The 58,747-nt window shown below is 39.1% G+C and overlaps 3 protein-coding genes across 6 annotated transcripts; 1 reads left to right on the top strand and 2 right to left on the bottom strand.

The window, feature by feature from the left end:
• The first annotated feature begins 1,179 nt into the window (after nt 1-1,179).
• Nucleotides 1,180-11,785, top strand: METTL5 (methyltransferase 5, N6-adenosine). Its single transcript, XM_090280618.1, has 8 exons — nt 1,180-1,395; nt 1,509-1,661; nt 4,167-4,281; nt 4,628-4,809; nt 5,542-5,624; nt 9,868-9,919; nt 11,253-11,302; nt 11,682-11,785. Exons 2-8 carry the CDS (start codon nt 1,553-1,555, stop codon nt 11,718-11,720), a joined length of 630 nt encoding a protein of 209 aa, XP_090136744.1. The 5' UTR covers nt 1,180-1,395; nt 1,509-1,552; the 3' UTR covers nt 11,721-11,785.
• Nucleotides 11,598-20,784, bottom strand: SSB (small RNA binding exonuclease protection factor La). 3 transcript variants are annotated; one of them, XM_090280597.1, is made up of 13 exons: nt 20,668-20,784; nt 19,289-19,388; nt 18,602-18,673; nt 16,257-16,360; nt 15,995-16,169; nt 15,235-15,342; nt 15,049-15,149; nt 13,984-14,055; nt 13,454-13,496; nt 12,946-13,086; nt 12,402-12,588; nt 12,145-12,276; nt 11,598-11,874 (listed from the first exon to the last, which is right to left on the bottom strand). In XM_090280597.1, exons 3-13 carry the CDS (start codon nt 18,662-18,664, stop codon nt 11,786-11,788), a joined length of 1,215 nt encoding a protein of 404 aa, XP_090136723.1. In that variant the 5' UTR covers nt 18,665-18,673; nt 19,289-19,388; nt 20,668-20,784; the 3' UTR covers nt 11,598-11,785. The 3 variants fall into 3 exon arrangements, with proteins under 3 accessions (XP_090136723.1, XP_090136720.1, XP_090136731.1); XM_090280594.1 differs by lacking the exon at nt 19,289-19,388; XM_090280605.1 differs by lacking the exons at nt 18,602-18,673; nt 19,289-19,388.
• A 17,942-nt stretch (nt 20,785-38,726) lies between these two features.
• KLHL23 (kelch like family member 23) lies at nt 38,727-56,216 on the bottom strand. 2 transcript variants are annotated; one of them, XM_090267866.1, is made up of 5 exons: nt 55,972-56,216; nt 53,854-55,068; nt 50,365-50,517; nt 40,691-40,910; nt 38,727-40,034 (listed from the first exon to the last, which is right to left on the bottom strand). In XM_090267866.1, exons 2-5 carry the CDS (start codon nt 55,064-55,066, stop codon nt 39,992-39,994), a joined length of 1,629 nt encoding a protein of 542 aa, XP_090123992.1. In that variant the 5' UTR covers nt 55,067-55,068; nt 55,972-56,216; the 3' UTR covers nt 38,727-39,991. The 2 variants fall into 2 exon arrangements, with proteins under 2 accessions (XP_090123992.1, XP_090123989.1); XM_090267863.1 differs by lacking the exon at nt 38,727-40,034 and having other exon boundaries at nt 40,546-40,910.
• Between the last annotated feature and the right edge of the window lie 2,531 nt (nt 56,217-58,747).

Below are 58,747 nucleotides of genomic sequence, written 5' to 3'. Positions count from 1 at the left end.
AAAGTCCTTATTCCAGCCACCTCCTTCTCAAGAGATAACTACCACCGCCAACAACAACAGCAACCAACATTTATTGGGCATTTGTTACATGACAAAGAACTTTATGTACTGACTTTATGTGCAAGAACTTCACATAATCCTCCCAACAGACAACTTTGAATTCTACTTTTCATAGGAAACAGCATCTCAGACACCACCCCCTGTACTTCATTCTCATCCATCCACTCCTCTTTTTCTTCCTTTAATAATGAAACCAAGGGTCCATTTTGCAGATTAAATGCAATCCTTTCACTTAAGCACGGATCCCACTACTCAGGATCCTAACTCCACCCAATATCTCTCTTGTATTTTGAACCTCTATTAGATTTAACCTGTCTGAATTTAGGTAACTTCACATCCGCTCCTATAGTTAAAAAGGAGGAGGAGGTGGAGGAGGAAGAAGGAAGAAAGAAGTGGAAGAGGAGGAGGAAAAAGGAAGAGGAGAAAAAGCAGCAGCAGCTAGCAGCTAGCAGCTTCCTTCTTTCAACCTTACAAATACATCATCCATTCTCACTCTTTTGTAGTTATCTTTCTTAAGAATTGTTCATTTTACACTTTCTACTTCCTAAAGTTCCATTCAGTTAAAAACCCACTACAACTTGGTTTCTGCTCCTACTCTATGATAAAGTCTGACCTCTTTCCAGCATTTGACACCTCTACCTATTCCTTCATTTAAACTCTTTCTTCTTTGGGCTTCTCTGACATCATCACTCTGTGAGATTTGAGGTAAGTGACACAAGTGACCTAAAAAGAGGGAAATGAAGTTATAATAAAGTAGGAGATGCTGATGGCCAAGGAGGCAAAGGAAAGGAGATGGCTACTTTTTGAGAAGGGAGTTGGGAAATAGAAGGCAGAAAGGGCCCCAATGGGCATTAAAACAAAATGACCGTGACTTTCACCCTCTTTTCCCCGTCATTCCCACCCTCTTTCTTCCTCTATACTTTGAGAGCCTACTCGTACTCAAGAAAAGGCTGGAGGGTAATGGCGGGGACCGGCGTGGGAAGCTGCAAGATGGGCGGGCTCTACCGCCGGGGCACACCAGGCCAGGACCGACGTGGATGAGGAGCTTCAGTCGCCAGCGGAACAGGTGAGCCGGGCCGCGGTTGCTGCACGGCGAGGGACCACTGGGAGCAGACGCGAGCGCACGTGCGTAGCGGCGCTTCCGGCCCCGGCCTGGCGGGAGCAGCGTCTTGAAATGTCCCGACGCTGTGCATGAAATATCCATGTTGGAGCCACCGCTGATTTCCGAGAATCCCGAGATCGGCACGGGATACCCTGGAGGCAGGGGGGTCAAAAGCAGACCGAAGACCCCGTCCGATGCTAGCGCATAGCGAAGAGCGGTAACGGCCTTGGCCCGTGTGTCCTTCGCGTCCTTCGTCCCCTGCCTAGCCCCTGTGGCCAGCGGCGCTGAAAAAGTGGGCGGGGGGTTGGGGGTACGAGAAATTTAGGTTAAACAAGTGTCTCTGCAGATCCAGTGCATTTAAACCTGGAGAGCCCACACTTTTTTAAAAAAATGAAGAAATTAAGGCTTAAGGAACTGGAGAGTCGCCTGCAACAAGTGGATGGATTTGAAAAGCCGAAGCTACTTCTAGAACAGTATCCCACCAGGCCTCACATCGCAGGTAGGGCAGCTGGTGACCGCTCCTTGGCTTCGCGGGTTGGTCAGTCTTGTCTACTCACACCATAATGAAATGAGAACAATTATTTAGATACAAAGGAAATCTGCTGAAAGATTACAAATGACGTTAGATTTTCTTAACACCGAAGCTAAAGACACACATACACGCGTGTTGTCATTTTACTGTTTGGTTTTTGCATACTCCTTAACACTGTCGGACATCTTTTTAATGTGTTTGTTTCTCTCATTACACTTTAAACTCCTTGACATCAAAGAATCTGTTGGTCTTGTTCACACAATTCCCAGTGCCTGAGGAGTTTCTGGTATTAGTTAGAATCTCAGTAAATATTTGCTAAATAAGGACCAATTTTCTATTGCAACAAATTGTGAGCGTAGAAATTTCTATGCTATATTCTGCTCTATAAATGAATACTAGATTTGCTAGCTGAGCTTAACAAATCCAGAATAAGTGCTATGTAAATATGAGGATGCATTTCGATTTTAACAAATGATCCGAGAATTAGCAGTGTTGCTTGATGTGAGAAACATACCAGTAATACAGGAAAAACCATTCTATTCAATAAATGTATTACCAAAGTCATTGGGGAGTCTTAAGAAAATTAATTTGTCAGCAATACCTACAAGGAGGCAACTCATCCAATTCCAACATAGTTTTGTTTCTAAGCTGCCAATGAAAATCAAGGAACATACATGCCTACCTGCACTTAACTCCAACATTGTCATAATTTCAACCAAAAATTGGCACAAAACTGTGTCTGTGTTAAAACCAGTTTACTCAATTTAGATAGTGACTTCTTTAATGTCTTCTGGTTATAGGGTTTCTAAGTGGAATCCAGTTTTTTTTTTAAAGATGGTTTCACACTCATGCGAATTCTTACTTTATTATTTTTTAATTGATTGTTGTAGAGAGGAAGCGGGAGAGAAACGTCAATCTGTTCCACTGATTTATGCATTGATTGGTTGCTTCTTGTATGTGCCCTGACCAAGGATCAGACCCGAAACCTTGGCTATTGAGATGAGACTAACCAACTGAACTATCCAGCCAGGGCTTTGTGCTAATTCTTTACCAGCTTCAAAGTAACTAACACATGAATCAATAATCAGGACAGTGCACTCAGCCTGAGATGTCCTGTAATTGTGTTTTTGATAAAACCTCTGAATCCTGGGGCATCAGTGATGGCCAGTAATCCTTACAGATATCCACAAGGAGATAAAAGTGTTCCTACTCATGCATAACCTTCAGTATATCTCAGACCTTTATGTATTTGAACTATCCCTTTCTAATCTCAGCAGCTTCTGTTCTACTCCTCAACAGTTCTCTTGTTTGGTCTTATTAGAATATGAATATAAGTGTCTGGATCATAAACATGTGTCTGAATATGTGAGTCTAAAGGCTGTATTGTGGATGTAGGTCTTTTCCTTTCCCATTCTAGCTTAAGTTTATGATAACCTGTATTCTGGTGACAACTTTGTTGCAAAAATGTTATGTGCCATTTTAATGTTAATGCTGTGGTTCCCAGACATATTTCATAAATCAGTAAAATTTCAAAATATTTTTGGACAGATACAGGGAAGATTTTTTTGTTTCTTAAAATTGATCTTTATTTTCCAGATTTTTTCCTAAAGGATTTTGCTTTGTATATAGTACAGTTCCCATTTTTTTCTCCCTTTCCCTACCTCCACCCAACCCCAACCTCTCCCCTACCTAAGACAATCCCATATCGTTGTCTGTGTCCATGGGTCATGCATAAATGGTCTTTGGTTAATCCCTTCACTGCCTTTCATCCAGTCTTTCCTCTTCCCTCTGGCAGCTGTCAGTCTGTTCCATGTATCTATACTTCTGTTTCTATTTTGTTCATTAGTTCATTGTGTTCATCAGATTCCACATATAAGTGAGATTATGTGGCATTTGCCTTTCACTGACTGGGTCATTTCACTTAGCCTAATATTCTCCAGGTCCATCCATGCTGTCGCAAAATATGAGTTTCTTTTTTTTTTACTGCTGCATAGTATTCCATTGTGTAAATGTACCACAGCTTTTTTATCCACTTTCTACTAATGGACACTTGGGCTGTTTCCAAGGAAAGATATTTTTAAAACCTATTTATTTTTACCATCCTTCCATAAAAATATTTCAACATCCAAGAAAAGTGAAATATGTGTGTGTATAGCAATATTTTGAACAGGCTAAGGAAAAGTAAGACATTTTAACCTTGTGTTTCTCATTTTACCTCAAAGTCTTTTCAGTCTTGGCATTGTCTGCAGAAACTAGTTTTTGGGAATCACTGGTATGTGTTTTATTGTTTTTTTGTGGGCCTTCGTTACTATGCATTATGGTTTTTGGTTGTTTTTTTTTTTTCATTATTTAGAATACCATTTGGGGGAGGACTAGATAATGCAAGACAAAATGTTTTAAAGAGTCATATGCACAAATTGGATTTTGGTTTTCAACTTGCTTATTCTTTTAATATGTTTTTTGATCTTTTAGCATGTATGCTCTATACAATTCATAATACATATGATGATGTTGAAAATAAAGTGGTTGCAGATCTAGGATGTGGTTGTGGAGTACTCAGCATCGGAACTGCAATGTTAGGAGCAGGGTAGGTAGTCCAGTATATACTATTTGGTATGGGGTGGCTTTAATAAGCATAAATAGTATAAACTGATTATATTTATGAGACTTTGTAGTATGAGATGAGGGGAGCAAATATCTGATGAGTACTTTTTGAATGAGCAGAATAAACTAAAAAAACAGTAACAGTAGCAGGCAGATGCCTCCTTTGTATACAAACCTAAGTTTCCAACCCATGCCAGGTTGGGCAATCATGCTGTTGAAAGGTAACACTCACTATGCCAGTTGGGTTAAAATGGTATATGGTTTTGACTGTGTTAATAATTCTTGGAAGCTGTAAGTAGTCACTTCTTGTGTGTGTTCTGTATTTATAGGTTGTGTGTTGGATTTGACATAGATGAAGATGCATTGGAAATATTTAATAGGAATGTGGAAGAGTTTGAGTTAACAAATGTTGACATGGTTCAATGTGATGTGTGCTCATTTTCTAACAAAATGTCCAAGTCATTTGATACAGTAATTATGAATCCTCCCTTTGGAACCAAAAATAATAAAGGTTAGTAACAAGAATCAGGTATACTGGTTTTAAAAACCACTTGCTTGTTGATTGTTTGGGTTAAGTGATTTTATCACTCTTCATTAAATAAACCAATTTCTTACCTCAGTTATTACAATTTCAGTTTGTCTAATGCATGGGTAGGGAATTGAATTTTTCAACATTTTCACAAATTTGTACTAAATAAAACCTTTTTATTCACTTATTTATACTCCATCTGGTTTCAAGCGTGATTTACTTAACCCTTATGAATGATTATAAATCCTATAAAGTACTTTATACTTTTAGAACCTCTTTTTAATACTTTAGCACACCTGAGGGCTTCCTCATGTGTCCATCAGTAACAGTGACTCACTGGCTTTTTATTGTGTATGCTATGGGCAAGGAGAGTAGAAAGTAAGATGAGGAAAAGATGCATAGTTTGAAAAGTCCTCCCTGCACCCCTCAACCCACACGTGATTCTGATTACTACTATATCTGTTCCATTCTTTGAAACTCATTAATTAGGAATATAATACTAAAGTATTTATTTATCCTTATTCAAATAAGGCAGTATAGTTCTGGTTTTATTCTATCAACCTTATAAGATACTTAGGTGTGTTACTTGTACCATCTTTCTGCAGAGAGAATTTGAAGTGGCTATTTTGGTATTTATTAATACCTGGTATTCATTTAATTTTCTACTTTGATAAAAGGTATATAATGTAAATTGGAGTTTTCTACTCTTAACAGGGACAGATATGGCATTTCTGAAGACTGCTTTGGAAATGGCAAGAACAGCAGTATATTCTTTACATAAATCCTCAACTAGAGAAGTAAGTTCAAATCTGAGTCATTTATTTTTAAATTCATGACAGTGTTTTAAGGATTTGCTGTAAGATTTATTTACTGTTAAAAATCTAAATACCAGAATGTATCTCCTGACCTTTTTTAACATCTGGCATTTAGAAACTGACTTTTCCCTTTAACTAGCTAGCATTTGTGATTACCTTTCTTGTAGCCCATGTAACTTTTTTTGTCAAAGATTTGTTCAGGCAGGAACTGTTACCAGAAAGAGACTATAATTCAGGAGTAGAGAAGTATGATATAACTAGGGTGAAAGTATGTACTTTTTGCCTGGGTCCTTTTTTTTTTTTCTGTAATCCTTACCCAAGGATTGATTTGAGAGGGGAAGGAGGGGAAGGGATGGGGGAACAGGGTGAAAGGGAAAAAAAAAACGATGTGAGAAACGTTGATTGGTTGCCTCCAGTACACCTCCCAACCTAGGATCATACCTACAACCTTTTGGTGTACTGGATGACACTTGAACAAACTGAGCAACCTGGCCAGGGCTGCCTGAGTAAGTCTTGATTGATGCCTGTATCCCCAGTGGCCTTGTGTGGCCTGGTGCACATACGGCAGTAAGGCCTGGTTTTTCAAGGAGCTAAATTGATTTGTGTTTATAACCCACCTCTTCTGTTATTCTTGCCAGCATTTGACACACGGGGGTGTATAAGGTATACAGTAGTCCCTCTCTATATCACGGTTCACTTATCGTGGCCTCACTGTATCACGGGATTTTAAAAAATATTTAATTATTGCAGATTTTTTGCTATATCGCGGGATTTTGCAGTACTGTATACGTATGTTGTTAAAGTTACATAGGTTTAAGAGTGTAGAATGTTTAAGAACTTAAGTAGTGTTTATTAAAGTGTAGAAAAGGTTAAGGGAGTGGGAATGGTTAATAAGGGACTGGGAACGATTTATAAGTGTGTGGGAAGGGTTTATAAAGCCTTAAAATATATATAAATAGTAAAATAAATGTAAGGTTCCTACTTTGCAGATTTTCACCTGTCACGGGGGCTTCTAGAATGCAATACCCACGGATAAGTGAGGGAATACTGTATTTGAGAAAATACACCATTTTTTTGGTGTCAGTATAACATAGTGACTAAGAACAGAGATGATAGTGTGAGATTGCCTAGGTTCATTTCTAAAATCTGCTGCTTCCCAGCTGTTACCTTGGTCAAGGTACTTGATTCAGTTTCCTCACCTATACTGTATTTACCTGTACTCTTGTAGTATAAGGAAGTAAGATACCTTATACTTTGAGGGTTGTTGTGAGAATTAAATGAGTTAATATTTACAAAGCGCTTAGAATAGTATCTAGAATATGTAATTTCTATTAACTATTATTACTTTAGATGATACATGTACTAAGAGATTTTAAAGTAGTTTTGTAGTAAAAATATTTGTATAAATACCATGTACTGGAATCCAGTTGAAAACAATAAGTCCTGGATTTATGGTCATCTAATAACTCTTTAAAAATGTAAAATTACATGGCTAAAAATATATACTGCTAACAATAAGTGGTACCAAATGTAGGTAAGCAGAATACAACATAACTTTACTAGTAAATAAATCTCCATTTGATACGTGAAAGCAAACACCAGTAATTATTGGTATCTAAAAAGCTTGTTTTGAGGAGGTCCTCAGGTTTGATGAATCTCAAAGAAGTCTCACAAGACTCAGCACACAGTCATACTCATGCCTATGATTTATGACAGCTAAAGGATACAGAGCAAAATCAGCAAAAGGAAAGGTGCATAGGTTGAAGTGCGAGAAACCAGGTGCAAGCTTCCAGAGTTCTCTCCTAGTGAGATTTTCCCAGCAGCGAATTTTTGTGACATGCGTGTGAAATGCTGTCAATCAGGGAAGCACATTAGAGACTTAGGGCCCAGGATTTTTATTGAGGACTCATCATGTAAGCATCCCTACCCCCTGGCCTGGCACAAACCCAAATTCCAGACTCCCAGAAGCAAAACAGGTATTCAGCATAAAGTTTAAGCACAGTGTGCTTATTAATTAAGGGGACGGGGAATGGAAACCCTCCCAAAATCTAAGTTCCCATATTCCAGTCAAGGGCCAACTTTATATGCAGGGCTTTTCCAAGGATAAGCAAGTCAGGCCTGTCCTGAACTCTTTTCTGCATAGCCTGAAATAACAATTTTATGTTACTCATCTACAGTTCATGCAGACCAAGTAAAATATCCCAGTAAAAAATGCAATTAAGCAGCAAAGTCTAATAATTATTGGAGTGAATTCCTCTAGCACGTTGCCAAGGAACTCCTACCATTGTTCCACAATTATGAAGTAGCATTATGAACATTGCCTTGTCAGGCTTAATAGTGGAATTTTAAGCATCTATTAAGTACATTTTTATTTAGTGCATATTTCCATTAGTACAGTAATATGCAAAATTAACCTGGTGTGTATTATGCATACATGAAGGAGATATGGTAAGGAATGAACTAGTAGTAAGACAATCCCTGTTAAGCCCGTGGTAGTTTTGTGTGCTTTAAATTTTTTTTAATTTGCATATAAATTGTTTTGTTTTAAGATTTTATTTTTAGAGGGGAAGGGAGGGAGAAAGAGGGAGAAAAACATCGGTATGTGAGAGATACATCAATAGGTTGCCTCTCACATGCCCCCAACTGGGGACCCAGCCCGTAACCTAGGCATGTGCCCTGACTGGGAATTGAACCAGCAATGTTTTGGTTCACAGGCTGGCACTCAGTCTACTGAGCCACACCAACTAGGACTAAATATTCTATGTAATTAGTACATTGTCACTGAAATTTACCCCCTACCTCTTAATTGTAGACCCTTTGTCTTTAGAAGTGCTTGGCCGTCTATTTATAATATAGGTACATTTGCATAGAGTAATATTTTTGATAGAAATAGTTAAGTAAAATGTAGGTATCCTGGCAGGTGTGCTAATAAGCTGTGTGACTCAAGAGCTCTGGCCATATTGTGCTACATTAGGCATTGTGAGAATTCTTGGCTCATGTAGATAAGCTAGGCACTGTTCTCTCAATGTTTATCCTAAACTTACTCCATTCATTGCTTGACATCTCTGACATCTCTGCCAGAACCAGCCACATTCCATTGCATAATCTAATGTCTAAAAACTTCACCAACTTTAGAGCTTGTGTAGCAAAGAAATGTCATCATAATTTATTTCTTACAAATTTATCAAAAATCCTAAGATTCCATTAAATTACAGTATTATTTGCATTCAAGTCTGTATCGTTATACAGAAATACTAGATCTCAAAATGATAAAATATGCACAAAACTGGGATTATTTATTAAAATCAAGGAAGAACTACACACAAAAACATATTGTTGGTATTGTTTAAAATGGAAACACTCAAACCTATAATTTAGAGAAAATTAAGTATTTTATCAACCAGCTTCAAGCCAATTAAGTATTATGAACACTACCAACATGAACAAAATGCTTATAATACCAAATATTGATATCTCTAGATTTCTAGCATTTCTAGAAAATTATACACATAATTTAAGGGATTATATGCAATTTTTTTCCATTTTCTACTAATGTTGAAGTGTTGTATATATTATTTTTAAGAATTCATAAAGCAATTTTTATAACAAATTAACCAAAAATTTAATGAAGGGATTCTAGAATTTTAGACCTATAGTTAACATTTAGTACTTACTGTGCACCAGGACAGTGCTTTTGCTTTTCGTATTTCACAACAATCTGATGAGAGATACCATTACTGTGTTGTCATTTAACAGATGAGGAACTGAGGCACAGAAAGAATGAGTAGCTCAGGGTTATGAAGCCAGTTAAGTAGCAGAGCAGCAGTTCAAGTGCAGGCTGTCTAGTTCCACAGACCATGTTTTTTATTTACTACTATACAACACCGCCACTGAATTGCCCATGTACTTCTCTTGCATCGTTTCCAGCATATACTCATATATATCAATGAAATAATGCTGCAGAAACCATTTGAGTACGCTATGCATTTTGATGTATTTCTGAAATAACAGCTTTGTGATTTGGATTGGATAATGTAATTTGTCTCAGATAGTTAAATATATTGAAATGGCTTGGTTTCTTAATACTGTGCATTCAGTTGAAAAAAAATGTAAGGGTCTAAATTCTAATAGTTTTAAAAGCTTGAAAACTTAATACCAAGTGTTAATAAAAAGGAATTTTTAAAAATTTAGAAATCACTTCACATTAACATGTTATTATGTTCAGCATATTCAAAAGAAAGCTGCAGAATGGAAAATCAAGATAGACATCATTGCAGGTAAGACCATTTTAAGTTTCTTATAAACCAAATCTCAACTTTAATTATCTAAGAAAGCAAGTGCATTAGCCAAACCAGAACTTTTATACAGGTACTGAAAAGATACTATAAATCATGTTTTTTAGTGTAGCAAAATGGACATGGTTGGTAATGGGTAGCTTGAAATCCATTTTTGGGAAATACCACCAGATTATGCCTTCCTTACCTTTCTATTTCAATTTTCTAATTGCCCCTGAAGTCAAGTAATATAATTTCTTTTTTTTTTAGTGGGGGATAGAATATAGTCATTCACCCTGAGTAAATCATGCTTATTACATTTTTATTAGTAAATTGGGTAATCACAGACATCAAAATGGGGAAAGCATATGAGAAGCTAACTGTAATAATTTTGAAGAGCCTAAAATAAGAGTACAATAATGGGGAAATGTTTTTTTATATGATAATAAACTATGAATTAGCACTAAGACATTACCATTTAACTAGATCTGTTACTATTCTTAATAATTAGTAATGTGTAAAAGGTTAGTCTTTCTATTATATTCAGTATTGTCATTTGTTATGTAGTTTAAGGTATAAGATTAGGCAACACGGAGCACCTTAGAACAGATTCAGTAGTACACCAAACCAGGCCTTCCTACTCCAAGTGTGTTCCTTTGATCATCAGTGTTGACGTCTCCTGGGAGCTTGTCAGACTTGCAGAATTTCACTCTCCACCCAAACCTACTGAATTATATCCTGCACCTTAGTACAATTTTATTTGAAGGTGATTTGACTGCATGTTAAAATTTGAGAGCTGTGACCTAGAGTTAGAATTTATGTTGTAAAATATGAAGGGATAGGTAGACTAATTGTCATCCCTCTGAAATGGATCAGTAGTGTGAAGAACTTAACATTATTCTTTAGAAAGAAAATGAAAAAATGGGTTTTCATTGAGAGCTTAGTAGGAAAATAATTAGCTACTTATTACCATTACTAAAATCCAGACAATTTTAAAATAAGCATAGTTATGAGATTGCTAGCTATTGATTAGGAAATTAAAAATAGGAACACACTAATTTTCATAGGATATACTTTTTTGTCTACTTGTTATCCTTCTAAACTCTTCCCCATAAGCTCAGTTTGGTATAAATGACCAAAATAGCAGAAATGCCAAATTCCAACATGCCATGGCTAACCTTGGGGCTACATCACAGCAGTACTTGGATACTAAGTTCAAGTGACAGGTCTAAAATAGTGCTTTCTTAATTCATGGGGTGGTTTTTAGTCAAGGGTGGTAAAATGCTTGGAAATATAATTTTTATCATTAGGTGGCTTTTTTTCGTTTGTTTTATAGAGCTGAGATATGACCTGCCAGCATCATACAAATTTCACAAAAAGAAATCAGTAAGTCTCTTGAACTTTACAATCATTATTTTTACTGTTATCAAGTTGCCCAAGTAAATACAGAAAGCCAGCCTAGGAGACAGATTATGGAATGGCCTATAATCAACAGACATTATGGTTTAAGATAAATTCTTTCTCAAATACTTCAGGCAGACAAAGAAAAAATAAACTTTTAAGTTTTTGCTCTTTTTATATATTTTATTAGTTTGTAGTAATACAGTCTCATATTACAAAGGCAATTTAGTACAAGAATCTTTCTTTTGATATTTGAGTTATCCGAAATAACATAGAACTGTACATTAAAAAAAAAAAAAATTTCCTCATTTGGATAACAAAAAAACAGAAGACAAGCTAAACAAAAAAATTTTCTTTCTTACAGGTGGACATCGGAGTGGACCTAATTCGGTTTTCTTTTTAAAAGCCTCCAAAGACAAAAGCAGCTGAAAACCTAATTTAAATGAACTTAAAAAATTGTTTACTAAACTACTGGTCTCCAGCACCATTTTCTGTTTTCTGCTGTTTTGATGCAGGTTCTTCTTTGTCTGTTTCTTCTCTTTCTCTTTTTATTGGTCCTATAAATTAACAGAATTAATTTTTAAGTTCACTGTAAGGGTTACTCAATTTTAATATTGAGCGTAAGTACCAATAAGAAAAGGCTTTTCTTTAGTACCGACCTTCTGCTCTCTAAACTTACCTTCTAAACATTCTTATCACTTGTAAAACAGCATAAATGGGGTAAATCACAATCCAAGAATGTCACTCATACAGAAACTGAAAAACCACATCACTGCTCTCTCCCACAAATGTCTCAAGAAAGTAGCAAAGGACTTAGAAAAACTTACCAGATGCACCATTTTCATCACGTTCATCATCACTTTCAAATTTAGTTTTCTTGCCCTGAAACTGTACTTTTCCTTTAGCAGATCCAATCTGTACAGCTTTATTTCCCTTTCCTTTTCCTTTAAATCTGCGACCTGCAGACATAATTGAGAGATCAGTAAAGAAATGTTTTAAATGTCTTGTCTTTGAACAATTAGAATTTTTACTAAAGCAAATGAGTTTAAATGACCCAACTGTCAGAAAAATCAGAACTAATAACCTTTTGACTTCCATTTATTTAGGGATTCTTGTTGATCTTCTATGATTTTTTTCAATGCTTCTTTTTCCACATCTCCAGCTAGTACTTCCCATGTCACTTCTTTGTTCCTCAGTTGTAGGTTACCATTATTTGCATCTTTGGCTTTATCCAGTGCTTCCTTAGCTTTTTCTTTAAATAGAATTATTCCCTACACCAAAGACAAAAAGCCACACCCTTCAGCTTTTGGTCCCCACAGTTAATTCCTTCAAAGTAAGTTTTCCTAGCCTGCAAAATCTTCCATGCCATTACTATTTTCAATGATCTTCGGTGAACAACAGGAAGGAAATTGCTACAAAACTTGTAGTCACTGATCCAACTATTCACAGCATAACAACATAATCAGGTATCACATGGAGTTACAGCAATAACAAAATGAACACGTAAATGATTAAACAGGAACTATTTTCATCCCATTAATTTAAAAACATTGCTTTTTCTCTACTAATTATTTCATCTAAAAGATAAATCTCTGGATTTTTCAACATTGATAAAACTGTTTCCAAACCTCTTTTGCTCCTCTGACAAAGTCTATCCATTTTATTTCACCATGATTTGAGAAAAGGATATGCAAATCTTCTCTACAGGTCTGATCATCTAGGTCCCCCGAAAATTTCAACAAGCAGCCAATCTTTTCTTCTAGAGATTTCTATAAAAATACATAAGGTAATAAAAGTTTCTTAAAAGCAACCACAAATCAGAAATGGCTCACATCACTCTATACCTATACAAGGAAAAGGCTATAAACTAAAATGCTATTTTGGGTAGTTTAACATACTACCCAGAGTTCCTGTCATCCTTTGTTCTGCAGTGACTTCTGATTTAACTAACTTTTCCAACAAGTAATATTTTTATATGTTAGTTATATAAATCTGGTTCTCAAATTATCTCTGGATAATTTTAGGCAATAATATTTGGCTATTACTTTAATGTATGCTTACATGTTTTCTGTGAGAAGTCTTCAGACCTTTTATTCTCATAGCCTTGAATTATAGATTTCTTTGATATATACTTACGATTTCAGCATTTTCTGCCAGCTTTTGTTTTTCTTCTTGCTCTCTACAAATAAAAATGTAATTGAATGTTTCCATTTACTATATATAAGAAAATTAAAACCTGATAAAAGTTCATCTTGATCACAATCACTAAACTTAACAACCAAAGCTAGTCCTAGGATTTCTGATTGTCCAGGCTACAGTGCAACACAATGTGGCCCCTAGATTATCAATGCAGCTTAAGACCTCACTGTTTCATGAGCAAAAGAAAGGCCTATTGCTACTTATTTAGAGGTATCAGCTTCAATTCCCAGAACCACTATATACCTTTGTCAAAGATTAAAGGAATTAAAATGTTCTGTTAGCCCTGGCTGGGTAGCTCAGTTGGTTGGAGCATCATCCTGTACAACAAAAGGTTAAGGGTTCAATCTCTGGTCAGGTTGCCTTTGTTTCTCAAATCAATGTTTCTCTTTTTCTCTAAAATTAAAAAAAAATAAAAAAAATTCTCGGGTAAACATTAAAAAAAAGTTCTAGTAGCTCTATTTACTTACTGTTTAGCTCGCAATTTAGCTTCCACTTTATTTTGCTTTCTTTCTTCATTTTTCTTTGCAAAGTAATCTTCCCTAAAGGATACAAAATAGAGGCTAAATTTATGAGAACAAAGATTTCAAATTATTTTGAATGATCAAGACGTGGCAAAAAACATGTCAAGGAAGTAACCGTTCTTTTTTTTTTAATACATATTTACTAAGAAATATTTCCCATGCAATAAAATTCAGTTTTAAAGAGTATAATTCAATGCTTTTTTATTCAGATTGTATAACTATCATTATTATCTAGTTTCAGAACATTTTAATGACCCTAAAAGAAACCCTACATTTCATATTGGTTTTCATTTATCATTCATGTATTTAAAAAAGTAAACCAGAAGTTATGTAAAATATTGTAATGTTTCAGAGTTTTCTGTAGTGTTCATTTTACAAAAGGAGAAAATTATAAAATCCCTGACACCCAAGAATAATAATAATTATAAAATCACATTAAAAAAATATTCTTCAGGGCCTAACACTGAGCAATTCATCACAGTGCATCTCTAAGTACACCAGGTTTAGTACACAGCATACTTAGAATATTGTGTAATGCAGAACTAGGAAACTATGGTCATACATCTAACTTTACCATGAAAATGCTCTGGTTTGTCCAAGTTTTTAGACACACATTAAAGAATGTGATCCAAATGTCTATTATATAATCCTTTGTACTATATAAATATATAGGCATATAAAGACTATGAGAAATAAGAACAGATAAAAATTGTACAATGATTTATTCTTTAACACTAAAAGCCCAAATTTTAATATTCAGCCTAAGTTTTAGATGCAAAGTACTAAAACTTACCCTCCTTTATTAACTGCTAACAGAAAAGGTACTAATGAACACTTTATATATTCTCAAAGAACTACTAGTTTCCACTAAGCAAATTTCAAGCATTTCTCAAAGGATGCCTGTAGTTACCAAACTGCTGGCCTTAGAGAAGATCCTTTTCCATACTCCTTATCCCAGTGTGTCAATTCCATATAAGTGGCCAGAGAAAATATCACAGCAAAAATGCTTACTTGAAAAGTATTAGCAGATCTGTGTCTTTGTACTTTTGTCCAGGGGTCTCCACAAACTTTTTAGCAGACTCAATGCTATCAAACACAGCAAATATTGATCCCTTTTAAAGGGGGAAGAAAGATAATTTTTTAGTTATGTTCCATATATTTTTCCACTAGAAATTCTGTTGCAGAATACAACCATACCTTAAATGCTTTATGCAATGTTCTTCTCATCTGAATATTTAGTACTTGACCTTTACCTTCTAACCATTCTTTTATGTCATCAAGGGTTGCATCAGTAGGGAAGCCTTTCTGTGAAAAGGAAATATACAAGTGACTTCTCAGGTAAACAGTTAGCCAGAAATTCTGAATCATTTTGTCTTGAATAAAGCCAGGATATCTTTACCTCCTACCCTCCCTTCCTCCTTCCCAAATGTTTAACAGCTCCGGTTAAAAGCCTTTGTTCTCCAGTGCAATAAAAGTGACTTTTATCTGGGATTTGATTCAAAATAATCCAATTGGGGCAGTGATAAAACAAGATTAACCACATGTTAATAAGTATTGAAGCTGGATAATGGTATATTATATATCCAATCTATTTTTGTCTGTCTGAAATTTTCCAGAATAAAAAAAAATTTTTTTAATTAATATGCTAAGGAAAATTGCTATCAAGTTCAGCTGATGATAAATAAGAATAGGTGATATGCACTGGGTGCTTACAATATTGTAATGATTTTGTCCAATGGTATATGGGTTTTCCATTTAATTCTCACAAAAGTTCTATAAGGTAAAAATATCCCCATTTATGAAGATAAGGCTTAAGAGGTTAAGAACATATAGCAAGTGGTGAGGGACATATATAGTAAGTATGAAGTTAAGATTCCTGAGCCCTTATTTTTACCAACTCTATTATCTATTCTTTCTAAATTTAAGCTACAATTAAATGCAATAAAGGCCCACTTACAATATAAACAGATCTGTTTTTTACATCATTTTTATACTCATCAGTCACTTCAGGGAGGGGTTTGTTTGGAGATCTTCTGATTTTGGTTTTATCTTCACTTATTTCCATGAGTTCTGCCTTTGATTTGCTCAGTGCTTCTACTATTACATTAAAATCTGTTGTCAGACGGTTTAACCTGAAGAATATGTATGAAAGCACTGTATGACTTAGTACTAGCACTTGTTAACAGAAAATCTAAAGATGGTTTTTAAAAGGTTTTTACCTATTGAATTTTATCATTATTTCCAAAGGTACCCAGCCTTCATCCAGTTTGATTTGTTCCTTTAAAAATTTGTCCCGTGGCAAATTGAAGTCACCAAAATAATACTGCAAGATAAATATATTTCAGATCTTTGTATAATATTGACTCTAACCTTGGAGGTTTATTTTTATTACCTTTACATCATCAGGTTCTATTCTTTAAAAATACATGTCATAACTTCAGGCAATATTTCCTCCTAAATATACTACAATAAAATATAATACAAATAGATAAAACTAAAAATTGATAACTTAAACAATGTAATTAACAGATAGGTCAACAACAAATAAAAATATACCTGAGGGTTTAGTATCTAAACTCACTTCGAAACAGTGTGGGAACAATAAGTAAAAAAACTGGAATAAACAGGTTAATCACTCAAATATTTTTAAAAGTTAAAAGCGTGTATCTAATTTAAGCATAGAGACACTCTTACTCAGTATAAAAACAAACAACTATACATGAAAAGGCCCAAGTGTGAATACTTGGAATGCCAAAAGTAGCATAAAACATAAGGCAAACACAGAAGTTTGCCAATAATTCTTATAAATCAAGGGGAAAGGAAAAAACCCCAGAAAACACTAACAGAAAAATGAATAAAGGACATTACAAAAATTACTAAAACTAAAAATGTACTATAAACATAAGTTCAATCTCGTTAATCAAATAAACGTAAATTAATAAAACAGCATTTTTCACTTGACAAATTGGCCAAAATTCTAAAACCAAGTATACCTAGTATTGGTCTGAACACAGAAATGGTCACACAGGTAGAGATGTAAGCTGGCCATTAAGTATTGAGTTTTTAAAAATGTGCATAACCCTTAAGCCAGAACACCTCATTCTAGGAATTTTATCTTAAATCAATAAACATGTTTTACTAAGATTTATATATAATGATATTCATGATAAAACTATTACAGCTAAAAATATTAGAAATATCCTACGTATCAAACTGGGAACTGGATGTATAACTGAGAACATAAAACTTTACTTCCGAAAAACACATCCCATGTTTGGTGGAAAAAAAGGAAGAAAATAAAATTTATGTTAGTGTGAGCACTGACCAAAGTGTAAAAGGGCAGTCCTCAGGCTTTTAGCCTTGATTATCAGGAGGGTGGGATTTGAGAGGTGGCAGAGTGTAGAAGGAACATCATTTTTCTATATACATCTATGTATTATTCTAAATATTAAACATACAATAATTTGTAGTTTTCTTCACAATTCTCTAAAGAAATTAGTACAAAAAGTTGCAACACAGGAAATTTAAAATGGCAGAAAAGTACAACTTAAAAAAAAAAAAATTCTAAGAATTCCTAAAAACATATCAAATATGTTTTTCAGGAAGAACATAAAATATAAATTAAGAAATAATTTCCCACAGCACCCATTATTGTAAAGCTTCAACTTAAATACAAGACTTAAGTTCAAAAAAGTACTGAGGCCCTAGCCAAGTAGCTCAGTTGGTTAGAGCATCGTCCCAGTATGCCAAGGTTGCGGGTTCAATCCCCAGTCAGGACACATACAAGAATCAAATCAATGAAAGCATAAATATGTGAAACAACAAATCAATGTTTCCCTCTCCCTCTAAAATCAATATGTAAAAAAATTTTTTTAAAGAGTAGCTGAGAACTATTTGGGCAGAAAAGACAACAAAGACCCTCAAAAATAGGAAGTATTATTTAACAGGGAAGGTACATTACAAAGAATAATGTTATCTTATTAAGTGCCAGGCACTCCACTATATGTTTTACATTTTATTAACTAATGTAATCCTTACAAACACCTTATAAGGAAAGTACTACTATTATTCTCCTTTTACAGACTAGGAAACTAAAGACAAAAAGTTAGCCCTGGCTCGGTAGCTCGGTTGGTTAGAGCACTGTCCCTATAGCCAAGGTTACAGATTCAATCCCCAGTCAGGGCACATACAAGATTCAACCAATAAATGAATAAATGATTGGAACAACAAATTCACGTCTCTCTCTCTCTCTCTCTCTCTCTCTCTCTCTCTCAAATCAATAAATAAAAATTTACACAAAACAAAAAAAGTTAAGTAACATTAGTCTATGGTGTTATTTTTTGAAATGTCTATAGTCTTTGGGCTTCATATATTGGTTCCACCAATATAAAACTGTATATAGTACTATTATATGTTCGACTAACTCCGAGAGTCAAAGACAAACCAAGTGTTGAATAGGTCATTATATGTACTCAAATTAAATGTTCTTTCTGTATCTGTTTTGAGGCCCTAAATTTCCTTTCAAAGAGCTTGTTTTTGCAGTTGAATAGCACAAAGATCATACCTCAATTTGATGACAGATTTTAGCCTCCAAAGCAGCCATTTTTTCATCACCATTTTCGGCCATTGTGGCTATCTGTAAATTTTTCCAAATTGGCATCATTGTTATTTTTTTAACATAAAATTCAAGACCAGAAAAAGGATGACTGTCAACATCCCATTGATTTCTTTAAAAAAAAATCAAGAATTTTTAATTTTACAGGTTCAATTTCTCTATTCAATTCTCAAATTTCAACAAAAGAAAACTTTGGAATAAGTGATGGAAAACTGAAAATCTATTGAGCCCTGGCCAGGTAGCTTGGTTTGTTAGCACGTCATCCCAATACGCCAAGGTTGCATGTTTAACCCAGTCAGGGTACATACAAGAATCAACCATGAATGCATAAATAAGTTGAACGATTTGATGTTTCTCTCTTTTCTCTCTCTCTTCCCCTCCCCCAAATTGGTAAAAATATAAAATTTTTTTAAAAGAAAAGCTATTAATACACATGCCTTTCAGTAAATCACTGCTCCATCTTCTATAACAAAGCAAGTGGCTATCTTCATTATGGATTTCAGTCCCAGTTGTTTAATGTGGTCAAATTTCTTCTAAACTTACGACACAGTTGCCCTGGCCAGTTTGGCTCAATTTGTTGGAGCTCGTCCCATACACCAAAAGGCTGGGGGTTCCATTTCTGGTCAGGGCACATACCTAGGTAGCAGGTTGGATCCCCAGTCAGGGTGCGAACAGGAGGCAACCAATTGATGTTTCTCTCTCACACCTGTGTTTCTCACTCTCTCTATTCCTCTCTCTAAAATCAATAAACACATTAAAATAAATAAGTAAACAAAATTAGTTACAGCTGATTTACCAAAAATCTATATCAGCCAAGATTAAGTACTACAACTTTAAGGTGAAAAAAATTCACGTATTATAGCCAGGTTTCAATGAGATACAGTGTATTACGGGACATATGACAATTTGAGAGCCTGCGAATACTAAAACAACGTTAAACTGGGACTATGCCTCCTCATTCACTAATATATTAGCTAACCAGTTTCCTGATTAGCAGTGCAGGAAAACAACGATGCTGTGAGGTTGGTTTGCTAGGGACACAAAACCAAGTCTTCTCCTCAAATTACTTGCCTCCAGTGCTCTATTAAACCATCCAGCCATCCTCATTATACAAAAGTATTAGGAAGTCATCAAGGATATTGCCATTAACACTCTAGTGACGAACTACCATTGGTACACTTCTTGAAGGCATCGCTTATACATCGTAATTACAATGCAATAAGCTGGATACACATGGGAAGCTCTTGCAATAGGAATTTATATGGTGCACATCCCATTACAAAGTTTGCTCAGTGTTATGCATTGGTTTGTCGACAATAATCTACATTCCTAAGTTACTGCCATAGTCGCGGGCCCCTTATAAAGCAAAGAGTGAGATAAAAGAAATATTTAGTGGCTACAAGACTTCTTAGGCTACCCACTTTTGGACTTTCATTATATTCTTTCCCAGAATGTACAACTCCATGTGAAATATTAACATTTACCATTTCGCACAGAAGCCTTGATTTGAGGAAATGAAGACCCTAAAAACCCCAAGGGAACACCTACACAGCCCCGATTCTCGGGTCCACTCTGTCCCAAATTATCCAAGGAACCGTAAGGGGTTTAGTGCCAATCTTCCCAGAAACTTACACAGGTTGCCCTAAACGTCCGCCTTTGGCGACAATGGAAGACAGTGAAGGTAGTAAACTTGAAAGACGCAGTGGGGATGCGGACAGCTCTGCCTTAAGACTCCGCCAGGGACCCGTCCCAAGGCAACCACTGGATCGCTTGGGACCCAAGAACGTGCACAGAAGCCCAGGCTCCAGCATTCCTACCTGGGGCCCCCGCTCACACCTCCCAGCCCAGCCTGCCGTCTCCGGCCGCGGCCCATGCGGCTCACGACCCAAGCGTGAGGGAAGAGAGGGGCGGACGCACCCTTTCTGAGGCAGCAAAGAAAGGGAAACCGCCGTCGTGCGCCACGGAAAGCAGACCCTTTGGTACCTTCTTCTCATTAGCACCCAGGAGTTGCTCACCTTTCAGGTCCCGGTCCGGCAGAACCGGGCCACAGGATCGCTAAGAGCAACTGCCGCGTCTCTTCCCAGCGCCGCCGGCTCGCGTAACGCGCGTAAAGATGGGGGCCGTCCCGGCAGCCCTTGCGCCCGAGTGGGCGTAGCTTCGGGAGAGCTGTAGCTGGCGCCGCTTTATGAGCATGCGCGCGGCCGCGGACTACCGCAGCCCACGAGGTCTCTCCATCTCCGGGAAGGAATTGGACTGCGATGTTCCGCGTGTTGATGGAGGGAGTTAAAATAAATATTTTTAAGTGTCTTTGGGTGTCATTCGTATCGCTTGCCTTCCTTAATCTTTCCATTCATATGAAGTGGTTGGCTTTTTTTCAGATTATGCGTTTCAAAAATATTGTTTTAATCATCCATATATATCTAAACTACAGCATGTTGTGATCCCAAAACAATGAGAAGTGAAACTTGTTTTAAATCAAAGATTGATAGAATCTTGGAGTTGAGTAAACAATACAATAAGTGTTTAAGAGCGGGGACTCTGGAATCAGAAGGCCTGGCTTCAAATGAGTACTCAACCAGTTTACAGGCTGCATAACCTTGGGCAAGTTACTCAACGTCTTTACCCCTCGTATAAAATGGGGCCAATGATAAATGTCACCTATTTTTTTTTTAATTGTGAGCATTAAACGTGATAGAGCCCTGGCCGGATAGTTTAGTTAGAACGTCCTCCCCATAGCCAAGGTTGTAGGTTCAGTTCCCTGCCAGGGCACCTATGAGAAGCAACCAATAAATGGATAGGTAAGTGGAACAACAAATCGATGTTTCTCTCTCTCTCTTCCCCCCTCCCTCTTTCTCTCTCTCTCAAGTCGATTTTAAAATATAGTGATACAATATTACCTTGCCAGAACTTGTGCCTGGCATATACTGTAGTAAGAGGAGCAGCATATATTAAAACAAACATGATTTTAGATAACTAAAATGCCATCTAATGCAGAAAACTATTGCCTCTGTCGGAGCCCTTTTCTATTACTATACTTTTTTGCACAATGACCTCAGTCACCTAATTTAAAAGATTTTTTTTCTTGCGGTGAGGTACTTTTTTCACTTTGCTTTTTGTCAAACCAGCAACTCAAACCAAACCAACAATACAAAGAATAATACAAATAATATAAATATTACAAAGAATAAATAGATAGAGATACATAATGCTTGTGAAGCTATGATTCCCTAATGTTGCCCTTTTCCTTGTGGAGGCAAAATGCCCAAGGTCAGTTGGTCTCAGAACTCTTTTGCTGAGCGAGGGCCGTGCCAACTCAGAGTAGCCCAGAAACATGGGCTAGTTGCTTCTTAGAATATTTCAGGGATCTGGGGGTTTGAGGGTAGAACATAGGTACAGGTCATCTATCTATTAGCATAAAAAACATCTTGATGCCTCACATGTCTTGTTTTCTCATATTATTTTTTGATAAGCCACTTGAACCTTTCATGTAAGTAGTCCTGTCAGTTATCACTGGATCTGAGGAAGTCTCATTTTAGTTGCCACAGCTTTTCTTGTCACAACAGGAGCTGCACATGATGTCCTGTGTGAGCAAGACTCTGGGTTCTTGTCTTGGTATTCACACACTGTGGTCTTCCCAGCCGGAGCGTCTGGGCAGCTTCTTTGGGGTGATGGTGGTAGGAAAGATAACTGCTGCTACCGTGCTCGCTGCTTCATGAATCCGTGCTCTAGGAAGTCAGTTTCCACCCATGAGACAAACTTATTTTTCCCTCAGTTTTCTTGAAAATTTGAAATGATAGCCTGTTATGTGACCTCAGGGCTTTTTGGCAGTCCCAAAGCACAGCTAGCGTATTTATTTGGAAAAATGCAATTACAGATTCAGTCCGAACATTGCATCAAGCCAATGGTCCCCTCTCCTCCAGGGACCAAGCTCCATACAGCCACCATCCTTTGGGGAAAATGGAATCCTGGCTGCACACCAAGAAGCTTCAATTTTTCCTATAAAGCACCAAGACTCTCATACTGATATCCATCTCTTTCATAGCACTACTTTGTAGGGTAATACAGTAAAAGACCATCTTTCTGTGTGTAAATTTAGTGCCGCCATTTTAGAAAGCAACTTGGTAATATATGCTACAGTTTAAGATGCATATGGCAGATGGCCCCAAAGTCCACTCGTAATAATATATTCTGGGGAAATTTTCACATCTGTGCATAAGAGATGTGTTCAGAAATATAGGTAGGAATATGGTATATAAATGCAAGAAATTGGGAATTAACTAAATGTCCCTTAAAAAAGAATAGATAACTAAATTTTGTTGTAATTAAACAATGAAATAATAAACAATACTGTGATGAAACAAATAAACCAGATCTATTTGCATTGACATTGATGAAATTCACGAACATAATGCTGAGTTTTAAAAAATGTTTAGAAGAAATATAAATAGCACCTCCAGTCATTGTGGCAGTGAAAAATCCCACCCAAATTTCTAAATCCAAAGAGGTGGCTATTGCTCCTCCCATGCTCTTCCCCCACTGCTGAGAACAATTAGGATAATAGCATTATTTCATTTGGGACATTTACTTTGAAGTATGTAATAGACACCCAGGTAGAGAGTTGGTAAATGAGTTTGAAACTTAACTGAGAAGTGAGGGCTTGAGATACAAATTTCAGAGTTGTTAGCGTGTAGAAGATATTTAAAGTCATGGCATTAGATGAATTCTCCTAGAGAGTCTAGGCAGTGAAGATAAGGGAAGTGAGGACTAAACCCTCTAGTATTCCAACTCTTAGATAGTGCGTAAAGGACAAGAAGCGTGAACAGGAGCTAGAATAAACAAAGCCTGTGAGGTACCAGGAAAATATGGTATCACAGAAGCTGAAAAGGAAGAATGTTTTAAGGGGGCAGTGATCAACTAGGTAAATACTGCCAAGAAATGTTGCAGTCTGACTTAAACCAATTTTGTTGTATGGCAGAGACTGTTACTTAACCTCCAATATTGACTTTCCCCTTCTGATACCATAATAAAATCACCCTGATTTTTAACCAAGTGCATGGCCAATCAAAAATAAAAACCAGATTTTCCTAGCATTCCTTAGAGATAAATAAGACCATGTCTGGCCAATGAGATGTGTAAGTGTTGTGTGCAACTTCCAAGTGGTTATTAAAGAGCAAGAGTTTGTTCTCTTCACACTATTTGGGTGTGGATGTGGTCATGAGCAAAACTGGACCAAGCAAATGAAGGTAACACCACTATGTGTGGCAAAGCAGCAATAAAAGGGATCCAAATCCCTTTCAGTTTGGAGCACCATTCCAGCCCTGATTGCCTCATGGAATGGATTTACCATTCCACTGTAACTTTAATGAGAGGAGAAAGACACATGAAAACCTTATTCAAAGGCTGATGTGTCAATGTTCTAGCCTTTTGGTCAGGGTTAGGCAACAGATCTGTCACTAAGTGGCAGACTATCCAAGCAAATCAAAGCTCCAGGCCGAGAACACAGCTCTGAAGGCTGTTGGGCTTGTACTAGACTTTTCTATTTTTATGTGTGTGAGATGAATGTCACAGTGCCTAAAAGCTAAGAATCTAGTGCTTCCCTAAGCTTTGGGAATGAGTTGTAGGACTGGCTAGTTGCCTTCTTGCTAATAGGTGTCTAAATGTGTGACAGAAACTTGTCTGAGACCTAACTTCATTGTAACACATCACCTAGAGCCTGTCCCTAGGTCTGACAACTGGAGGCCTCCAATATCATCCCAAATTATCTAATAATAGTGAACAACCCAATTTCCTTAGGTCAATTTGACACAGTAAACACATTGGTGTATACAGGAATCATAAGCTGATCTTCTATGGGAGATAAAAAAAACACAGGTTATTTACCAAGATCTTCTCTGAAATAAAATATTTGTGACACATAAAGGGTAAAACTTTATGTTTTGGGGGGAGGATAAACTTTTTAAAAATTGAATTATAACATACAAATGGTAGAATATATGAATTTTAAGAATGTGACTCAATAATTAAGTTTCACAAATGAACACTATCTTCTAACCACTACCCAGATTGAGATGTAGAACATTTTCAGCACTCCATAATGTTCCCTCATGCTCCCCTTCTAGTCAGTAGCCTCCTTAAAAGTAACTATCATATATTGGCCTCCCCTTGCAGGTTTTAAGAAGAGGAGGGCCTGAGCAGACCCTTCCCAGTTTATTCTTTACAAATTTAATAATTGGAAAAGTCATCCCTCCTTCCTTAGGGAAAAGCAATAGAAGCCAGGGGTGTTAAAGTGATACAGTAAGTAGTTAAATGAAATGGGCAGAGTAGGAACGCTAGGCCAAGTATGAAAGGTCACCAGGACAGAAAGCCCTGGGTACCTAGCAACAGGCAGAACTGAGAGAAGTATTGTAGAACCCTGCTCCCAGAGTGATCTTCATCACCTAGCATATCGCTGATTATGGGTTAGAGACCTTCCCCTGACCTTTCATCCCCTGGCATGTGGTAGATGCCCTTAGAGGAGGAACAAGGGTGCTGGAGAATATCCTCCTATGACTTCCTTGCACGACCACTCGCTTAAGCATTAAGCCCTCCAGACAAGGAGGTTCTGACCCATATCAAATAATCTTAGGAACAAAGCCTTGGGTCTGTTGACCACAGAGACAGAGTTTTGGTCAAATTAGAAATAATATCTAGGCCTCAGTTGTGTTTCAGCTCTGGGCCCAGAAAAGCAGGAAGGCCAGGCAGGATGATACTGTGGCTGACATCAGGACCAAGTGCAATGACTAATGACCCCTACCCTAGCACTGAACAATCAGTAGAAACCACAACACTTAAAAGGACACAACTGGAAAAGTGATGAATATTCTATTGAGATCCTCCCCTAAGACCTCCCCTAAAATCTCCATCCTAAAAACCCTAAGAAGGACCCAACAAGATCCTGCATGGTCTCTCTCTCTCTCTCTCTCTCTCTCTCTCTCTCTCTCTCTCTCATACCTTCACCCACCCCATTCTTTCCCCAGGCACACTCTCTCTGGACCACATTCATGCCTTTCCCCCCTGAAGTGTGTTATCTTTCCCTTTCTCCTAAGCTCTAAGGGTCCTTCTTTTGCCTTTGTAACTTGTTTTTTGAGTCCATGAAGCTCAGCTAGCTCACGTTTTCCCCAGCTCACTTCTCCTATTTCTGTGACTTTATAAATAAACTTTCAGTTATATTGAGTTCTTGGCTCTGAATTCTTTCTTAACCAAACTCAAGGACCAAGGTCTAACATCTGGTGCTGTTTGCAGACAACAAAACCAGTAGAGCTACTTCACTTTGGAAGAACTCATTAGAGAAGAAGCACACCACTCTAACAAAGTACTCTTCTGATTCAAAAAGATTTTTAATTTGTAATTTAGATATAGTTTTCAATGTTGTCTTCAGAAATACACTGTGCCAATTTAAATTCCTTCCAGGTGAGCATGATATAGGTCCAGACACATAAAAAGGTTTTCCAATTATCTGTCTATTCATGTCTCAGTACCTCAGAGGTTTTCCTTTAAACTTCCTTGTTTATTTTTAAATATAACACAACAGAATTTTAATTATAGTAGCTTATAGAATTGTAATTCTGGCAGAGACTATCAATTGACTGAGTATCCATTAACCCTTTCTTCCTGTTTGTAACAAGGCTCTGAGCTTTTTACCTGAGCATATGGCCCCCTATCTTTGTGTCAGTCTGTGGTGGCCTACACGCATACTGCTGTAAGGCCTTTGATTTAACTCTGAATGAAACAGGTGTCTTCACAGGGATTTGAACCAAAGTGTGACAGCATCCCAGTGTCTTGTGGACTATATTGTTACTATTGCCAGTGGGGATTTATCTGCTCATCAGGAAAGCCTGAGGGAAAAAATACAAGGCAAGGCCAAAAACTGCCTGCAAACGCTCCCCCAAGGTGAGAACTAAAGCAGCTTTACAAGTTGAGGAGACTAGGGCCCTGGACAACTGCGTGCGTAGCTCTCTTTTCCTTCATCTTAAATTCTTCTGAATGTTTGGTTTTTACAGACAAAGAAGGAGAAGGAAAAGGAAGGACCCTGATGAGAAAGTTTCTAATCCTGGACTTATGAGACAGGATGCTGTGCTACTTCCACAGATGGGGTTTTATATATATATATACCTTTGCGGATGTTTTCTCATAAAACTTTGAGCTTCCTCATTGGAAAAGGATTCAAAGCCTCAGCTCATCCATTGCAACAGCCAGGAACGTCTTTATTTGTAACTTACGGAATAAGCACACAGAGGTTCATAGAAGGTGGATGTTACTATGGAAAGGAAGATGTTCAGTTAGAACTATTTTCCAAAATATTACAGGTATGCAAGATGAAAAGTTCAAATAGGAAATACAGAGTCACAAAATGTACTCGAAGACTAAAGGTGTATCCAACTAAGAGAATAATGATCATTTATAATGGGCACAATTTTGGTTTAAATTTTCCAGTCATTTCATAAACCAGATGTTTGCTGTGACTTTGGTGAGTTTGGACTAATGGGGCTTCTGACTGATGTGCAATTCCTGCCCACATCTTCTTAGAGAAGTTTCTTTAAGAGACAAAAATTATACTGTAAACTTCATCACCTTGCCTTCTTAACTTCTTTTATAGGCAGAGGTAAGAAAAAGAATATATACATTTTTAAATCACAACTTTGGGTTTCTATATTTACTTTCAAACACTGGAAAATAGTTTTATGTGTCTTTTGTGTTCATTGGACATCATAATGTGTTAGCAAGGGGGAAATGTTATCTTGAAGAGTCCTCGTATAAGAGCTTGGCTGGGCCCTCCAAGAATAAATGCCTCATGCTAGAAATTGGATAGAAAGGCAGAAAAAAGGTCTATGACTTTTTCAAAGACCTTCAAAAATTATGGAGAACAAACTCCTAAAAACTACCCTATTTTTATATTAGTTTAGAGTTTGCGGCAAAAATTCCTTACCATTCTTTCCTTCCGTCTGACTAAAAACCCAAGTCCCAGTGAGGCAGGTTAGTAAGAAAGTAGGAAAATTCCCTGGCAAATGGAATGAGAAAACTGAGACAAATGGCTGAACAAATGGCCAGAATGGCTGAACAATTAACAACCAGCTGATAAATCACAAGACTCTATCCTAACTGACCAAAGATACCTAAGAGCAGGTAGTTTGAACCTGTCCTTCCTAACCAAAGATATCTATAAGCAGGTGCTTTAAATCACCTTAGGGAGATATATAACAAACAAACAAAAATTAGAGCCAGACTAATCCAAAATAGAAGTGAAACTAATTAGAGAATGACCCCAAACTTTATTATATGAGGAAAGAACCCCCCCAAAAACAGAATTATCTTCTGGAGGGTGGGCCCCTTGTAGTACAAGTTTCTCCCACTAGGTGAGTGTTCTAGGAACCCATCTGTGTCACTGCACCAGCTGGTGTTGTGAGAGGCCATGTTCAGATCTAGTGAATTTTTTTTTTTTTTTTGAAGACTCTTTCAACGCATTTTCCCATTTCATGATGGGTGATTTATGAGTGCACCTGCCCAAAAATGCCATGAGCCCCATACCTCACCTACCCTATTCACTTGATCTCTCCCCAAGCAACGTTTGTTTGTTTAATTTGTCCGAATGAAAAAAGTCCTAGAGGTGAAACAGAAAAATGGCAGAAGCACTAAAAGGCATCAAAATTGACAAGTTCAAAAACTGTTTTGAGCTGTGGAAAAAACATCTTGGTAACTGTATTGCATCAAATAGAGAGTACTTTGAAGGTGACTGAAATTTAAATATGTAAGAATAAATACACAAATTTTTTATAAATAAAATCCATTTTTGGGATCCCCCTCTTATATGCTCCTTTTAATACATCAGCATACTAAACAAAACCACACACCCAGAAATCTAATGAATATTCTGTTGAGATCCTCCCATGGGACCTCCTCTAAAATTCTCACCTATAGAAAATAGATAAAAGCCTCAGGAAAAAAACACCAGCATGCACTCTTCTTTGAGCATGCCCATACCCCCTTTTCTCAGGAGTGTACTTTGCTTCTTCTATCTTAAGTTCTGAGGGTCCCAAAGAGACTTGCTCCCAGGGGAGCAATGGGCAGCATCAGATCATTCAGGCTTACCATATGATCCTTGTCTCCAGGGCCCTTCCTTTACCTCACTGTCCCAAGCTTTAATAAACTTACTCTCACTTTCACCTGGACTCATGCTTCACCTAGATGCATGCCTTGAATTTTTTTCTCCATGAGTCAAAACCTGGAGGTTGCCTGACAAGCAAAAGGTCCCAGACCATGCCAGGGCAGGGTCAGCCCCTGGCATAGAAGCAGTGAGGTAATACCAGAATGTAGTTTACCAGTTCCAACCCCCCTTTCCCTTTTGCTTTTTGTTTGGAATTTTGAAGAAGCCCAAAATTATTGAAAATTCATACCCAAACTGCATGTTGGTATTGTTATTCTGAGACTAGGATGTGTGTGAGAGAGAGGTAGGATAAAGCAAATGAGTTATAATATGATAACCTAATTCTGTTATCCTAGGTGACTTTGAGGAGAATACTTTCAATAGGCCAAGGGGCTACAGATGTTAGGATAGAGGGAGTTGGGTAAACACGCTGTGCTGCTTTTGCCACTTCCCTGACAATACCAGGACCTTAGAAAGTTTTAAACCTATTACCCTTCTGCCTTTGTGTTATTATTATGTATCTTTATTTCAGCCTTGAAATTTAATAGCAATAAGCATCCATAGAGCCTAAAGATCTTGAAATACCATTTCTCACTAACAGACACACAAGCTTCTTAGAGAAATGGCTGAATCTGCTACTGTGGGTAGTTAACTAATTATTAATACAGAAGGGAGTAAAGGGAATCAGACATTGTTGAGCATGATGGGCTGGGGAGCATAAGCCTGTTTGTTTCACTAGGAAACTACAGCTTCACATACCCCAGGTGATCTCAGCATTGCCCTTCCAAAGATTAACAACCCTCCCTTCTCCACTTCAGTACCAGAATATTGGGAGAAGTAGGGGTAGGTAAGCACATGTACAATAGAAGTCAAAATAGCACAGGGGTAGGTGCTTGAATATAGAGACCTGTCAATCTATCCTGGGAAAGAAATCAATTGGCTAGGGAGGTGGACCCATCAGAAGCCCACAAAAGCTTGGGAAGTTGATTGGTAAATCTGAAAAAGTTTCTGGTCCTTCCCAAGCTCGAGATAATATAACCCCAGGGAACAAAGAAGAGCTTTCTCTCAGTGACCAGCACTCCCCCGCATGCACTCGCGTGTCCTTTCTCCATGACCATGTGGCCCTAGCAGTCATGTGGCTGACAGCTGCATGGACTCCAAGTGCAGGCTCCAGGTGAGAGCCTGGCTACCACAGCCCAGCAACAGATTGCAGCCAGAACACAAGCTAAGCGAGCTGGATGGTGAGAAAGGCTGGACCGGACTAAGCTTTAATATGACACAGAAACTCTGGACACTGGCCTTTGTTTTGGCCTTGCTGAAGACATGGTTGGACTTCTTCCATGGTGGTAGGGACAGATATGGGACATTGGCAATCCAGGAGGGGCACTCTTTTGATTTAGAATCTGACGCTACAAATAAATCTTGCCACACCTTATCTTTCCTTGTGGTTCTCCTGGAGTGTTTTCCTTGTGACCACAAGAAGCCCATTCCACCAGCAACAATTCCAGGTGTGGGGGCTAAAAAAGATATTAATACTTTTCCTCCCTCCTTGTAAGTTCTTCTGGCTGGGCTAATAAATTAACAGAGTTTAATACATGTGCATAAGAATTTCACATAAGCATGAAAATTCCAAAGACATTGAGGTAACATTGAGTATAAAAGGAATTTTTGGACAAAGGAGGAAGAAAGGGGAAACTGGTATTAGATTCAGAAGTGAGAATGGGTCTGATTTACAGGTGGTTGGGGAAATGGGGAACATACATGACAGGAAAATTCTTGTTAGGCAACTCAGGAACAATGGGACCCAGGGGGTATCTAGCTAACAGGCACCTGCCTGAAGCCCTCTTGGTTACCAAGTTAATTCAAATTAGGCTAAGGTAAATATTCTAAGATTTTCTTCGTGGGATAGGCCTTTTATGTAGAAAGGGGAAGGGCCAAAGTTTCTGAGTCTTTTGTTTCTTAATAAATAGCTTAAAATCAATATCCCAGAAGGCAAAACTTTTGGTCCTCTTCACAGGTTTGAGGCAGGAAATGTACATGATGAGTCTTGTCATACCATATAGCAAAGAAATTATCAAAAACAATCTGCAGAGGCTTCCATTGGCTCAAGATAAAAGAAATTGAGCATCAAAAAGAGTAGCTGCAATGGACTGAAAAATGCCAAGTGTGCTTTAAATGCATGAGTTCATAATGATTAAAAACACCAATAAATCTAATAAATAACCGCTGATGGATGCAAATAACAGTTTATTTTACAAATTAATACATAAATGTGACAGGATCAAAATAATTCTGCCACCCTAAAGCTGCTTTTGGGGATATTAAGAAACAGAAGACTCAGAAAGAACCTTTGGCCATCTCCCCTTTCCTGTTCAAGAGATTCAGACACAAACCTGCCTCAGTTCTTCTGGCTAGGCCAGAAGAAATTAAAAGGTGGGAGGAAAAGTATTAATATATTTTTGGCATCCACAAAGGTAAGAACCAGGCTTTTTTTCCCTTTCCTATATAAACTATACCTCTGGGGAAACAACTGGTAAATGTTTCTCTTAATAGAAATATTTTTAACAAATACATCAAGAAGAAATGATAGCATGGTAAATCACCATTTTGTAATCCCTAAGAAATTAAGGATCGAGGTATTGAGCATCTATGGCTGCTAACGTGAGAAAGAAACAATTATGTGTCTTTTTGTTACCTGACCACTTCCACACTGGAGGCTGCTCCTACCCCAGCACGTCTGGGACTTTTCCGGTGAAAGTTGACCTTCAGGTTCTTGACTGGTGCAGGAAAAATTTCAAGACGCAAGTCTGGGTGAAAGTGAGAAAAAGAAGGAGGCCAAGCTAGCATTGCTGTGAAAGTGAAAAGCCCACACCCACTTGGATGAAGAGAATTGCACTTGGTCAGTTACTTCTTGGAATTGTATGTTTCCAAGAGGTGGAGGGTTGCCTCCAAGCTTTGTGGCACCAAATTCTGATTCTGCCTTCTGACTGGGAGAGGGTCTTTTTCCTAATATGGTCTGTTCTGGAAGTGTCATGGCATTTGTCACCCTCAGGCCCTCCTAGTTGCAGTGTCAATTTTCATTATAATGGTGGTGTAATGAGCTTTGGGCTAGTTCTCTGGTTAATTTCACCTCTATCTTGGATTTGTTTAGCTCTGTTTTTTTTTTGTTGTTGTTGCTGTTAATTGTTTGTTTTTGTTATCTATCTCCCTGACTAAGGTGATTTAAACCATCTGTTCTTAGCACCCTAGGATAGGGTCTGGTTTTTATTAGCTGGATGTTAATTGTGTGGCCCTTCGCTCAGCCATTTGTTCAGCTATTTGTTCCCTCATTCCCCTTGCCAGGGAGTTTCCCAGTTTCTTACTAACCTGCCTCATTTTGACCAACACACCACCACCTATGAAGTAGCTTCAACAAACAAACTCAAGTCTAATTAAGTTTCTGAATGTAACTATCAATTTATAGGAAATATAGAGGACAGAGGAACATGCTAAACAGGAATAGTCAGTACAGTCCCAACTTTGAGAAACCAGGATAAATGATCCAGCTTCTTTGACAAGTAAATTACAAGGGGCTAAAAAAAAGAAAGAAAATAGCTCTGGCCAGTGTGGCTCAGCTGGTTGGAGCATCATCCCATAACCAAAAGGTTTTAGATTTGCTTTCCACTCAGGGCACATGCCTGGGTTGTGGGTTCGATCCCTGGTTGAGGCATGTACTGGAGGTGGCCAATTGATATTTCTCTCTTGAATCGATGTTTCTCTCTCTTACTTCCTCGCTCTCTAAAAGCACTGAAAAAATATCCTTGCGTGAGGATAAAATAAAAACTTAAAAAATATATAAACGGGAATGTATTGATTAAGAAACCTGAAAGACAAAATATATGTGAAGTTAAATACAGTGTGTAGAGATTTACACTTGGATGATGTAGTGTGTGGAATGGTGGCCACTTCAAAAATATGCCCACATCCTACTCTCCAGAACAGGTGAATGTTACCTTTACTGGAAAAAAGGGTCTTTGCAGGTGTAATTAAAGATTCTGAGATAAGGAGATCATCCTGGATTATCCAGGCAGGCCCTAAATCCAATGACAAGTGTCCTTATAAAGAGTTGGGCGGATGGAGATTTGACACAGAAGAGGATGAGACAATCTGACCAGGGAAGCAGACACTGGGTAGTTGTGGCTCCAAGTTAAGGAAAACTGACAGCCACCAGAAGTGGGAAAAGACCAAATTCTCCCCTAGAGACTCCAAAGGGAGAGCAGCCCTGCAGATGTCTTGATTTTGGATTTCTGGCCTCCAGAACTTTGAGAAAAAGTTTCTGTTGTCTTAGACCACCCAGTTTGTGGTTATTTTTTAATAGCAGCCGCAGGAAACTAGTTATACAGGTGATACTACCCAGAAGGAGAAAGAAAATCATCACCATGGTAATGATAGAGATTATTCATGGAGATGGATGTCTGTGGTGTCTGGCAGGTCCTCTCACCTGACATAGATGCCAGTTATAAGAGGATTTGCCTGTTAATAATTGAAACTATACATGTGTTTCATGTGTCTTTCTGTATTTGTATTTAACAGTTAAAAAAAAGCACACCCAACAGGAGTGAAGCTCTTATCTCAAACGTCTGCCTGTGCACACAACCCAATCATCTCTGACTGGGAAGGTGTGTTACGTTTCCTCGATGAGGAAGTTGTGAGGAGGAAAAAGCTAAAGGATAGAAGAGGGTTGTCACATTAAGGAAATGACAGATACCTCTTTTGTTTACCCGTCTGTCCAGAGAAGAATTAGAAAGTTTCTAGATGTACGGTGACAGGTTATTTAGCAAGTTTCAGTGTCTGGCGAGCTCACCTATTGCACAAGCCCAGCAGCCTTATAAATGTTGGTGAACAAAGGTGGTGAGGGATGGGGGGTGGGAAGCATTAAGAACAATTGGCTCAGCTCTCTCTATTAAGTACACAGTGGCGGTGTTCCACATTCTCCAACAGGAACCTCTGTAGCACCGGTAGTCGTACACAGGTAAAATCTTGTGGTCTGCTTTGAACTCCAAAGATAAAAATTGAAATAACTGTCAATTGTGTATACAACAAGACACAATTTGCAACAACTCTGCCTAAATCAGCTCAGAATCCCCCTAAACTGTGGCTAATTAGAGTCCTAGCAAGATGCTCACCACCACCCTAGTGAGAGCCCAAAGAGGATATCAACTCAGGATTAAAGTAGGAGTTAAGAGTCTATGACTCTCAATTGTAAAATGCCTTTGGAACTCAAATTCAGAGGTAACTATGATAGTGCCCTTTGGTGATGAGGAGACAGTTTCACCGCTAATAATTTTATGTTCATTGCCAGCACATATTCCATGAAATTTATGTCATAAATTGCTTTCTCATTTCTTAAATTTTAATAATTTATGTGCCCCTGATTTCACTAGGTTACTGTATCTTGTTAGGTTACATGTTATTACCTTCAGTAAAAATTGAAATTCCTTTAATTTATTGACAATGGAATTAATTTCATATTGAGTCTTCAGTAAGTATTGGTAAGTTATGTTCTTAACTATTGTTAATGAACCTTTACTATCAGTACAGTATTTCTATTTTGTCATTTTATAGAAAGAATGTTCTTATCTTACACAGCTCTATTTTTTCAGCTGTCCAACTGTTGCTGCCATAGCTAAAGAACCTATGAAATGAGGACACTTGATGTGAGGAAGTACTTTAGGGTTGTCCTATACATACTGACATTTAATAATAATTAGTGAAGAAAGTGTATGAAAAGACTTTGTAAATCAACCTCAATAAAGACAAAATATTTCTCATGTTCAGTCTTCCTATCCATCTCCTAGGAACACCAACCAATCAACTAATCTTCCCTGCTGGAACACATCCAACAGAATTCTCATGTCTTAAAGGTTAGAATTGCTTCATACACATTCCTAAACCAAGTCCTGACAAGGAGGATGGAATAGCCATAATTGCCTTAGACTTGTCTTAGACATGTCTTCCTAATACACAAAAAAATCTGGAACACTTTTCTACCAGCAAAGAAGGGTTGCAGGATAGGCAATCCACATCTTTGACATAGTTACAGTGATTTTTCTTGCAATATATTTTATTTTTTGCCCTTTTCAGAATGGTCTAATGGTCAATGACACTTGCCAATTCCTCTCTCTCTCTCTCTCTCTCTCTCACTCTCTCTAAGATTTTATTTATTTATTTTTAAAGAGAGGGGAAGGGAGGGAGAAAGAGAGGGAGAGAAATATCAATGTGTGGTTGCCTCTCACACACCCCCAACCAAGGACCTGGCCCACAGCCCAAGCAGGTGCCCTGACTGGGAATTGAACCAGCGACCCTTTGGTTTGCAGGCTGGCACTCAGTCCACTGAGCCACACCAGCCAGGGCTCCCCCCTCTCCCTCCTCCTTCTTCTCTTCTTCTTCCTTCTTCTTCTTCCTTCTCCTTCTTCTTTTCTCCTTCTCCTCCTTCTTCTTCTCCCCCCACCCCAACTCTCGCTCTTGCTCTCACTCTCTCTTTTTAATGTACTACCTTTCAGTCCTCAGGAGTCCCTGGAATCCATCATGTTTTATTCTTTTTCCTTCTATTAGAACCTCCTCTCAGAGTAAGATAAATTCAACCATATGGAATTGCAAGTCAGGGTAAGACTTAATATATTACTATCTATGGTAGGCAGAATAATGACCCCCTAAAAATGTCCATGTCCTGATGTCCAGAAACTGTGAATATGTTAGGTTACATGGCAAAGGCTGCAGATAAAATTAAGGTTGCTAAAACTGAAACAGAAACTCAACTCAAAACAAAAAGTGACCTCACTGCCTGGTGTGGCTTGGTTGGTTGTCATTCCACAAACTGAAAGGTCACCAGTTTGATTCCCAGTCAGGACATATGTGTGGGTTGCAGGTTTGGGCCCCAGTTGGGGTGCATATGGAATTTCTTTTCTTCCAACCTTTCCCTCTTAAAAAAAAAAAAAATTAAATGAAACACAAAAGGACCTACTGGTTCACAAAATCAGACTGTGGAAAAGACGGGAATAGAGCTACATCAAGAAGGCCCAGGGACTGTCATTATTTGCAGATGACATGATAGTGTACATAGAAAACCCTATTGAGTCCGCAAAAAAACTACTCAACCTAATAAGTGAATTCGGCAAAATAGCAGGGTACAAAGTCAATATTCAGAAATCGAAGGCATTTCTGTACACCAACAATAAAATCTCAGAGATAGAAACTGAAAGAAAAATCCCATTTACCATAGCAACAAGAAAAATAAAGTACCTAGGAATAAAAAAATAAAAAAAAAAAAAAGAAGGCCCAGGGACAAGACATCAATGTCATCTCCCCGCCCGCTGTCACCGTTCCTTCTACTTACAAAGTCTCTTCACCCAAACCAGCTTAGTCGCCATAGCAGGGAACTTGCCTACCACGTATCTGGACTGATCACTGTGGCTGGGGATGAGTTGCCGTAACAGCCCAAGTGTAAGTGTCCCACAGGGAGACAGTTAGGGCATCAGTACAGACATGGTCTTTGGGAGAACGGAGCAGACAGAAACCTGTAGCTCAGCAATTTTCAACCGGCGTGCCGCAAGAATGTTTTCATTAATTTTTGTTTATTGAAGAGAGAGAAACATCTATTTGTCTTTACTTTTGTCTTCATTGGTTGATTCTTATATGTGCCCTGACCAGAGACTGAACCTGCAAACTCGGTGTATCGGGATGAGGCTCTGCCCACAAGAATTGAGGCTGTGCCACAAGACTTTTTAAAGCGTGCCATATCTGACTATTTAGTCAGCAGAACCGACCTCTTTTCCCTTAGATTGTCAAATTAAAAAATGACAACAGCCAAACAACACTAGTTGTCTGGTGTGAATGAATCAAAATTATACGTATTTTTTTGTCAGGTTAGCAAAAATATTTCTTTTTTCGTGTGCTGCAGAATTTTAGTTTATGTGTGCCATAAGGTGAAAAAGGTTGAAAATTGCTGCCCCAGCTGCATCTACTATAACCTAAGAAATGAAGCTGTATTTATAGAGTTCTAGACATTTTTAGACTAACAAAACAGGTGTTTTTGGTTGCTTTATGTGGGAGGAGGACTCGTGGAGGAAAGGAAAATTATTTAGGGAACAGACTGTCTTCTGCTAGCTGATCCAGCACCTAAACTGCATCATATAAAGGGCAATCTCCTTTGCCGGCTGTACTAGTCAGCTCAGATTGCCATAACAGAATACCACAGACTGTGTGCTGAAGCTATGGAGATTTTTCTCACAGTTCTAGAGGTTGGAAACCTGAGATCAGGGTGCCAGCCTGGTCAGATTCTGGTGGGGGCTCTCTTACTGGCTTTCAGAAGGCTGCCTTCGCAATATGTCTCCACGGTAGGGAGAGAAAGCTCTCTGGTGTCTTTTAAGGATGCTAATCCTCTTAGGATCAGGGTCCTACCCTTACGACTTCATTTCACTCTAATTACCTCCATGTGGGCCCTATCTCCAATTATATTTGCATTGGGAGTAAAGGCTTCAACCTATAAATTTCAGGGGACACAAGCATTCAGTCCATAACAACATCTATTTACATGAAGGTGAAAACAAAGGCTCATGTGTCCTTAAGCAAGTGCCCTAGATGTTGAACCCATTTCAGTTAAAGCTAAAAACTAAAATAAGAATTGTGAAAAACAGCAAAATTTAAAATTTGGATACTTAGAATCCTCTTAAGTAATGCTTAAAATCACCTCCACAATTTTAATCATTTTGTAAACAGTGTTTGCCTTGCCATAGCAACGACTTGCATTCAATTATAGTAAAATATTTTTTGTTCATACTGTAGTGATTTGGAACTTGTGATAATTCTGACAGAAATGTTTACCTTCTTTAGTCCCTTTTTTGGGGGGAGGGAGAGAGCAGCATAGATTTGTTTTTCCCCTCATTTATGTATTCATTGGTTGATTCTTGCATGTACCCTGATTGGGGATTGAAGCCACCACCTTGGCATATCAGATAGATGCTCTAACCAATGGAGCTGCTTGACTAGGGTTTTTAATCCTTTCTTGGGTGCACAAATCAATAGCAAAAAAGAATTTTACAGAAAATAGGAGCTCCAAGTTCAACACCTCAGATCACAAACTACTGAATTTTCAAGATCCTTGAAACACCTCTGAATGCTTTTCTGTAAAAATAATAAATACCATCATCCTTCAAAAAAAGTATGCTGGATATACAAATGAAATGCTAGACCTTGAGAATACTAAGAATAAGATGTGATCTCCATGATCTCAAAACTAGCTAAGAGACATACTACACATATATTAATGATGAATCCTTTAAATGCGACAAAGGGAGTTTACTGTGGCTGAAACAGCCAGGAAAAATTCCCAGAATTTTATAGGATGTACACAAGCTAAAAGGAGAGGAAGGTGAGTGCAACTCATCTACGCCCTAAAACAGGTCTCTAAAACATGACTGGGCAACATATTGGTCCAGCATTAACTGCTTAATGTTCTTTTTTTTTTAAATAATTTTATTTATTTATTTATTTATTTATTTATTTATTTTTAGGGAGAGGGGAAAGGAGAGAGGGAGAGAAACATCACTGTGTGGTTGCCTCTCACTCGCACCCCCAACTGGGGACCTGACATGCAACCTATTCATCTGCCCTGACTGGGAATCGAACCAGTGACACTTGGCTCACAGGCCGGCTTAATGTTCTTAAGAGCAATAAAATAAATCTGAATTATAGATTGAAATAGTCTATAATTCAGTTGTTTCACTAACTCAAATTGTCCTTCAACTCAACTGGCTCAAATTCAAACAGTGTTACCACATATACAGTGATTTATTTATTTTTATTGAAAATACAAAGTAGTATTAAAGACATTTAAATAAATTAAAAATCATTCCATATCCCCCTACACCAACACAATGAATTTCAGTTTTTCATATTATCTTCTACATGCATAAAAATTTTACAAAGTCACAATCATAGTGTGCATACTATTTTATATTGTGCTTATTTTACCTACTATATTACAGACACATCCATGTTTCTACAGTCTTCCAAATAATTATATTAATGGTAGTATAACATTTTGCTATTATTAATAGACCATTTTCTCCTTTAACATGTAAATTATTTCCAATATTTTTGCTATCATAAGTAATACAGACATAATCATTCCATGAATTTACCTTTTGTTTGTTTTGTTCTTATATTATTCTTTAGGAGTAGAATTTATGGGCAAAGATATGGTCTTTTTTCTTTTTAAACCATACATGCCATGCTCATTGATTGAACTCACAATCTAGGCATGTGCTCTGACCGGGAACTGAACCCCCAACCTTTTGGTATATGGGATGATGCTCCAGTTAATGGAGCCACACTGGCCAGAGCAATATGGTCCTTTTTATGGCTCTTTCTATGCAGTACCATGCTGCAATCCCAAAGAGTGGTATCTATTTAAAATGCCATCTAAGGTGAATGCATTAAATAGTTTCTTTCTAAAATTTAAACAAAAAGGAAGCATTAAGCAATTTAAAATTTCTGTATTTGAAATTTAAAATAATTAGTCTCTTTTTTTTAAGAATAAAGGGTGTGGATAGATGGTCTACCAGACTTACTAAAAGTTTAGATGAATTAACTGAAGCAATGCTTCCCAACTTTTCTCAAGGTATGGCACACATCAACAATTATAAAAAATGGACAAAGGTGTTTCTGGCCCAGTAGCTCCAGTCACTCAGGCCACCTCTGGCTTCCCCAAGGGTTATAAGGACCCATATCTAGGCACACATATGACCCAAAGTGCCAGTGTGCATGGGTTGGGAACCTCTAATTGAGGAGAGGTTAAGTGACTAATTCCAAGTCACAAAATCTAGTTAGTGGCAGTGCTGGAAAATGAATGCAAACTTCTCATCAAGCTGTGTTCTACTACATCACAACTACTCTACGCGCTGTCTGGCTCTATGCAGATGTGTCTGTTTTTGAGAATAAAGAGAATTTTCTAACATGCTTAAACTAAAGATACCCAATCTAGTGATTTAAAACAAAGTTAAAAATTAAAAATAATTCTTACCATCAACAAATGTTTGACTATTTTCTCTGACATTTTTCAGATTTGCCATTCTTTTAGTTTGTAAACTCTCAACAGTAATTATGTTTTGCACAGTATCTTACTCTGAACAGTAATAGTCTTTTGCACAGTATCTTGCATATCTGTTAGTAAATAAAGAATAACAATAAATTATATGCACGACAAAGGAAAAAAGTGAACTTAAATCTACATTCTAAATAATTCTAAAGGTGATTTAAAAAATTTTAAGGGTTGATTTTGTAGAGGTAGAGAACATTCCCTCCTTAAATTTCAAATTCCATACTAGCTAAACGGAACCTTAATGTACACTGTCTATTATACTGCAGGGTCATAAGAGACATTTCATTCCAAAGAATGATTCTGATCTATACCCAGTGTTCATGCTACGAGGATAAAAATTCACTACAAAGGCATTTCACATTTTACGAAGCATCCAACAGTCCATACCACCTTCAAAAAGCAAAGATTACAGATGTTCACCCTACTGATTCAATTGTAAATATATATACATGAGATTTCTCTTGACCATTAATCTCTGGGATGGAGTGCAGAGTATGTTAGAAATTAGAATTTACCTATTATGTGGCAGGCCACAAGAATAAGCAACGGACTCCAAGCCCTGCTTTATTTTATTTTTTTTAACTACACCCTAAAACAGTGATTACTTCGTCATTTCTACAAATTTAATCAGACATTATACACACAAACGCATCCGTGAGACCGCATGGCACTTGGAAGATTACCCACTATTTCCCACTTATTAAGATCCGGATCATACTTTTCAATGCTCTGAAGATATGTTCCCTTTGAATAGGAATATCCCCCAGTGACATAAATACACCCATTCATGATGACAGCACCACACTCCATCCTTCTTTCCATCATGGGTGCAATCTCTCTCCATTCATTTTGTTCAGGGTCATAGCATTCTGTGATTGTAGTTTGTCCACCAACTAGATAGAGCTTACTTTCAAATGGAACTGAACACAATCCATATTCTGTTGAAAAGAAAAAAAGCAAGTTTTATTAGGGTAACAAACAAAAGAGATACCTTAGGGTGGTGATGTAACAATCCTTTACAATAAAGCATACAGAAATAAAGTAGTCGGAACACTTTGATTCCAGCACACCTACCACAACACTGAGCCATAAAATCCACTCCCTGTCACCTGCCACACTCACTCAGCCAATACTCAGCTGCCTTTGCAGGATGCCAGGAAAGAACTCATTCTCAGACCACTACCCTTCTGAAAATTTCCCAGCACACACACCTTTTATTCTATACCTATGTGTAAAAGCTGGTAGCGGTCGAGTCCCTCTGACACAAAGACATTTTAGGTAACTGGTGTAGGTTCCTTCAGGTCTTAGCTGCTATCCTTTTAACCACTGGCAGGCAATCTGTAGCATATGTTGCCATAGCTGTCACACAGATGACCTTGCTGGTCAAGTTAAGGACACAAGTAGTTAGAAAAACACAATCACATTAGCGGGGAACTGCAGTCTATCATCTTAAGAAGCTGTGAAAGGTGCTCAAAGGCAGAGGGCTGCTGTGTGAGGTCTGGGTCCTAAGGCTTTGCCTTCCTGGCTGTAGTAATTTTTTCCCATTATTTATCTCCCTCTCTACATCCAAACCTGCTGGCTCTTCAAAGCACCAAGATCTTTCACAACTTCGCTTCCACTCCTTTCTTGATGAGGCTGTGACCAGGATGAGGCGACTGAGGCCCAAGGTAGAAAGCACAGAAAGGCTCTCACTCTGAGTGACTCCCTCAATTTTGTGCCCCAGGAATCTCACCTTCCTCACCCGAGTCTCAGCCCCGTGTTTCTTCCATGCCTCCATTTCTGACATCACTACTAGCCTGTGAGTTCCTTCTTTGGGAGTGTCAACCTGACCTGAAGAAAGAGCAGGATTTGTCAGTGGCACTGATATTACAGCATTTTTTGCCATTACTGAGCTGTTCCTTCCACCTGAAATTCTCTTCTTTTTCCAGGTATTTTCACAGCAGCCACCTTCTTGTCATTCAGGTCTCCTCCACCTGTCATCTCCTCAGAGGGACCTTCTTTGATCATCTAACCTGAGGCGGTCAGCTAGGCATCTCCACCATATTACCCTATTTTAATTCTCTCAGTCGCACTTTTTATTATATGCTATGTTTGTTTATTGGCTCTCTCCCCCTTTTAACAGTGCAGGAACAGGGTCCTGCCCTCTGCCCCATATCTCAGCTCCTAAGGACTTAATAAATGTTTGCTGGATCAATGAATAAATTGTACCTTATACCTTGTGAGCCTAAATACATACTCCCACTATTTTGTGGGAAAAAAAATGTATAAGCACCTCTTTAGAGACTGTAATATCAGAAATGTGATTTCCCCTTTATGAATGGAAGACAAATTCTTTTTTTTAAAGGATATTTTATTGATTATGCAGTTATAGTTCCTCCAGAAACCTCCCCCTCTTAGTTCATGTCCATGGGTTGTGCTTGTAAATCCTTTGATTTCACCCTTTCCTATACTATTCTTAACTTCTCCCTGTCTATTTTGTTCCTACCAATTATGCTTCTTGATCTTGCACCATTTCCCTATTTCTCCTCCTTCCCCCTCCCAGCTGATAACCCTCCTAATGATCCCCATACCTATGATTTTGTTCCTATTCTGGTTGTTTGCTTAGTTTTCTTTGTTTTTGTTTTTACTTTTTAGATTCAGTTGTTGACAGCTGTGAGTTTTTTGTCATTTTGTTGTTCATAGTTTTGATCTTCTTGTTCTTAAATAAGTCCTTCCAACATTTCATGTAATAATGGCTTAGTGATGATGAATTTCTTTAGCTTTATCTTGTCTGGGAAGCACTTTATCGGCCCTTCCATTCTAAATGATAGCTTTGCTGGATAGAGTAATCTTGGCTGTAGGTCCCTGCTTTTCATCACTTTGAATACTTCTTGTCAGCCCTTTCTTGCCTGGAAAGATTTTTGAGAAATAAGCTGATAGTTTAATGAGAACTCCTTTGTAAGCAACTCTCTGCTTTTCTCTTGCTCCTTTTAAGATTCTCTTTTTATCTTTAACCTTTGGCATTTTAATTATGATGTGCCTTGGTGTGGTCCTCTTTGGGTCTAGCTTGTTTGGGACTCTGTGCTTCCTGGACTTGTATGTGTCTATTTCTTTCATCAAATTAGGGAAGTTTTCTTTCATTATTTTTCAAATAAGTTTTCAATTTCTTGCTCTTCTTCTTCTCCTTCTGGCACCCCTATGATTCAGACGTTGGTGCATTTAAGTTGTCCCAGAGGTTCCTAATCCTCTCCTTGTTTTTTTCCAATTCTTGTTTCTTCTTTCTGTTCTGGATGAATGTTTATTTCTTCTGTTCCAAATCATAAATTTAAATCCTGGCTTCCTATCACTGTTGGTTCCCTGTATATTTTTCTTTATTTCACTTTATTTCTTCATTTTGCAGCGACAATCAATTATTTCTCTGAGCATCCTGATTACCAGTGTTTTGAACTCTGCATCTGTTTTGTTTAGTTTTTCTGGAGTTTTGTTCTGTTCTTTCATCTGGGCCATATTTCTTTGTCTCTTCACTTTGGCAGCCTCCCTGTGTTTGTTTCTATGTATTAGGTCAAGCTGCTTTGACTCTGTGTCTTGGTAGCATGGCCGAATGTAGTAGGTGTCCTGTAGGGTCCAGTGGCACAGCCTCCCCTATCACCCAAGCTGGGTACTTGAGGTGCACCCTCCTCTTGTAGTTGAGCCTTGGTTGCTGTTTGCAGATCAATGAGAGGGGTTTACCCAGGCCAGTCAGCTGCAAGGGCTGGCTGTGACCACTGACCACCAACCTCCGCCTTCTGTGGAGAATCAGCTATGCAGGGACAAAGTGATGATGCTCTGATATGGTTTATAGCTGTCCACTGGGTGTGCTGGCCCTAGAATTTCCTGGGTGGTGCAGGCTAAGGTCAGCCCCGACCTGTGTTCTGCTCAGGGCACTTTGCCTGAGCTATAAAGCAATCTGAGATGGCTGCTACTTGTGCTGGGTTTGGAGATTCCCAGGCAAAACTAAACTGTGAATATAAGCTAGCTGCTTGTAGTCCCAGGCTTGAAGCTCACTGAGGCCAGCTGTTGCTTGTTTGAGAGGATTTAGGAAGTTGTGAATCATTAGTCAATACCAGCCATTCATATGGAAGCAGCTTGGGTGGGCCCGTAAGTTGGGTGGGGCAGAGTCTCTAGGGATCTCCAAGGTGGGTCAAACAGTGTTAGCCAGGTTGATGGAGTCTCAGATGTGGCATCACCTTGCTGGCTCTGTGTGCAGAGGATTTAGAAAAGAGACAAAGACCTCTGCTCCCTTGATGGCAGACAGTTCAATTCTTCCTTGTATACTAAGTGCCTTTCAAGCTGCTACCCTGGTGCGGGAGCTCAGAGGGAGTGAGTCTGAGTAGGTGAGTCTGTGTGTGGGTCCTTTAAGAGGAACTGTTTAGGTCTATAGCAGTTTCTTCCACCAACTCAATCCCCACTGGTTTTTGCAGCCAGAAATTGTGGAGAGTTATCTTCCTGGCACTGAAACCCTGGGCTGGGGAGCCTAGTGTTGGGCTGGGACTCCTTGCTCCTGAGATAACCCTCTGAAATTTTATCCACCACACGTGGGTGAGAGATTAGCCTGTTCTGCGGTCTGCCCCTGCTACCATTCTGGATGGAGGCGGGCTTCTTTAATTCCGTAGCTGTCAGACTTGATTTCTGATGGTTCAGGCTGATCGTTGTTCTGTATTTTAGTTGTAATTTTGATGTGGTTGTGCAAAGAGGTGAGCCACGTCTGCCTATGTGATCATCTTTACTGGATCCCAGGAAGACAAATTCTTATCAGTAAAGTTCTTGCTATCTCAATTTTTGAAGTCTCAGAAGACAGGCATTTTTGCTTTTAGTCCCCATTCTATTTTCAAATTTCTGACAAGAAATTAACAATTCTCCCACCTGGAGAGAAGGGGTGGACAAGGGGTGGGGGGAAGCAATGGGGGGAAAAGTGGGATAACTGTAATAGAAAAAAAATAAAAAAATAAAAAAGAATTCTCTCACCCTGAAAAACATCCTTTTGTTACTTTCCAGTTACATACATGTAGAATTCTTTTTATAGGATTTAGCTGTTTAAAATACTTATGAAACATTGTTTATATAAATTATATAAATTAATCCATAATGTTTATTGTGAAAATCCATGATAATGCAAAAATGTTATGAGTTGATGGAAGTGATTCAATGATGAGTTTACTGGGCTTTTCTTAAATTATTCAAAGATTACCCAAAACTCTTCAATTTGTGATTCTTACGTTAAGAGAGGTATCTCAATCTTCCAATAGCAACACAAATGTTTGAAATAAAGTGATTCCTGATGGTTTCTCCCGTTATCCAAATATAACCTAATGTTCTATTACTATTGATGGAAACTATTTCTTTTTCAGTGGTAACTGCCTATTTTCTTGTTGTTACTCTTGTTTATTGAGATCCTAGCACTGTACATAGCACATAGAAAGCACTCAGCAAATATCTGTTGGACAAATGAATGAATGAACAATTTCAAACCAACATGGGAATGGCACCATTTCTCACAGCTCTGAGCTTATACATAAATATTCACTACAGATTCAGGGCAGTCTGCATTCAATATTGCATGAGTGCTATAAAGAAACCCATGCAGAGATTCATAGACAACCACAATATTTTCAACTAGTAGATATCCATTGAAATGATTAAAAAATTATTTCCTAAGATTTTTCTGACTGAAAAGTTTGTTAAATTTTATCTAATATAAATTCCTCATTTTACTGGAAAGTAAGAACCTAGATCTCAAAGTGTTGCCCAGAATCAGGCAAGTAAATGAATGGGAGAGCCAGGAGAGGGCTCTCTTCCCACAGGACACAGCCCTCCACAGGTTTTTCTCCTTTATCACGTACAGCTTCTTCCCTGTACTCCATGCTCTTCTTCCTCAGCTCATACTGTTTCCCAAGGTTCTCCCCATGGCTGTTCTGTTGGTCCCACCCTCCAAACACCTCTCAATCATCCCCACACCCATAGCCATCATCTCCACGCAAATGATTCCCAGATCTATATTTAGCTGCATTCTTCCTTCTGAGTTGCACACCTACAATTCCTGTTGCTTTCTGGGCAGCTCCTCTAGGTTATCCAATTTGTTTTTCACATTTTTCTATAAAACTAAGCTTATCATCTCTCCACTTCTCCCTTCCTATTGGCTGCTCCTTCAATGCTCCCCATCTTCCCAGTCAACCAGCCAGAGACCCTGGAATGACTTGTCAACTCCTTTCTCTCTCATCTCCTGTATCTAATCATTCAAGATAGCAATCACTGCCAATTCAATCAATATTGAATCTATCACATTCCTTACATCTGCCGTTTTCTACTCCTACCACTTCATGCTTTCAGCATTTCCCACCTGGTTTATCACCAATAGTTTTAGTAGATCTCGCTGCCATCTCGCTGCCGTCTTTCTCCCAATCTATTCTAAAAGGAGCTCTCTTCTTAAAACAAGAACTGATCACACCTCATTCTCTTCCTCTGAAATCTGACTGTTCTCCATTAAAAAAATTCTCCTGCCTGCCATTCAAAGCCCTCCATGATATGCTCAATTGAACTTTCCCATCTAGACTCTCATTCTACCCTCTTACATCAACTCATTCATATACATCTACTCCCAGTTACTGAAATAAATCTGGAACTTTTCCTTCTGCCTTCCTTCACTGGTAACTTTCTGCAAGAAAACTGTCCCTCAAAAACTACTTTCAAAACTGAGCCATTCTTTAAGGCCTAAGTCATAACAATCTACTGCTGGAAACTTCTAGATTCCCCTTAATTAGACTCATGCTCTTTCTACCCTCAATTTCAATAGCACTTATCTGTAAGATTGTCTTGTGTTCCCATTATGAATGTATATTTGCTACTAGATTCTGAGTCCCAATGGCAGTAAAGACTATCTCTTAATCATCTTTGTATCTTTTAAATTCTTTAACATTTGTTGACTTTAGAGAGAGAAGGGGAGAACATGAGAAACACTGATCTGTTGTTCTACTTACTTATGCATTGATTGGTCAATTCTTGTATGTGCCATGATGAGGAATTGAACCTGCAACCTTGGTGTAATAGGACAACACTCTAACCAACTGAGCTACCTGGCCAGGTCCATCTTTGTACTTACATAATAACTAGAAAGTATCTTTCCCAAGACCCTGGCTGGTTTGGCTCAGTGGATTGAGCGTCGGCCTGCAAGCTAAGTGTCGCTGGTTCGATCTTCCAGTCAGGGCACATCAGAGAAGGAAAACTCTGACTCCAAAAAACCTCCGCTGCCTTGCGGCATACCTCTTCAGGGGAAAGGCTAAGGGAGTAAACCCCGACAGAAAATCCGGAGCTGGAGTCCCTAAGGCGGTTTGACGTTGTAGTCAACACCGGCAACTCCTGCGGCGCACCTGAAGCCAAGCTGTATCGACTCCGTCTTTCCCTTGGACCCTTCAGCTGCGAAGAGAGGGGGGGTCTGCTGCATGGGCAACAGCAGACCCTCCATATCACCCTGCCCAGGCTCTGTAGCTTCAGCTTCACTGGAGAGGACACTCCAGCGTCATCGCAAGATGTCGATTCAACACGGGAGGAGACAGATACCGTGTCACTCCCGAGTCGAACTGCACAACCATTCTCGGCGGTGCAGATAGACTCTTAAGAAGCTACACCATCGTCTCTCGAGACGGACGGCTGCCGATCGATCTTTCCCAAGATAAGGTCTCAATAAACATTATCTTGAATTTAATGAAATTACAGTCCCCTGTTTTTCAACCATACAAAATTTAAAGGCATTAAGTAAAAAAGATAATGCTTATATTATGTTTTAAAAATAACAGTCATTTTTTTTGTATTCTAAGCTATATAGCTATAAGGTAAACTGCATACTGACATTTTATGTTCTTCAGGAGGTGCTCCTGCAAAAAGCTAAGAAGCATACCTTGCTATAACTCAGAGGATGTAGATCCAAATGCCTCTAAGGGACAAGGAGTGAACAGACTCGCAGGATGAAGCTGACTAGGGGTAAAACAACAGCACGGGCCCCTACATCTGTAATAGGACGAGAATGGGGGAGCCTGTGGTGACACAGAGCAGATAAGCCTCGTCTGAAGGCAATGGCCACTACTTGGCCCCAGTGACTGCTGTTAGAAAAGAATGTGATCCAAGATTGCCAGATCTGCCCATATTTCTAAGGCCAGAAATCATGATTTTTATTTGAAGTCTCCTGAATTTTAAATATTGATAACAAATCAGTTTAAAAATATTTTAAACACTGTGAGAGCCACACAATATGCCATGCATGGTGCTGATTTTATAACTTTGTTTCTTACCTTACTTCGGGGAAAAGTCCAATGTAAATCAAAACTTTACAAATGGAATTATAAATTCCCACTAATTTATGCTGTAATTTAATATTTATTTCTGATTCATTTTTCAATTTGTCATGGCTTTTCACACTTTGACTTAAATTGCATCGACTTTTAGACTCTTTCAAGCAGTAAACAAGTTATATGTAATTTGAACATGCTATGGAATATTTTTTAAAGATTTTAGTTATTTTTAGGGAGAGGAAAAGGAAGAGAGAGAAACATCGATATGACAGAGAAACATCAATCGGTTGCCTTGGGGACCAGGCTGCAACCCAAGCACGGGCCCTGACCAGGAATCAACTGGCTACCTTTGTCTTTGTGGGACAATACCCAATCAACTGAGCTATGCTGGCTAGGGAAGGATACATTTTTAAAAGAACCCCTTTATGAAATATATATTACTTATAATGTAAATAACTACCCTCCAGTTTGTTAATCTGACTTTTTATATACTGGGTTTTCTTTGTAAAGCTAAATCATTGTAATAGCTAACTCATTAGGTTAACATGAGGATTAAATGAGGTAACAGTGCAGTTGGTAAAAGAACTGCACTCCCAGGCAAATTGCCTGGATTTAAACCTCTTAACAAGCACTGGCTGACTGACCTTGGGCAATTTATGTACTATCTGTGTGCCTTAGATAATAGAGATAATAAATGAGATAAAAGTAGCACCTGCCTCACAGGATTGCTGTGAGGTTTAAATAGATTAATACACATAAAATTATTGGAATAGTGACTGGCACATACTGAATAAATGTTAGCTATTACTCAATATGAGCTGTTATTATTTTCCATTATAACTTCAATGGTCAAACGGAAAGTGGTGGGAATCTGGAATAGTACATATGTGCTACTAGGAAACAGTCTACCCATTCCATGATGTCTTCAGAGCCGGAACAGTCTCTTTTCATGCAAAGCCCATGGCATATGGAGATGCAGAACCTGGTTCAGGTGTGCTCTACGTGAACTGTGAGATGGCACATATGATGTATGGGTATCAGTAGCTGCACTGGTCAAAAGCAGAAGAATTTGCTCCCTCAAAGAGAGGCAGGTTGCTTAATAGGTATAGCACAGTTTATGCAATCAGACTGCCTGAACTGAATTCTGGTCTAACATTTCCAAATGTGCAAGCTTGGCAAAGTTACTTATTCTTTCTAAGGCTCCATTTCCAAATACGTAACAGAGGTAAACAATACCTACTGACAGGGTTGTAGTTAGAATTGAAGGGAATATTACAAGCAAAGTGCTTAGTCAATCCTTGGTCTATGAAAAGTGCTCAAGGTTAGCTGTTACTATTACTGTCATACGGTTCCAGCTTGTGAATTTCAGTTATGCTTTCCAGTAACCCACACAGAAGCCTGATGCCATATGGAAAATGACTCAAAGCAGTGTGGTGATTTGGTGATATGAATCTTCCCTAATGAAAAAAACTTAAACATAAGGCATAACTGTAACAGGATATAGCTTATACTTTCCCTGAGCTCTTCAAGTAGGCATGTCAAAGAACAAAAGACACCACAGAAGGCAGGCCATTCCTTGTGGGCAGACAACATGTCCCCTTTATGACTGTTAAAGTAAGGCCAACATAAGGCTCTGCATATTATAGGAGTGAGTGCTTAATAGTTATTGAAACCCAGAAAAAGCGTGCTTCTAAAAGAGGAAACCACCTTCAGCTGAACTGAATCAAGAGGTACTCTCCCCAACTATCTGACATACTAGTGCTTTTTACCTGTCTATAAAAATTGTTTTATATAATGCATGTAAATGAAAGAAAGCATATAACAAAAGAATAGGAAACAAAAAAGGACCTAAGGGAAAACATTTTTAAAAGAAACCACTTCTTTTAATCACACAGGCTTAAAACGTATGTTGTGTAAAGACATGAGGGAAAGCATTTGTAGACAAGATCTAATCTGGATAATCTAAACTGCGATTACTGTTACGTGGACACATGAATATTCTGAGCCTTTTCTAGTTCCAGCCCATTTTTAGCCAACTCTTATACTGATCAGCTGTATCACAATGTGTACTAGTAAGACCGTATTTAGTTACCTGGATGTGGACTGGAGGTGATGAGGCTCCACTCGTTGATATCTGAATTGTAACTCTGGACCTTGTCATAGGTGCAGCTTCCTCTGTAGCCACAGTGTCCACCAATGACGTAGATAACTTCATGTAAGACACAGGCAGTAGCATTTCCCACGCCTGTGTGTTAATTAAAATCACACCTTCAGATTGATCTTTCATTCTGTTTTGCAATGAATATTGTATTGTTTTTGTTACTAGTGTTAGTAGATGTAAGGCACTGTGCTAGGGGGCTATGAGGGAGGGAAGAATGAAAAAGCAAGTCTCCTTGCACTCTCTTAAAAGAGGATGAGATATTTCCACAAAGAGCTATTACACAGGGTACAGCACTTAAAGGCACTATTGCAGATGTGCAGGGCAAGGAGATACTGCTTTTGACTAGGGAAATCATGCAGGAGGTGGCAGCACTGGACTTGGGCCTTAGTAGGTAAAACTTTGGCAGGTAGCAGTGAGAGGAAGCCACCCTAAGCAAGGGCAAGGCAAGTGCAAAGGCTTACTGGCCACTTCAAGTAGCTGCTTTGATTTTGCCACCCTAGGAGGGAAGGTGGCACACCTGGGATTGTCCTGTGGAAATGAACACTAGCAAGGTAAGTTATGGCCATGTAGCAAAGAATCCTGCTGCCCAACTTAGATGTCTGGACTTAACTCAGCAGGATTTTAATAAAGATTTTTAAACAAAGGAAGGTAGGGACTATCAAGGTAGGAGGGTAGAATTGGTCCAGGTGCAGTGTTAAGTGCCTGAGTTAGCAGGGTCTTGGGTATAGGGGGGGAGGTGCACAGAGCCTAGAGACACAGGTAAAAGAGAAGGACCTTGATGACTGACTGAGTTGGAGACAGGACGGATTCTGAGGTCCTGAGTTCAGCAAACTGGGAAACGCTCATGCCACAGAAAAATAAGGGGGAAGAGAACATGGTTTCAGCAGGGGAACAATAAGAGAGGAAGAACAATGATGAGACTCACTTTATTTGAAAGGTCAGTTTAGTTTTTCATTCAACTTTGACTTAGCACTGTTACACTGTGGGTGCAGTTCAGTCTCCTTGTTTATTTCTACTCCAAAACAAAAGTGAGTTTATAAGCAGGGCAGTTACAAAGGGGCGGGGTTAAGTTAGGAGTTCCTAAACAACCATCTATTTATTTCTTCTCTGTATCTCCCTCAACCAAAAAAGGAAATAAATTTGAAATTTGACTCTACCCAATTTAAGTGCTCATTACCAGGAAAAGAAACTAGTTCACGTCAAGACTACAAAATAAAACGAGTTAGGAAAAATATTATCCTTTCTACATAAAAATGGTAAATTAAAAGTTCAGCACGAGACTGTTCATCAGAACTAGCCAAAACTGCACATAACTGGCAAAGTGTTACCCTTTCTTGGGATGATGAAATATAATAAGGAATCAAACCCTCAAGTTAAAGGTATAAAACTTTGAAATTTCAGACCCAGCTGGTAGGTGGGGGAGGGCTCTGGCATATGAGGCTTTCCCATTCCTCTCAAGGCTGAGTCAAGAACACAGTCAGTTTTCTTTCATGGTGGATATACCACTGCAGCATTTTATTTTCAGCAAGCATGGCTTCAAATGATTTAACAAAATCTTAGTAAAATAATAAATTTCCGTCCTCAAAAAATATACTGTTAACTACAAAACCACTGAAACTTATCTCATCATTAAGAAACAGAGGCTGCCCTGACCAGTGTGGCTCAGTTGGTTGAAGCATCGTCTCACAGACTGAAAGGTCATGGGTTTGATTCCCATTCAGGGCACATGCCCGGGTTGCAGGTTTGGTCCCTGGTCAGGGCACGTACAGGAGACAAAAGATATTTCTCACATTGATTTTTCTCTCCCTCTCCGTCTCCCTTCCTCTCTCTCTAAAAGCAATGACCTCGGGTAAGGATAAAAAAAGAAAAGAAAGAAACAAGAGACAGCCCTGGCCTGGTGGTTCAGTGGGTTGGAGCATCATTCCATACCCCAGAGGCTGTAGGTTCGATTCCTGGTCATGGCATATACCTGGGTGCAGGTTTGTAAAAGAGGAGACGGACAGGACATTTATTACCACCTTGGCGAGGGAACTAGGGATCGGTAAGTGGGAGTCATGCTCAGGTAGAGTCAAACCCAGAGCAGCAATAGCAGTGGGCTTCTCCCACCCTACCAATGAACCACTGCTGAACTTTTGGGCATGCAGAAGAGTCCTCATAATTTAATATGAAAAATTCTGCCCTATCAAAGCTGACATGTTCTTCTATAATGACGTTCATAACAATGCCTAACACTGAGTACTTAACTATGTTAGACACTGTTCTAAGTGCTTCACATGCATAAATTCATTTAATCCTCTCAAAACCTTAAATTATATAACTTCACTCCCATTGTACAGATGGCAGAACTGGAGGACAGGAGATTCAACAATTTGCCCAAGCTCACTAGCAAGTGAGGGGAAAGTTGGGATTTGGACCCAGGCAGTTTGACTCCAGAAGCAGTGCGCCTGGTCACAAGACTATTCTGCTTCTCAGGCTTCCTGCTTGTCATCCAGGGATCACACCAGGTCACTCTCCCAGACCAGGTCAGATTCCCACACCCTCACCAGTGTTAAAAAGAAACAGAAAGGCCTGGGAAGAAACATGTGGGATAAAATGACACAAATTTGGTAACAACGTACCAATTGTTTTTGTGCAATTTCCCAGCACCAATGGATAAATGTAATTAGGTAAGATTCCAAGTTACTTTTTTCCCCAGTGGGAGGGAAGGACAGCAAGGCTCATCTAGTACCAAACAGCAGAAAACACAGTGTTTATCAGACACATATTGAGACCTAATAGTTCGCCTGGCTCTGGGGGTCCCATGAGGGCAGGGTATGAACCTGACCCTCTCTTTAGCACTATGAAACAAGACTTGAATAAAAAAAGCAGAGGTTATTTGTCTCTAGTTTTTGAGAGAATGTAATTTGTTACACCCCACAGGGACTAAGCCTTTCAAGGTTTTAATGAAAGACCTTTTAAAAGAGAGGAAATCAGATGATAAGAGGAAAAAGCAGAATATTTAAAAGCAGAATTAAAAAAGGGCTCAATTTCAAGAGCAAGCCAATATAAATAAGCACAGACTAATAAAACTACCCAGCTTTCTCTATTTAGCCTTTGACTTAAACGTAAATTCTTAAGACAAGGGAGATCTACGCTCAGAACAGGTTGTAGAGTAAGAAGAATACTGGTTGGTTTCTAATATAAACGTTTATTTTCTAGCCTGAGTAGAGTATTCTAAGCACATAAATCTCAGACAAGTTAGGGACCGCTATGCTGTTTTCACTTGGAACATTCTGCACAATATAATTTGTATAATCCACTATGGTTTCTAGATACCATTCCAAATGACAGATTCCTTTTAAAGTTATTCGCAAGAGGAACAAGACTGTTGTTCTAACCTCAAACACATAAGAAATATAGAATAAGCATAATTGCACTTACCTTTAATCATGTTTGCAATGGGAATCCATTTCTCTTTTAATGGATCGTAGAACTCAGCCTCTTCTGCTGGAGCCCCTTTTCTGTAACCGCCTAAAGCATAGACACAGCCCCCCAAGGTGACTGCACAGTGGTAATACCTGGCATTGAGCATTGGCAAACCTTCTGTCCATTCGTCGCTTTCACTGTTATAGATCCATACTGTGTCCAGAGCTTCTATGTTATCTGTCCTGTAACCCCCAGTTACATAAATGTTGGGTCCCAAACATGTAACACCATAGCTCTCCCTAGTATAATCTGGTATTTCTGCTCCCTGAATCCAAACGTTTGTCAAAGGGTCCCATATGTGAACCTCTGATAAAGGATGCCAGTAGTAGCCTCCGATGATATACATTGTGGCTGTGGACCTCTGAGAAATCTCCTTATGCATGGGATTCAGAGCATTATATATTAGAGACCGTATCTTATTTTCGGTTAGTAGGCAGCTTCTCTGAAGGCCTAAAGCTGTTTTTAAATACACTGGATCTATATCTATGTTGATATAGCTCAGTAGATTACAGAGGCATTCAATTCGATTTTCTACATCATAAGCAGTCCACTTAATAACTGGCTCTATGATGGCTTCTTCTTTCCAAACACTGAGATTCTTTCTGGACAAGATAAAGAGAAACTTTTCAAGGCTGATTTCCAGAAACTCTTCTTGTTGCCATACTTCCTTGAACCTTGAACACAGAATTCTTTGAGATTCCTTCTCTAGTTCTGGACACATGTGAAATTCTGCAAAGGAGTGCATTCCAATACAATTATCTATATCCAGGTGCCTTACCAAAAACTGCTCACAAGCTTTCTTTACTGAAAGGAACTGTAGCAGATCTGCTGCTTCAAGCAGGCTTTGAACATTTCTTTTAGTTATTTCAATTTGGGAAGTGTATGCATAATTGACAAGACCTTCCAAAATATCATGGTGGATGCCAGAGATTTTTATTTTATTTTTAAATTTTTCTTTCATGTCAGCTGTGAACATTGCCTTAAAATAATTGCTACAAGCAGCTAAAACAGCTCGGTGACAGTGGAAGATCATGCCTGAAGGACACTGAAGGGTAATATCAGTAAACAATCCATCCAAGTAAAATGTTTTGAATGCATCCAGAAAATCCACTGGATGCGCCGAATCCTTGAAAAGGTAAATATAATCTTCTTGTCCTTTTAGAGCCATGGCTGCAATAAACATGAAGTAAACGTGTCTTCAATTTTGCATATTCAAATGATCAATACTACATATTCCAATCATTAGAATAATTGATTAGTATCAAGTATACTCCAAAACCAGACTAAGTTCAATTCTAAATGCAAAACGTGGGTGGACAATTTCGTAATTTATATGATGGTCAATTTAAATTCGGAATAACTCGGGGCCTTAAATAAAGCCCCCTAATTTTTCAACAGGCCTTTCTAGAAAAAAAATAAGTTCATTTCCCACCCCAATTACCCAGCCTCCAGTCGGTCCCCAGCAGGCGGTCGGAGAGACATTCCACACTCGGCAAACCAAGTGTCCGAGGGTCACCCCATTCAGCCGAAGGGGCCGGCCTGCGTTCGATCCCCATTCAACATTTTCCCCTTTCAGGTCACTTCGAGATGCCAAGAGAGGGATGACCGAAACATATGGGACAAGAAGTCTTGGAAAAGGGAAACCCTGTGCCTCTCCGCTGGCGGAAGGCGATGAAGAAAAGCTGGGCGGCTGCGGCCCCCGACACTCCGGGGCCCCTCCCCCGTGGTGCCGCAGTGGCTTCCGCACGCGGAGCCTGGGCCCGGGTTCCCGCCAGCAGACCGCCCCGCCCCAAGGCCTGGCGCGGGGACTGGCCTCTAGGGTGCTGCGCACCTACCCCCACCCCCCACCCCCCGGGCCCGGTGCCCACATCCTTTGGCCCCAGGACGCCTCACAGGTGTGGGGAGGGCGGCGCGGTCGGACCCGCGCTCAGCCCGGCCCAGCACCCGTGCGGCCATTGTCTCCGCGCCTCTGCCGCGGGCTGGCTCTGGGGGCGGTGCGGCCTCCCTCTCCGGCGCTCGGCCCGCTCTCCCGCCGCCCGTTCAACTTGCGGGACGGGTCCGCACCGCACGTACCTCTGGTGGCGGCTCCAGGACGCAGTGCTGACCCGCAGGCTAGCGGCGAGCGGGGGCGGAGGCGCCTCCGGACCCTCTGACCATCTTTGGAAGACGCGCGGCTTAGGTTGCTTGCTAGTGCAGCTCCAGCCCACAAGCGGCTCCTATTTTGGTGCCCCGGCTGCTCCCCGCCTCCAACCAAACAGCCCCCCGCGCATTCTGGGCGCGGGGCCACTCGCGGGAACTCCCGGGTGGTTGAACGCTCTGCGGACAGGGGCGGGACGGACCGACGGGCTCGCGGTTGCAGCCCCTCCCAGCGGTTCCCCTCGCAGCAGGTGGGACGGCTTCCCCAAAGAAAGCCTGGGCCCCCAGCTTTCCCTGTGCTGGGATCTGTCTCTCAAGTACATATATCTCTGAGCATTCTCTGTCTAGACAAACTCTGTTAAATCTGAATTAAGAGAACACAGGGGGCTGGGAGGGGGGCGGGGTGCCCTTTACCTTTCCTTCAGTATCTCTCGCCAGGCCCAGCCCTAATGGAGGAGGAGAAGGGGAGGTGGGGTATGCAGGAAAACTAAAGGTCTGATATTGAGGGTGTCTCCAAAATGCCAGAAGTAGCTGCGACTTTCCTACGAACGCCATCCTGCTCCTCGCAGAGTACTCAGGAAGGATCCCCTGGGGCTGGTTTGCACGCTATGGGTTAACCTGGAAGCACTGAGATAAACTGGGAGCAGCCAGGGCCAAGGATTCAGGTTTCCGTATTTAGAGGGAGTAACTGGATTTAGAGGGAGTAGCTGGAAGGAGTCGCCAGTCTTTCTTCCTGGTGACAGCCAATCACGCACAGATGTCCATGTGCTATATCAGAAAGTTCATCTTTAAAAAAAAATTGAGATGTTTAAAATTGATTGATTGATGTTTAGAGAGAGGAGACACACACACACAGAGAAACATTGGTTTGTTGTTCTGCTTATTCATTTATTGGTTGATTTTTAAAGATTTTATTTATTTAGTTTTAGAGAGAGGGGAAGGGAGGAAGAGAGGGAGAGAAACATCAGTGTGTGGTTGCCTATCATGTACTCCCGACTGGAGACCTGGTGCGCAACCCAGGCATGTGCCCTGACTGGGAATCAAACCAGCAACCTTTTGGTTTGCAGGCCTGCGTTCAATCCAATGAGCCACACCAGTCAGGACTACTGCTTGATTCTTGTATGTGTCCTGACTGGGATGGAATCTGCAACCTTGGTGTATGGGGAGGACGCTCTAACCATCTGAGCTACCTGGCCAGAGCAGAAAGTTCATTGTCCTGTTTCAACAAAAGCCAGTATCAAATGTTTTCATTTCTCATTCATTTATTTATTTGTAGGATTTTATTGCGTGCCCAATAGGGCTAGGCACTGGTACTCAAGTGGTGAATATAGCTGTCATGGAGCTTAGAGTCTAGCCATCTTAAGGCAGAAAGGAGACTTGGATGAAATACACACCAGAGACTTAGTGTGTTTCTGAGAATATGGCCTGAAAGACAGAATATACAAATGGACAATGGCCTGGTTGTTTATGACAACAGAACTCCAAAGATCATAAGCAGTCCAGGAAGCAACTACAACCTCTGCAGCAATTGGACCAGAACAGGGAGGACTGGTCAAGACTGCCAACTTCCCTATTTTTACCCCTGCTTCCAACTCAGGACCACCAGAGAAAACCAAATAGGCTTCTTAAAGTAATGACAGAAAATAACCACTGCCTCTAGTAGCCCGCCTCCAGATTTCCCAGGCCAGCAATCTCCAATTAAGAGTAGACCTAAGACCTTCCCCTTGTTTTCACTCTTATGTAAAGCTTTCCCATTCCCCTGCCTGTTTTTGAGCCTCTGCCAAAGGGATGGATATATGTGTAGGTGGTTGACTCTCTTGCTGTAGCAAGATCTGGGGAAAAAAAAATGTATGTATATATATATATATAAAACAGCTGTTTGTTCTCATTTAGATGGTTTTAGCTTCATTCCTCATGTCAGACCTTCTCAACTGAATTATGTGGGATGCTGAATTATGTGGCAGCACCCCACCACCACCACCCATACTTCCTGGGGAAGGAGACCTAGGAATCTGCATTCTCCTCAAGGGCATCATATGATTTATTTTCTTTTTTTGCGGTTAGGAGAATGTATGTTAGACCCAAAATGGAAGAAAAATTAAACGTTTAAAATCCCAACATTTGGTAAAGAATTTAGTGGAGAAGGAAAGTAAATGAGATTTAATTTCAGGCTTAAAGTTCATCTCTGTCATTTATCTAATGTGCAAATTTAAACAAGTTGCTAACCTTCTGTGATCCTTTGTTTTCTGATCTGTAAAACATACACAAAAAGCAATACTTTTTCAACCTAACAGGAGGTTACTGATTGAAGATAGGGCATTCTTTCCATGTTTGTCACTGAAGTGTGGAGATGACTGTTTGCGGCTATGATGACAAGTTTGATGTGCAGAAAGTATTATAGTCTCTGGCTAACTCAGAATAGGGGCTTCTAAAATCATAACTGCACATAAGAAATGAGTCTTGACTAATAGAATTTACTACTTTCATTTGCATGGAGTTATTTCAGATTGCTGCATAGACCAATTAAATCTTTTGCTTCCTTTGCCTAATGTTCCCTGATTGTGAATTATGCTTCATAGTGTATGTCAGTTGTATGTCAATTAAAAAGAAAAGACCAAAAAAAGTGTATATTAGAATACTTTAGATTGCTTCAACTTGCCAAGGGAAGAGCGGGTCCTGAAGTGTATTGCCAACAGTTCCTCTTTCCCACATG

This window comes from Furipterus horrens, unplaced genomic scaffold (genome assembly GCF_987537825.1).
Source record: "Furipterus horrens unplaced genomic scaffold, mFurHor1.1.pri manual_scaffold_1, whole genome shotgun sequence".
NCBI classification, from domain to species: domain Eukaryota; kingdom Metazoa; phylum Chordata; class Mammalia; order Chiroptera; family Furipteridae; genus Furipterus; species Furipterus horrens.
The sequence above is the reverse complement of the archived record's forward strand: the minus strand, read 5'-3'. Positions and strand labels throughout refer to the sequence as shown.

Excerpts from the sequence above, each read along its gene's own strand:
- METTL5 (XM_090280618.1), top strand. The coding sequence starts at position 1,553 with ATGAAGAAATTAAGGCTTAAGGAACTGGAGAGTCGCCTGCAACAAGTG. Across the intron at positions 4,810-5,541 it reads TGGAACCAAAAATAATAAAG|GGACAGATATGGCATTTCTG; the intron begins GTTAGTAACAAG and ends TACTCTTAACAG. Across the intron at positions 9,920-11,252 it reads CAAGATAGACATCATTGCAG|AGCTGAGATATGACCTGCCA; the intron begins GTAAGACCATTT and ends TTTGTTTTATAG.
- SSB (XM_090280597.1), bottom strand. The coding sequence starts at position 18,664 with ATGGCCGAAAATGGTGATGAAAAAATGGCTGCTTTGGAGGCTAAAATC. Across the intron at positions 15,150-15,234 it reads CATTGCATAAAGCATTTAAG|GGATCAATATTTGCTGTGTT; the intron begins GTATGGTTGTAT and ends CCCCTTTAAAAG. Across the intron at positions 13,087-13,453 it reads TGGCAGAAAATGCTGAAATC|AAATCTCTAGAAGAAAAGAT; the intron begins GTAAGTATATAT and ends GTATTTTTATAG.
- KLHL23 (XM_090267863.1), bottom strand. The coding sequence starts at position 55,066 with ATGGCTCTAAAAGGACAAGAAGATTATATTTACCTTTTCAAGGATTCG. Across the intron at positions 50,518-53,853 it reads CATTGCAAACATGATTAAAG|GCGTGGGAAATGCTACTGCC; the intron begins GTAAGTGCAATT and ends ATTAACACACAG. Across the intron at positions 40,911-50,364 it reads CACCTCCAGTCCACATCCAG|AATATGGATTGTGTTCAGTT; the intron begins GTAACTAAATAC and ends TCTTTTCAACAG.